Here is a 72,089-nt window from a genome sequence, read left to right on the forward strand (position 1 = left end):
AGAGATAAGGCTAAGAATAATGTGCTCGGATTTAGTGGGTGTATAACAGGGATGCGGTCTTTCTCGCCATCTGTTCAATCTGTACCTAGAAGAAGCAACGACGGAGCTAAAGAAAGTGTCAGGAGTAGAGTTAAGATTATGGGGAAAGGATTCAATTATAAGATTCGTTGATGAGTTTGCTATACTCAGTGAAAGAAAAGAAAAATTACAGGCGCTGTTGAATAGAGGGCACAGTCTAATCAATACAAAATATCGACTGAAAATAAACCGAAGGTAGACGAAAGTAATAGGATGTAAGAGAAATGTGATAAGTGATAATTTTACTGCCAAAATTGGGAATCACTTAATAAATGATGTGCTCCCTTGCTCCCTCGGAAGCATAACTGAGTATGACAAATACAAGGAGGACATAAAAAAAGTCTAGCACAGACAGGGACGGCTTATTTTGTCAAAAGAAGTCTGTTAGTACAAACATCGGCCTTACGTGGAGACAGAAATTTTTGAAAATGTACGTTAGGAACACAAAATTATACAAAAGTAATGACGGACATGTAGAAAACATTCAGAAGAAGGGACCAGATGGTAGGAAATATGTTGAGACCTAGGAAATATGTTGAGACCTCACGGAATAACTTCAATGGTACCAGACGAAGCTGTAGACGATAGAAACCGTAGGTGGAGACATGGACTGGAATTTATGCAACCAATAATCGAGTACGCCGGGTGTAACTGCTGCTTCGAGATGACAAGGCTGGTACGAGAGGTGAATTCATTGGAGAGCTTGTTAAACCAGTCGGAAGACTGATGACCCCAAAAATTATTAAAGCTGGTTTTAAGAAAGATGCAAGCTACATGCAGTATATGCAGGAGGAAAAATATGGAGTGTTTTCAAATGACTATTCACATGAGGAAATTGGCTCTAGGAGAAGCAAGGAAAACATAAACTCACGACAATATGTCGTATAACATTAAGAAAACCTGAAACTTCCTGGCAGATTAAAACTATGTGCCGGGCCGAGACTCGATCGCGGGACCTTTGCCTTTCACGGGCAAGTTTGGACCGTAGGAGACAAGGTACTGGCAGAATTGAAGCGGTGAGGACGGGTATGAGTCGTGCTTGGGTAGCTCATTTGATGACGACACGGTAACTTCAGCGTGTTTGGTCAGAGAATTAGCTGTTCTCTGTAATAAAAAAAATAAAAAAAACTGAGTGTATGGATCGACAATGAACTTGACCGGGTGTTATGGAACGGCCGCAACGAACCAATGCAACGAAAAAGAACGAAAAAAATGAGATTGTAAATAAAAATATAAAAAAATTGGTAGGGCACTTGCCGCGAAAGGCAAACGTTCCGAATTCGAGTCTCGGTCCGGCACACAGTTTTAATCTGCTAGGAAGTTTCATATCAGTGCACACTCCGCTGCAGAGTGAAAATCTCATTTTATTAAGAAAGCCTTTCAATGTGGCCATTGTTCATCATATTCTAATAGACACTGACTACTAAGCTATGCTTAAAGGCACATGTGAAGAGCAGCGACAAAAAAAGGTGATTACTGAGTAAATTTTGTTGGCAAATGCTATTAAGAAATTAAACATCATTGAGAAAAGGTGACTAGGACAACTAATTAGAAGTGTGATGAACATATTTATGAGTAATCTGATTAGTTTTTTTATGTTTGCAGAACATTCGGACGTATTCTACCATAGTGACGTGTAACTAGTAAGTTCACAAATTACGTGTAGATTTTTGTGTGCATGGGTGCATGCTGACAATTTACAGATTCATAAATAACACATTAATTTACTGTTATTGTAAATAAATATATCAGTTTTTGCTATTAATGATGTTCGAAGTGAAAGACCCCAATAACGGTTTCCTTCCAGTTCAAATTTTCAGTAATAAGTCGAATAAAATATTTGGATTATTTTATACTGTGGCGATACCGTCCCGCAGAGGTAGATACGAGCAAGTAAAATCGATCATTCATGTTTAATAAAGTGGTTACATCTCATGGAATCAGTACGCGCATCTTCTGCCGTGTACTTACGACTGTAGAAAAACTCACACGTCTGTTCACTGACTCCTGTTTCCGTTCTACATTAACTGCTATTGTCATTCTATTTCCTGTACATAGCTGGACAAACAATCACGTGATTACGTGCCAGATTTTAGATATGACAGGAATAGATTGGATGACAGTAGAATTAATCAGAGCATACCGACGAAATAATGTTAACCTGTATAGTTCTCCGCAGTTCTAAAAGTTTCATGTCTGAATTAGCAAAAATTGAGAGTAGTTAAGATGGTGTCAGGCATTCACATGTCCTTGTCTTTGTTCAGAAGTCAAGGCGTGCAGGACACATTTCACACATACTTTCCTCCTCTTCAGAACATTCTTTTAAATCAGGGCCAGCCACAGCGGTGCGGCATTTTTCGGTCGGCACAAGTCTCTTCAGTTCGGTAGAGTCGTGCTATCGGCGCTGTTTAATCCACGCTATTTGTTCATGGTATGAAGGATGTTCGTCGGTCCAGTGGTTGTTCGCACAAAGGATCTATCGTCGTAATCCTTTAAAATGAATGGGAATGACAGGACAGAGGGATGCGAAATCACAATTCGCATAAGTGACAACTAGTGCAAGTTTGCTATGAAACGACATTACAACATCGCGCAGAAGGACTTTAAAGATTTAGTTGAGCTGTGCGGGATTAGCCGAGCGGTCTCAGGAGCTGCAGTCGTGAACTGTGCGACTGGTCCCGGCGGAGGTTCGAGTCCTCCCTCGGGCATGGGTGCGTGTGTTTGTCCTTAAGATAATTTAGATTAAGCAGTGTGTAAGCTTAGGGACTGACGACCTTAGCAGTTAAGTCCCATAAGATTTTACACACATTTGAACTTTTTTTTTATTTATTTGATGAAGAAGGAGTAAAAAATTACAAAGATCGAGATGCGGGGTTTATTGGTTTGTGCAGCAGAAAGTACTTTGTACTACATTTGCAGTCCTGGAGCACGCGAGGAAAGTGATGGTGCGAATAATAAAATTTCTGGAGTCACATGCATTATTCCGTTGGGAGTTGCAACAGTTCTCTGTGGAACTGAACGAAGAGTATGGAGACTTTAAATTTGTCTGCAAATTACATAGGTTATGAAAAGATGCATGCCTGGAAAAATTTTTCGCTTTAAAACCCGGTACTGCTTAATTTTTTAAAGGAAAAATTAGGACGTCCCGAACGGAATGAGCTCTTCGTGTTTTAAGTGAACTTGACTACACACTGACCAAGGTAAAATATTGCATAGTAACTTCTTTCTGGTTTAATAGGATGCATATAAAAAGAAAATCACGTTGCAGAAGGGGCCTTTACGTCAAAGGCAGTCGAGTTCCCTAAGGTCACAGGTGTTAAAAGAAATGCGAAGTCTGATGAATTCGTTGCGGTCTACAAAGAATTACAAGGATAGTTTTATAAACATATTGCGGGAACTGTCAACCTTACATCTGTTTCTGAGGATTTTTAGGGACTATTTGCATTTCAGTTGAAAGCGTCCCTGTGTGTATGCAGATATAACTAATTGACCTGCAAGGTAATTCCAGTTATGACAAATCTTTTTACGTTAAACCTGTCTAGTATCTCTACATTGCTTTCCCTAGTTAAAGTTCCCATAACTCCATAACGAGGTTACGAAACCTTTTTGACCTATGAAACTACACAAATCACGATTACGTGGCAACTTGAGTGCGAAACTCTTTGAAATTATCTGCTTCTGTTAGTATGCTGGCAGTTTGTACCAGATAAAAATTATATTATGGCTTGAGTATGCCAAAATAATTAAATAATTATGAAAATTTGATTTGTTTTTGACCTGTACTGTTGAGAAATGTGAAATATAAAACCATGTCGTATGCAGTGCACCAGCTCTGCCATTTAAATGCGGTGAGTTGACAGTTTTCCTCTCCTCCCCCTCTTCAGGTATGGCGTGGTGGTGGGGTTAAATGTGAAGTCAGGCTGAGAACTTCGGCTCCCGTGCGCGGGCGCGGCCGACGAGCCGAAATTTGACCGCCCCTACTATAAACGCTTAATTTAGATATGTTCCTCCATCGTGATTAAAGTCCGATTCACGAACCATGGCTGTTTGCACAGGTCGAGGCACGAACAGGGATTGCATTGTTGCCAGTTCCAAGTGACAGACGGAAGAAAGCGTATATCCTGCAAATTGTCTCTCTTTCTCTTGTTTACGCAGAATTTGTCTCTTAGCATCACCATCAGTGGTGATAACTAGCAAAAAATGGAATAAAAAGATCACAAAATAACTAGACTACTGGCCATTAAAATTGCTACACCAAGAAGAAATGCAGATGATAAACGGCTATTCATTGGACAAATATATTATGCTAGAATTGACATGTGATTACATTTTCACGCAATTTGGGTCCATAGATCCTGAGAAATCAGTACCCAGAACAACCACCTCTGGCCGTAATAACGGCCTTGATACGCCTGGGCATTGAGTCAAACAGAGCTTGGATGGCCTGTACAGGTACAGTTGCCCTTGCAGCCTCAACACGATACCACAGTTCATCAAGAGTAGTGAATGGCGTATTGTGACGAACCAGTTGCCCGGCCACCATTGACCAGACGTTTTCAATTGGTGAGAGATCTGGAGAATGTGCTCGCCAGGGCAGCAGTCGAACATTTTCTGTATTCCAGAAAGACCCGTACAGGACCTGCAACATGCGGTCGTGCATTATACTGCTGAAATGTAGGAGTCCGCAGAGATCGAATTAAGGGTAGAGCCACGAGTCGTAACACATCTGAAATGTAACGTCCACTCTTCAAAGTGCCGTCAATGCCAAGAAGAGGTGACCGAGACGTGTAAACAATGGCACCCCATACCATCACACCGAGAGATACGCCAGTATGGCGTTTCCAATGTGCGTTAACCGCGATGTCACCAAACACGAATGCGACCATCATGATGCTGTAAACAGAACCTGAATTCATCCGAAAAAGTGACGTTTTACCATTCGTGCACCCAGGTTCAATATTGAGTACACCATCGCTGGCGCTCCTGTCTGTGATGCAGTGTCAAGGGTAACCCCAGCCGTGGTCTCCGAGCTGATAGTCAATGCTGCTGCAAACGGCGTCGAACTGTTCGTGCAGATGGTTGTTGTCTTGCAAACGTCCCCATCTGTTGACTCAGTGATCGAGACGTGGCTGCACGATCCATTACAGCCATGCGCGTAAGATGCCTGTCATCTCGACTGCTAGTGATACAAGGCGATTGGGATCCAGTACGGCGTTCCGTATTACCCTCCTGAACCCACCGATGCCATATTCTGCTAACAATCATTGGATCTCGGCCAACGCGAGCAGCAATGTCGTGATACGATAAACCGCAATCGCGATAGGATACAATCCGATCTTTATCAAAGTCGGAAACGTGATGGTACGTATTTCTCCTCCTTACACAAGGCATCACAACAACGTTTCACCAGGAAGCGCCTGTCAACTGCTGTTTGTGTATGAGACATCGGTTGGAAACTTTTCTCATGTCAGCACGTTGTAGGTATCGCCACCGGCGCCATCCTTGTGTGAATGCTATGAAAAGGCAATCATTTGCGTATCACAACATCTTATTCCCGTCGGTTAAATTTCGCGTGTGTAGCACGTCATCTTCGTGGTGAAGGAGTGTTAATGGCCAGTAATGTAGCTACATTTTTTGTTCAAAAAAAAAAAAATGGTTCAAATGGCTCTGCGCACTATGGGACTTAACATCTATGGTCATCAGCTGTTCTAGACGCTTCCGTCCGGAACCGCACTGGTGCTACGGTCGCAGATTCGAATCCTGCTTCGGCCGTGGACGTGTGTGATGTCCTTGGATTAGTTAGGTTTAAGTAGTTCTAAGTCTAAGGGACTGATGACCTCAGATGTTAAGTCTCAAAGTGCTTAGAGCCGTCTGAACCATCAGCAGCACAAATGTTTGCTCCAGCCTGAAAAATCTGCCGTCGCCGAACACTGTCTCCATGAAGGGCCTAATATGTCGTATAAAGAGACTCAAATTATTGCACCGGCTTCTCGTTGCTAGGATTGTGTGCTCAAGGAATCCATCGAAATACGATTATCTGATGAAATTATTAATAGAGATAAAGGTTTTCTTTTAAGCTCGATACATAACCCTATATTATCTGATATAAAATAACAACGGCCTGGTTTTCGACTCGCCACATCTTAATTGGCGATTTATCACTTTCAGCAGTGTACAGAAGATGCAGGAGAGGGGAAAGGACAGAGCCTTGTGCACGCCGGCAGGGGGATAGAAAGTATGGCAGTAGGAATTGTGGATGTTCACATAGGAGGGATGATAGGACAGGATATGGAACATTACTTTTTTTTTTTTTTTTTTTAATGGACTTGTAGTCCGGGGTGATATGTTACAATACAGCATCACCGGTCTATTGCGGTCTAACTGTGTTGGTGAGCCAGTAAATTTTCACTGTGCAGTGACTGCGTCACTGCAATTCACTTTGGAGGTGTGGCGGTGGGACTTGTAGTCCCGTACCACCCTCTGACGGTGGTAGTACTACATGAGTCAGGCAGAATTTATTGCCTAACATGGGCAGGTGAAGGTGTGGCAGTGGGACTTGTAGTCCCGTACCGTGTGGAACATTACAAACGGTGGTTCATTTATACCCCGGTTACAGGCCACTGCGACTGCGCGAGAAGCAGAAGAGCTGCTTCCTTCGAAGAGAAGAATTGCAACGCCACCGGCGGCAGAAACTGGCGATACACCCAAATCTCCCCCGCCTGTTCATCTTCTCCAGTTTGCTGATGACACCGGCTTCCTAGCCCTTTATCCTACCCTTCAACGGTCTCAAAGTGCCCTCCAAACTCACCTTGACCTATTCTCTGCTTGGTGCAACCAGTGGTTCCTCCGTATCGACCCCTCCAAGACCCAGGCGATCATCATAGGCCGCACCATCCGCTCCTTCCGTCTCCACGATTTCTACCTCACCATTTATGGCCGTCCTATCCACCTCACTCCTACACTCAAATACCTTGCCCTCACCATCGACCGCCACCTCACCTGGACTCCCCATCTCCTTACCATCCAAAACAAAACTCACAACAGACTCCGCCTCCTGAAACTCCTGTCTGGCCAGACTGGGGTCTGAATCCTTCCACTATCTGTCACACCTACAAATCCTTGATCCACCCCATCCTCTGTTATGCCAGCATAGCTTGGATTTCCGCCCCTCCCTGGTTCTATAAAGCCCTCCAAATCCTCGAACGCCATGTGCTCCGCCTCGCCTTCCGCATCCGCCTTGCGTCCCCCACGCGCATCCGCTACGTCCTCATCCCCTTCCCCCACCTTCTCATTTTCCTTGAACACATCCGCACACTATATATTGTCCGCTGCATTGATCCCCCTCAGCCCCTGGTGTCTCCCTTCCTCTCCACCCGCAGCCCATTGCCGCACCTTTACCGTTGTGTCCCATCCTCTCTCCATCCTCACACACTCCGCCTCCTTTCCCAACACAACTTCCACCATCTACCCCTCCCAGAGGATGACCTTTCCCTTGACATCTACCCTTCCTACCAACTCTACCCCATCTTCCTGCCTCCTCCTCAGGGCTCCCTCTCCTCCCCCTCCCTTCTCCTGAGCGGCTTTCCCCTCCTACTCCCCCTCCCTCTCTTGTGCTCCCCTTCAGTGTCTCTACACTCCCTCCTGCCCAGTTTTCCCTCTTCATCTCCTGCCCCACCAGTCTCCTGCCTCTTAGTGTGCCCGCTGACACCCCTACTTTCTTCATCCCGCTGCCTCTCCTGCTGCTCCTTGTTATCCCCTCCTTTTCCATCCTCTCTTGCCTCTCCCTCAGCAGGTCCCACCTGGCAGTTTTATTCTTCATCGTGTGTGCTCCAAGTAGGTTTTAAATGTGTTGTTCTGGAGTGTTTTTAATACTGTGGCCGACTTTTAACCTGTCCATTTGCCTTCAGTGACTTATTTGCGTTTTAAGAATCGCCAACTGTATTTTTTAACTTTATGACGTCTTTTTTAATTGTCCCCCCATGAACGTCTCCATGTCAGTGCATTTTTACCTCCATTATCTCCCCTTACTCTCTTTTATGTTCCCCTTTTTTATCGCCATATATATGTAACATTTTATTCTTATCTTAGTTGGCATGTCACTCGGCTGAAGAGCGGCGGATTCCGCCGCTGACAGCCCACCCCTGCCCATATTGGGCAGGGGAATGAAATCACAATAAAGGAAAACAAATGCTCCATCAGTCCCGGCGTGATTGTGTGCTCTGCTATCGCACCTGAAGATAGCAGTCAGATAGACCGCCTAAATGTTGTGCAGTGAAGGCTATCATATTTGGTAATATACCTGTGCAGAGCATAAACATGCAAGACGCTGGGAAAATCTACGCCCTATGGAACCACAAACTTGACACGTGTCTGATGCTCAACACTTCCTGCTCCCACCTGACTCGTCAAATGTACATCTGCTGCGTACTGTGGCTGTTCTAAGCTTCCGCCACAGTTACTCCGATGACGTTGCTTGTACGTCAGGAATAGAATCAGCCCCAAAACGTCTTGGATGAACCGTGTATGTAGTACATTTCCACTGAGACACTAAAACTTTTCTTCTACTGTTTCTCGAGAAGGAAATTCCATGTCACGTACTGAGTGGAAATGAAACCACGATTGACACAGAAACGAGAGACGGAAAGAGAAAATGAGGCCGAGAACGCTCTTGTCTCAGGGTGTTCACCCGCCGACGCGGTGGGCAGTTGCCTCTCGACGCCGCCAGGTGCGCTGGTGTTCCTCGCTCCAGCACAGCCAGGTGGAGGACCGGTCGCCGGATCTGCGTGTGAATAATGTAGCCGATACGGCGGCCCGCAGAAATATGGCCCAATTTCCAGCTCTTCTGGGCGCCGCGCGCTCCTCAAAACGGCAGATATTGTCTCGGATAAATCGCACTCGGATACATTTAGAATCGAAAATCCAAGCCCGAGGGGAACACTCGACTGCAGTAAACACTTCTGGAATGGAAAGCTTCCTTGAGATAACTGAAAATTCTCGTTCATTTCTTAACTTCCCCGGTCGTAGGAACAGGGAGAACGGGGTTAAGCGATCTGTGTTGAATCTTAAAAACTACTCCCTCCTTTTAACAGTTACTTCTAGCAAGATAATGTCGGCGGTGAGAATTTACCTCTTATGTGTTTGGACCTGAATATTTCTGTCTCATTATTTGCTCAAAAGCAGCCATTTCCCGCTATTGCCACCGTGCCGTGACTGACCGTCACATTAGGAAGAGTAAACATTTCATAAAACAAACAATAAGTGCTGTACTTTATTCAAGTTTCATTTTATGCGCCGGTACTCTATGTAATATTTTCTGTCATATTTATGTTGTGATATCTCAGATACGCTGCAGCTTCACTTTCTATAGTGAGTAAGGCGTGTTTTCAAAGAACGAAAAAAATTAGTCATTACACTTATTACTCAAAAATGGTTCAAATGGCTCTGAGCACTACGGGACTCAACATCTTAGGTCATAAGTCCCCTAGAACTTAGAACTACTTAAACCTAACCAACCTAAGTACATCACACACACCCATGCCCGAGGCAGGATTCGAACCTGCGATCGTAGCAGCCTCGCAGTTCCGGACTGCAGGGCCAGAACCGCACGGCCACCACGGCCGGCACACTTATTACTGATGACAGTTATTCTTAATTTTATGTTGAAAAGTAACCAAAGCATTTTGTGCAACAATAGATTTGAGGTTATGAATAAGGTTTCTTCAACGTATCCCGTTATGGAAACAAAATTCACGAGTTTCTCGGGAGTCTTTGATCGTTTTCTGATGGTTCGCCGAATTTTATTTAATGTAACTTATAATTGCGAAAACTCTCCGGACTTAAATCATCGCCCGCATCTCGTGGTCGTGCGGTAGCGTTCTCGCTTCCCACGCCCTGGTTTCCGGGTTCGATTCCCGGTGGGGTCAGGGATTTTCTCTGCCTCGTGATGGATGGGTGTTGTGTGCTGTTCTTAGGTTAGTTAGGTTTAAGTAGTTCAAAGTTCTAGGGGACTGATGACCATAGAAGTTAAGTCCCATAGTGCTCAGAGTCATTTTTGAACTTAAATCATCAATTTAATATTACCGATATAAGTTGGCTGCTCCACTATGCTGTGTTGATATCTATCAAATCTAGTGAACGTATCTCCTGAAAAAATCCTGAACTATAACAAAATCTTACCGGCTGTAAGTTACGTCGTGAAAGTGTGACGACTAGCGTGCCTCACCTGTAATGTGCTCAAGAGAAGCTCTGTACGTATGACCATTTACTGGGCTCCCACAGCGCAACTGAACCTCGCATACAGAAAGAAAATACGTTCAAGTAGCTCTATGTACAATATACGATTATTAAAACGGTGCAGAAAGGCAAGACTGTGACCTTAGCGACAATAGTGCGGGAAATACTGAATACTGTGAACACTGTGTGTGAGTACATTGGTGACAACGTTGGTATTAAAGCGAAAACGTACGGCAAGAATAATGTGGATCCAAGTGTTAATGAGAGCATACACTGAGATGAAAAGGGTCCTGGGGTACCTCCTAAGATCGTGTTGAACCTCCTTTTCTTCGGCGGAGTGCACAAACTGAACGTGACATGGACTCAACAAGTCTGCTGGAAGCCCCCTACAGAAATATTGAGCCATGCTGCCGCTATAGCTGTTCATAATTGACGAGGTTTCGTCATAGCACGATTTTGTACAGAGTCTGTTATCTCGATTGTCTCCTATAAATCTTCAGTGGGATTCATGTCGGGCTTTCTGGGTGGCCAAATAATTCGCTCGAATTGTCTAGGATGTTTTCCAAACCAATCGAGAAAAACTGTGCCCTAGTCACTTGGCGCGTTGCTATTCACAGAAATTCCAACGTTGTTTGCTGTAAATGGTCTCCATGTAACCGAACATAACCATTTACAGTCGGTGATCGGCTCAGTTTGACCACAGGACCCAGTCTAAGCACAGCCCACACCACTATGGAGCTGTACAGTGCCTTGTTGATGACTTGGGTCCACGAATTCGTGGTATCTGCACCTCATTCGAAACCTACCATCCATTCCTACCAACTTAATTCGTAACTTATCTGAGCAGGCCAAATTTTCACAATCTTTTAGGGTAGAACCGATACGGTCATGAGCCCAGGAGATGCGGTGGAGGTGATGTGCTGTCAGAAAAGGCGCTCGCGGTGGTTGTCTGCTGACATAGCCCATTAACGGCAAATTTCGCGGCACTGTCTTAACGGATACATTCGTCGTACGTCCCACTAATTGCTCTGGTTATTTCACACAGTGTTGCTCGTCTGTTAGCACTGACAACACTACTACCAATGGCGCTCTTTTTGTCTTTAAGCGAACACTGTCAGCCACTGCGTTGTCTCCGGTGAGGGGTAATACCTGTAATTTTAGTGTTCTCGGCAAACTCTGTACACAGTGGATCTCTGAATATTGAATTCCCTAGCGATATCCAAAATGAAATGTCCCATGCGTCCAGCTCCAAACACCATTCCGCATTCAAAGTTTATTAATTCCCACTGTGCAGCCATGATGACGACGGACACTTCTTCCATGAATGATTTGCGTACAAATGACAGCTCCACAAATACACTGTGCTTTTAGAACTTGTGTATCCGATACTACCGCCATCTGTATATGTGGATACCACTATCCCATGACTTTTGTGGTCCCAGTGTATGTAGCCAGTACCAGAAAGTTTGTAATGCAAATCTGTTACTGATGAACAATCTGTAAAGTTGAACCTCACTGAAAACACATGAAGAGGAAAAAGATTCAGGACAAGAAAACCAGGTAAGGAAATTTTTATGAAACTGAAGAAGTAGCAAACTTAAAATTTGAGCTCCGTTTACATCGATTATAAGTACACACAAAATTTTGTAATTCATAAATTAAACATCTTGGGTGCCTCGAAGTGGGAATAGTGTTCTTGGCATCCAGTTTGCTCCTTGAATTTCCTAAAATGCAATGAAACGTCACTCAGTAAGGGGAGAGAAACAGGTAAGCCAAGCGAAACACAAGCAGTAATTCAATAATAATCACAACTAAACGAATTGTTGGTTTTGGTAACACAACGATAGTACTCATCGTACGTATGTGTAACTGTTGGACTATGAATGAAGAACTTCACAGCACCAGGACGGCAAAACTTCATCAGGCCTTGCCAATCTTTATACACCATCTTGGAAGTTGGAAGAAGTTCTACAATAAAGAACGGAATTGTTTTAGTTAGACTACAGCGAACAGAAGATAATTGCAAAGGTATTGAGGGCTAGCCAAGTGAGGAAATCTGAAGTTAAACATGCAGTTAAAAAAATGTATTTGCATTACGAAGAGTCCATCAGTTTGTTAGCATTTTCCTGGTGTTTTTATGGTGCTATTTTGCATACCTTCGTGATAAGTTGTTTGAACTTTCTATATATGGCAGTGGCTGGATTCCTATGACATTCCCTAAATAGGCTGCGTTTTAAAAGGGCGTTTTGAAGCATACTTTGAGTACGACAGTGATTTCCAGTCTCGCATCATTTCCTTATTAACACCGATGACAGTGACGGATGATGGCTTATGGCTGGTTGCTTCCATCATTTCCGTCAAATCTCCAGGTGTTTCGATCAGTCCGTTCTTCGCTCCATAATCCAAAATTTTTACTGACTCACCTGGTTCTTTCCAATTACAGCAAACTTTTGAATTTTAATAACTCTTGACTCGCTTGCCCTTTTCTAGTTTTAGCTTCCAAACAGATCGGTATGGTCAGTCTGAATCAAACTGTTGCGATAACTCAAGTAATTTGCTATTCTTTCCCCTTGAGCTTTCACATAAGACATTATGAACAAAGAAATGAGAAACAAAGATGACGACAAGGGTCTGTAAACGGGATGCAGTAGCAGTAGACCCTTAGGCAACGGTTGTAGGGCGACGGACCACCAATTACTTACAACATTAAATAGGAAACACTTCCTACTGTTCTACGAAATTACATTCATTTGGTCATGAACCGGCTTTCAGCTTCTTCGGCTGCCATAAGGTGACAACTGAATGTCACAAACGTAAGTAAACAGACGTAAGACTTACTTATTTGTGCAGAATATATAACAGGTCGAAAACTAATTACCTGTAGAATATTTAGACAGGAAGCTGTGTCATTTAGTTATGTCATGGAGAATTAATTATATTTAAAAAAAAAAAAGGCAAACTATTTTCTTCTATTAGGAGATACAAACGAAAAATAATGTTCAATTTACAAATTATATCTAACGTTTAAATAATTAAAATTTAATTCGACGGATGGTATATGCTGTCGGTGAGTGTTACAGATCTGAACCAGTGAACATTAAAGCAACACAGAAAACCACTTTCTCGAAACATACCCTCTTTACCTCATGAATATTGACTTACAAAAGTCGGGCTGTCCTCAGGAATAACTCAACACCGTCGTACGTACTAAGCAGCATGGTAAAATCGGACCTTTGTATCACTTATTGTTTTGTAATAAGTAACGTTCTGAAACCTCCTGGCGGATTAAAACTGTGTGCCGGACCAAGGTTCGAACTCGGGAACTTTGCCTTTCGCGGGAAAAGGTCCCGAGTAGGAGTCTCGGCCCGGCACAGAATTTTCATCTGTCAGGAAGTTTCATATCAGCGTACACTCCGCTGCAGAGTGAAAATCTCATTCTGGAAACATCCCCCAGGATATGGCTAAGCCATGTCTCCGCAATATCCTTTCTTTCAGGAGTGCTAGCTCTGCAAGGTTCACAGGAGAGCTTCTGTAAAGTTTGGAAGGAAGGGGACGAGGTACTGGCAGAAGTTAAGCTGTGACGACGGAGCGAGACTCGTGCTTCGGTAGCTCAGTTGGTAGAGCACTTGCCTGTAAAAGGCAAAGGTCCCGAGTTCGAGTCTCGGTCCAGCACACAGTTTTAATCTGCCAGGAAGTTTCATATCAGCGCACACTCCGCTGCAGAGTGAAAATCTCATTCTGGAAGTAACATTCTAATCATAAAAACTAATAAGTGATTCCATAAACATTTCCTAGGTTATGCAATATAGACATAACAGGTGTAATGAATATGCTTGGCTCTCAACTGTGTTTTAGAAGACTTTTCTGTAAAGAAGCTGAGAATGCAGAATTTTCGTAGAACAGTGTATGAAACATGGAGCTGCAACTGCTGATCATGTTCTCGATGGAAATGCAGTTTTTGTACCTGAAAAAAATCTACTAGGACATTGAAAGCAATCTCACGCTTTCTAAAAGTCTAATGACGTGAAAAATTATTATCATGTCATGGAAGCAATGACGATGCTGAAGGCAGAATTTTACGTCTTTGCTACAAGATCTATAAGGTTCTTCAAAGACAAACTTTATAAAAATGTATATTTTTATTCAGTTTGGTGTGTAAACAAAGACAAATTTTTGTGTCACTTCATAATTACGGAAACTGAAAAGTTACAATTAGCTTAGAGGAAACATCATAAGTAATATTACAAGAGACATGTACCATGTGATGTGCATAGCTCCGAAAGATACAGACTTCGTCTAGAAAGTACTAATCAAAAATAAAAAAAAAGACGCGGCAAACGTTAGGTGAATGAAGAAGGTGTGTACTGAACTCGACTGCGAATCAAATATACCATATAAACAAGAGTTCGGCCCACATCAATTGAAACTGCTTGTCGCACTGCACTACTCATCCTGCATCAGTACACGTGGAAACCCTCCGTTCCAATACGGCCCAAGAAGCTCGTATTTTCAGAAAAATTTTCATTATTTTATAGGTCAGGTACATAGATAAATGTTTTTCACATCTACAAACACAGGCTGCATTCATACATTACTCTCCTTCGTTCTCAATGTACTTTAGTGCAGCCACGGTACTTACCAGATAGGTTTCTTTAATGAGAACCTTGCCTGTGGCAAAACCACGCGTACTGCTTAGCAATGCTGTATGGTTTCCCGTCCTAATGTGAAAAACACTCTCTATACAGAACATTTCCAACAATTAATTTTGTCACTATTATTGGAAACAGTACAAGCAGAGATAGAAAAGCCCTGATTTTGATACCTTCTCAAGAGGCTGCCGTGTTACAGACTACGATATCATTTGATGTCATGTTGTTTCTTCGTTGACCAATTTAAAACAGACATTTACTCGAAACATTTCGAAAGAACCACGAACCTAGACGATATGTAATTAAATTGAAGTCACTGACCAGGAGTGAATTTCCTTACCTCGGATATCAATTACACTTTCTCTGCCTTGCTCCTCTACAATAAACATTTAAGCAAAATTAACGGTTCTTGTATTATGGAAATAAGTGTCTTGCAAAACATTAGTACACCAGTCGACTTACGCAAACTGACAAAATACGGAAACTGATTACGGTCCTGCAACGCCACTGGACAAATCTATTTTTTATGTTGTAGTGCGCTCCACAGCTGTTTGCCAAATATACAGCATAGCCTGACAGTATGTGCGCTCTCTAATGAACACGCTGTGCTGAACCGATAATGACAATATTTGAGGCAGCGCAGAAGTAATAGTGGAGGCCTTCTGATATGTATGTATGCAGTTGAGTGGAAAACCTATTTAATATTCTACATCTACATTTACATTTACATCTGTATGGATACTCTGCAAATCACATTGAAGTGTCTAGCAGAGGGTTCATCAAACCACCTTCACAATTCTTGTTATTCCAATGTAATATAGCGCGCGGAAAGAACGAACGCCCATATATTTCCGTGCGAGCTTTGATTTCCCTTATTTTATCATGCTGATCGTTTCGCCCTATGTAGCTCGGCGTCAACAAAATATTTTCCCATTCGGAGGAGAAAGCTGGTGATTGAAATTTCCTGAAAAGATCCAGCCGCAACGAAAAACGCCTTTATTGTAATGATGTCCAGCCCACATCCTGTATCATTTTAGTGACACTCTCCAGTATTTCGCGATAACACAGAACGTGCTGCCCTTCTTTGATCTTTTTCGATGTGCTACGTCCACACGGAGCAGAAGTATTTTAAAAGAGGAAAGACAAGCGTATTGTAGGCAGTCTCTTTAGTAGATCTGTCACATTTTCTAAGTGTCCTGCCACAAAAACCTAATCTCTGGTTAGCCTTCCCCACAACATTTATACGTGTTCCTTACAATTCAGGTTGTTCGTAATTGTAATTCTTAGGTATTTAGTCGAATTTACGGCCTTTAGATTTGACTGACTTATCGTGTAGGCGAAGTTTAACGGATTCCTTTTAACACTCATGTGGATGACATCAGATTTTTCCTTATTTAGGATCAATTGCCAATTTTCACACCATACAGATATCTTTCCTAAATAGTTTTGCAGTTTGTTTTGATCTTCTCATGACTTCACTAGTCGATAAGCGACAGCATCATCTGCAAACAACCTAAGACGGCAACTCAGATTGTGTCCCAAATCGTTTATACAGATAAGGAACAGCAAAAGGCCTATAACACTACCTTGGGGAATGCCAGAAATCACTTCTGTTTACTCAATGACTTTACTATGGACTGTGACCTCTCTGTCAGGAAATCACGAGTCCAGTCACATAACAGAGACATTATTCCATAAACACGCAATTTCACTACAAGCTGCTTGTGTAGTACAGTGTCAAAAGCCTTCCGGAAACCCAGAAATACGGAATCTATTGGAAATCCTTTGTCAATAGCACGCAACACCTCATGTAAATAAAGAGATAGTTGTGTTTTACAGGAACGATGTTTTCTAAACCCATGTTGACTGTGTGTCAATAGACCGTTTTCTTCGAGATAATTCATAATGTTCGAACACAATATGTGTTCTAAAATCCTGCTGCATATCGACGTTAACGATTTGGGCTGTAATTTACTGGATTACTCCTACTACCTACTTGAGAGTAAAGAGCTAGTTGTGGTTCACAAGAACGATGTTTTCTAAATCCGTGTTGACTCTGTGTCAATAGACCGTTTTATTCGAGGTAATTTATAATGTTCGAACAGAATATGTGTTCTAAAATTCTGCTCCATATCGACGTTAATGATACGACCTGTAAATTAGTCCATTACGCCTGCTAACTTCCTTGATTATTGGTGTGTCCTGTGCAACTTTCCATTCTTTGGGTACGGATCTTTCGCCGTAGAAACGCTTGGATAGTTAAATATGGAACTATTGTATCAGCATACTCTGAAAGGAACCTAATTGGTATACAATCTGGACCAGAAAATTTACTTTTGTTAAATGGTTTAAGTTACTTCACTACTCCGAGGGTATCTACTTCTATGTTACTCATGTTGGCAGATGTTCTTGTTTCTAATTCTGGAATATTTACTTATTCTTTGGTGAAGGAATTTCAGAACGCTGTATTTAGTAAGTCTGCGTTGGCTGCTGTGCCTTCGATGGTATCTCTATTGCTATACCGCGGAGAAGGCATTAATTGTGTCTTGCCGCTAGCAGGTTTCGAAACAAAGTTTCCTTGTGGAAACTATTTTAAACATCTCATATTGAAACCCGCGCTAAATTGCCGATACTGGAGATTTTGCGTCTGTTAGAATTTGGCATGTTTTTTCGTTGTTTCTGCAACAGTGTTAAAAACACTAATAAAGTTTTTTCACACTTTTGTTACTCTTGTTGTTTGTCCCTGTATTTACTCTACGATTCCCGTCATTCTTGCATGACAGCTGATACAAACTCAAAAGCTGAGCCTCAGCCTGAAAACTTATTTCTTAACAAAGTAGAGTAAGACTTCCAAGACATCATAAGGGAAGTATCAGTCATAACAGAGTCTACGAATGTACTATAACGGGCAGTCAAATGAAAACGAGACAGGTGGAAAAACTAATCACCTTAAGTCTTAATATATTTAAACCACTGTGAGACAAAACAGCCTACGTGTTCATGGAAAAATGTTTGCGGTTGTCTATGGAACCACGATTATACCCAGGCGTGCACCTCTTGGTCCGATGCACATCGACGGCCATGAATGTCTTTCTTCAGGTCTCCAAAAATATGGAAATCGCATGGGGAGAGGTCTGGACTACATGGAGGACATGCAGAGACTTGGCAATGAAACAACTGCCCACACACATTTTGCGAAGTTCGTTTCAAGTACACCGCAGAAGTTTCGCTGGGAAGCCCTTACACATCATCCGATAAGGTGCCTCCTGATAATCTCCTGCATGCCATAAGGGCTACAGCTAGAGCCCGATGGAACGACAGCGTACGCGAGTCTTATGAAATTAAAGCAAGAGACTATTATTCCGCAGAGGTACCTAATCTCCCATCACATCCTTGGAACCATAATTCCTGATGCGGGAGAAACTTTATGGTGACTATGGCACCTTTTTGGGAGATTCGGTTGCATCTCTACCGCATCATAATCAAGCCAAACTTGATGTGAATGTGGCACTGAGGACGATGTTAACCACATTATTATCAGCCGCAGCCGCAACGTACAAATGAAGTAACTACGATATTATAACATCTGGTTACGTCCTCTGGCAAAGCATTACCAACGAACATGCTAATCTTTTTAGTGACAGAAGACCAAAAGGCCTGTAAATTTCTATACGACTGCATAGCATAAGGACAAATCAGAATATACGGAAATAGGTTTTTCACATTATAATATAGTAAATAAGTAACCTGGCTCTGAGGTATCTGCCCTCATTTCACATTAATGAATGGATTTTAATTTTTCTTCCTCATAAACTTAATTTCAGGTTGAATGATTGTAATTCATAATTGTTGTTATAATGATACATGAATCACATGTTTCCTTTCAATGATTCCTAACTATTATAGATTTAGATCTGAAGGAAAGTCAAATCCAAAAGCCATCTATACAATTAAAATTATAATTAATGCTCCTTTGTTCAAAATCGTGTGCATCTGAATGTTCTTGACTGATTGTATTGAAATTTTGACACAACATGGCATTGTAATACAGGCGTATTTTAGGTACTTATTTCTTTACTATGTGATACACATGTGTAAGTTTTTGAGATTTTTTTTGTAACAACCTTTCCCTACAAAATAGGTACATAAAATCACACGAATTTTCCAACGTAGTGTTGTGTCAAAAATTCAAATCATTCTCTCAAAAACTTGAGCAGATTTGCAATTAGGAGCGTCCACAGTTTCTATGTAAAACCAATGTAGATGTTCGTTCGTTCAAAATCTCATTTCCTGACAGTTGTCTGTGCATTGCTTTCAAATTTTGACACAAGACAGCATTCGGAGACTAATGTGATTTTATAATCCTTCTGGGACGCCATGTAGTACATATATAACATATATGTGATAAAAAGAGAAACGTTATAAAATTTAAATATTGGTTTGTTCAAAATCAATGACTTCTAAACGTTCTTGACCGATTACTTTGAAATTTTGGCACATCATTGGATTCTAATATGGGCGTGTTCTTAGGTTCAAATGGTTCGAATGGCTCTAAGTACTATGGGATTTAACATCTGAGGTCATCAGTACCCTAGACTTAGAACTACTCAAACCTAACTAACCCCAGGTCATCACACACATCTATGCCTGAGCCAGGATTCGAACCTGTGACCGTAGCAGCAGCGCGGTTCCGGACTGAAGAGCCTGGAACCGCTCGGACGTGTTTTCAGGCACCTAAATCTTTAATATATATATATATATTTATATGTGTGTGTGTGTGTGTGAAGAGGAGGAGGAGGACAAAGATAGGGGCAGATAGAGCAAAGAAGGAAATTAGGACTACGAGGGTGAATCAAATGAAAACATTAAGTAATTTTTTAAATGTTATTTACTGTGCAGAAGTGGTACAGAGCTGTATCACTTTTCAACATAATCTCCCCCACGCTCAATTCAAGTCCTTCAGTGCTTACAAAGTGAATAAATTCCCTTGGAAAAAAAATCTTTTGGTAGTCCGCGCAACCAGACATGGACCGCATGGCGTACCTCTTCATCAGAACGGAACTTCTTTCGTCCCAATGCGTCTTTGAGTGGTCCAAATATATGGAAATCACTTGGGGCAAGGTATGGTGATTATAGTGGATGAGGAAGACACTCAAAATGCAGATTTGTGGTTGTTGCAACTGTTGCACGGGCAGTGTGGGCCTTGCATTGTCATGTTGCAAAAGGACACCTGCTGACAGCAGTCCACGTCGCTTCGACTTTATTGGAGGCCGCAGATGATTTTTTAGGAGATCTGTGTATGATGCACTGGTGACAGTGGTCCCTCTAGGCAGGTAATGCTCCAAAATAACGCCTTTTAGGTCCCAAAAGGGACTCAGCATAACTTTCCCTGCTGATGGTTCTGTTCGAAACTTCTTTGGTGTTGGTGATGAGGAATGGCGCCATTCCTTGCTCGCTCTCTTCGTTTCCGGTTGATGGAAGTGAACCCAGGTTTCGTCCCCAGTAACTATGCTTGCAAAGAAGCCATCACCTTCTCGTTCAAAGGTCCGAAAAAGTTCTTCAGAAACATAAACACGTCGTTCTCTTATTTCAGGAGTCAGCTGCTGTGGCACCAACCTTGCAGATACTTTGTGAAACTGGAGCACATCATGCACAATGTGGTGTGCTGATCCATGACTAATCTGTAAACATGCTGCAATGTCATTGATTATCACTAGGCGGTTTTCCTTCACTATGGCTTCAACTGCTGCAATGTTCTGCGGAGTCACTACCTGTTGTGCCTGACCTGGATGAGGAGCATCTTCCATTGGCACCATTTGCGAACTTCCTACTCAATTCGTAGACTTGCTGCTGTGACAAACATCACCGTACTGATCCTTCATTCTTCGATGAATTTCAATAGGTTTCACACCATCACTACGCAAAAAACCAATAACAGAACGCTGTTCATCCCTGGTGCATGTCGCAAGTGGGGCGGCCATCTTTATACTGATACTGCGATGGTATGTGTACATCTGCACTATGCTGCCACCTACAGGCCATTCTGCGAGCTGTTTGTACCACGGTTACCAACTTGCAGGATAACGGCGCGAAATTTTGATTTGTTATTACAAATTTAAGGTTCTCATTTGACTCATCCTCGTATATACAACTCCATACATCTTAGAAACGTGTGAGATCTGTTTTGTTTCTTTTCCATTTAATGAGTCTGAGCCACAACAAAGCGTGGCCGGGTACAGCTACTTAATAAAGAAAGTGAAACTACTTTCGTGAACGACTATATACAGACGTTCCTTTATGTCTTTAGACCTGTGCAAAGCTTCTGACACTTCTATGTAGACCACCAGGCTTCTGAGCACAGTGTTGATGCGGCTGTTACCATGGTTTCCTCTTACGTAAACTCTTCAACTCAGACCAACACTTACACTCAACGTCCACAATTATTCGTTGTGGACATTCCATTCTGATACTCCCCAGCACGTCCTGCCTTGTATCGTTCCCTCTAGTACTACGCTTGCAATTTCCTTTGGCCTAATACAGGTCCTACCAACTGGTCCTTCCTTCTAGCCAGCATATTCCATATATTCCTTTCGTCGCCGATACTGGAGAAAGTGTCCACATTCCTTATCCTGTGAACATTCTTAACTTTCCGTATCCTTTTATGAAACCACATCTTAAATACATTTCTCCTTTTGATATTTTCTGTCAGTCCGTGATTCAGTTCCTTAGAATACTGGGTTCCACACATAATTTGTCGGAAATTTATTCCAAAAAATTAAGGTTCAAATGGTTCAAATGGCTCTGAGCACTTTGGGACTTAACATCTAAGGTCATCAGTCCCATAGACTTAGAACGACTTAAATCTCTCTAAGCTAAGGACATCACACACATCCATGCCCTAGGAAAGATTAGAAACTGCGACCGTAGCAGCAGCGTCGTTCCGGACTGAAGCGCCTAGAACCGCTCGGTCACAACGGCCGGCAAAAAATTAAGGTTTTTGTTTGTTACTGTGCAGTACAGCCAAGTTATTGTGACCGCGGTCTGTGTTGGAGGTCAACGTCCAATAAAAACTCACAGGCGGCGGGTGGTAGCACTAGCAGTTTAGGACGTATAAAGCTAGTAAACTGTTCGCATGCCGTAGTAGTCAACGGATACCGTGCATGACAAAATGGCGGTGTCCCAAAGCGGCTCCGAGGCAACAGTGATGCACGAAAGGACATAGATTACTGGGGTGAACGTCGGCTGCCGAGATGTGTACACGCAAATAGGCGTGCAACTCTCGAACAACTCACCGCCCAGATGAATCAAGGGGCTACCAAGAGTGTCTCCTGAAAGTTGTTGCGTGTGGACCTCCTCAGTATGCGCCTAGTTCATGCATCAATGTTGACTGCTGTTCATCGACGAGAAAGGCTGTAATTCGCACGTTAGAACCGGTTCCTGACGTTCACTGAGTGGCTGCAGGCAGCCTTTTTCACATAAATAACGTTTTGTACACAATCTGACGGATGAACCTTGACGTGGACGGCGTGAAAATCACCCTGCAACAATCGTCGGAAGGCTTGAGGAGGGAGCGTTATGGTCTGCGGAAGGTTTTCGTCGCATATCCTGGGTGATATCACCATTGTGGAAGAGACAGTGGATCAACAGAAGTATGCATCTGCACCTGGGCACCATAGCCATTCCTATACGCAGTTTGTTTTTCCTCGGCCTGATGGCATCTACCAGCAGTACAATGCAATGTGTCACATAGGTAGCAGCGTACGTGCGTTGTTCGAAGAGCACCGGCATAAGTTTACCATACTCTCCTGTCCATGAGATCCTCCGTATTTGAAACCGATCGACAATCTGTATGATCGCCTTGATAGGTCTGTTCGCGCCGTGGGTCCTCAGCCGAGAAAACTACTGCACTGGCCACAGTACTGGAGTCAGTACCGCTTGAAACATACCCTTAGAAAAATTAAGAGTGACAGTGCTGATAAACCTCTACTGTTGTGGGTTGGCAAGAGAGCCAACCCGGTACTACTAGAGGAAGCCGAAAGGCACGCGTTTTAGCTCACGCAGACTGGCGTGAGGTCTAGAACTGGTCAAGGAAATTAGACTAGCAAAAAAGGACGTAGCTGTGGAATACTTAACTTTAATCCATAAATGGTGAACATCGCTCTTGACGGTACATGTTTTACAGCATCAATAGTAACTGGTAATGGCACCTTGCTAGGTCGTAGCAAATGACGTAGCTGAAGGCTATGCTAACTATCGTCTCGGCAAATGAGAGCGTAATTTGTCAGTGAACCCTCGCTAGTAAAGTCGGCTGTACAACTGGGGCGAGTGCTAGGAAATGTCTCTAGACGTGCCGTGTGGCGGCGGTCGGTCTGCAATCACTGATAGTGGCGACACGCGGGTCCGACGTATACTAACGGACCGCGGCCGATTTAAAGGCTACCACCTAGCAAGTATGGTGTCTGGCGGTGACACTGTTATATCCTAGCCAGTAATGCCAACCGAGCCCGCTGCCAAAAGGTTGGCAGCATCAAAGTCCGGACGCCGTCCGCATAAGCAGCGCCAGCGATACAGGAAATGGCCGCAAGTCTGCGCGCGCCACCGCTGGCTTCTGGCTTCTTAAGCGCTGGAGTCGCGAGCGCTAGGAGTTCTGTATTCGCCGCTCAGTTGTATACTCGCCACCGATTTGTGTACTTGCTAGTCAGTTGTGTGCTCATCGCAGCAGAGTTGTTGTTTGTCGTCAGCCGACGCTGACCTAGCCGCTCCGACTCGAACTAGACAGATTTCTGTAGACACGGAGTTGACTACTGTGTTTCTGTATCTTCGTTAATAAAGATAAGTACCGACTTTTATTTAATCAGAGTGTTTGGGTTTTCATCTTTCTGTTCACTGTTCCAGCGGACCGGTCGGCCCGCTATTAAAAGTGTGGCGGTGACTTCGTAAGCCGTTTCTACAGCGAAGTGTTTGTCGCTACGAACGCCGCCACAAAAGACACCACATCTTCGTTATTTGATTTTAAAACAGCTGAGCAAAACGGAACATACTCAGACATTCCTCTCTTTACTTTTTCTGATCAACACTAAACTGACACAAAATATTTTTAGCGCAACGCAATTTGACTTTCAATAATCCCTATAAAAGAATGGCCCTGACTAACAATAACCTATACCTTTCATGAATCACTTACCTCACAAAAATCTTCGTTATTCGATCTACTGCAATACCGTGAGCGCCAATACTGCCAGCTAAATAAAAAATTCTAACTACTGAAGGCACTAACTACTGATAGCCATATATAGCAAATGAAAGATTTTGATGGAGAACAATCAATGTATTTACCATAATAATGTTCAAGAGTCATAATATATATAGGGTGAGTCGCGTAAGATGTAACATCCCCATTATTCCGTTGGCGCTTGCACGTATCGACAAGCGGTGTTCGGCGAATCATAGCAGACTATGGGGCACATACTTTGGTACATGCGCAATAATCACAACGTTTATATAGACCGAGATAATGAGGTAAGTACATATTTTTGAAATGGGACGCTATACTTTTTTATCATCATTCGAACGCTCTGGAAAAGATGCGTATAGTGATGTTACTTTATTTTTCGTGTCCGGAAACTACAATTTGTTTGCCCGGTATTGAGTAATGTCCAATTCTTCTTCTTTAGCCAGCCATTGATCGCCGAGGGTATATCTGTGGGGGCAGGCAGGGCATTGTAGAAGATGTTCCACGTCCTGTCGAGTGCCGCAGTCGCATTTGTCGTCATTTTCGTCCAACAAACCCCATTTGATCAGATTAGATTTCACAGGAGCCACCCCAGTTCTGATGCGGTTAAGCATTCTCCAGGTTTTCCAAACATCAGAAACGCCGCTTGGTGGGTCCTCTCTTAGAGGACAGTAGATAGGGGCTCATCTAACACGCAACTTAGGAAACGGCGTCTGGATTTGATTCTGCTGGGGCCACACTCTAGGCCAGGGGCGGGCAAATGTTGCACGCGGCTCTTGAGCGCACAGCGCTGCACGTGTGCTGCTCGCGTGCAGGCGTCGACCGGGGCAGTGGCGACAACAGCCGGCAGGTTGCGGCAGTGTAGTACCAGGCTAAGCTGCGGACGTTGTTGCGTAGCGACCACTACGTAGTCAACGTTGCATTTCAAGAACCAGAAAATGCAGAGTGAAACATGGAAACGGAGAAGTGGAGATTTGCTATCTTTTAAAAAGTAATGGGAGAATCATTTTTTCCTTGTGCAAAAACGTGAAAATTCAAAATGTTTAATATGTGGCAGTATTCTCGATGGTCAGCGGAAGTTTAGTATTGAAGGCCATTATAACAAATTTCACAAGGACGAGTACAATTTATTGAAGGATTCTGAGCGGATTTGGAAATTGACTGAGCTTCAGAAGAGTGTCTTGACGATACTAGATGAATCTGTCGTAGTTGCCGTGGTCACGAGAGATCTGCGACTTCCTTGCGTCATGTCTCTCATGTAACTGATTTAACATTTTGATGGAGCACCGTTTTCAATTTTTCAGGACGACAACAATAATAGCCCAGCGGTACGAGCTTAATATAGCGAGAGCTGGAAAACCATATGCTGAATTAGTAAGTGTCGGTTAAGAGCAAACATCAATGATGAAAATTTAAGTAACTGCTTGCGTTTGTCTGTATGTAGAAATTTTGTTCCACTCCACCTGTGATAATTAAATAAAACGTATCGTAGGTAATAGGTACTCTTTCAAAACACATCTTTCAAGCACTACTACTAGTAATCTTATTCCTACATTCAATAAAGCAAGCTAGGAAACAAAACGCATTGCAGAGGAAGGAGCGTACAGAAGGTATGGTGGGGAGAGGAGATAAGCGGGTGACCAGCTTGCCCCTGTGTGCACGGAGAACACCTGTTAACTGCACGCGTGCAAGTGCACCGCACACGTGCAGGATTCCTGCCCGCCCCTGCTCTAGGCCAAATAGTGAGTGACGGGCATCAAAGATTTGTTTTAGCGTATAGTGGTGTAACGCATGTTGCTATTGTGATTCAAACTTCGCTTAAAAGACGTTGGGAAATATTGTGCGATTTAAGGTCGAGGCGGTCGGAAGCGGTTGCAGAATGTAAACACGCCTCGCGCGACCCGCAGGCCGAGTTGCCGTGCTCTATGCAGCATCATCCGCCCTCTTTCAAACAAAGTTTGAATCACAATAGCAACATGCGTTACATCACTACACGTGTCTTTTCCAGAGCGTTTGAATGATGTTAAGAAAAGTATAGCGTCCTATTTAAAAACATGTACTTGCCTCATAATCTCGGTCAATATTAACGTTGTGATTATTGTGCATGTACCAACGTATGTGCTATATATATACATATATACATATATACATACATACATATATATATATATATATATATATATATATTAGTTCATGACATCCAGTCTTAAAAAATTCCATTTTCTTGACGGACACACGTCCAGATCGTCCGCTTTCAAAACTCTGCCATCTGTTTCCCCACATCCGCCACTGTTGGTGGCTCACCTCCAACTGCGCAACGCTACGCGCTGTTCACATCCAACTGCCCAACACTACAATTGCAAATATTCCAACAATGCCAACCAGCCACAGATTGCACACAGCACAGTCAGTGATTTTCATACAGAGCGCTACGTGGCGTTACCAACAGAAAAACCTAAACAGCCTATTTACACGCTCAACATCCCTGTCAGTGTCTTACTGAACCTCACGACTTTCTTCCTGTACGTCTGTCAGTGGTCCTCACTGCGAAAGGTAGTTATTCAGGCTTTCGGCAGGTGGTCACTTTAGAGTGACTGGAATGTGTAGCAAGCTAGTTATAGTGAGTATGATCTCTCCGCCTGAGCCAGTATCTCACTTATAACCCATTATGCTTCGTCCATCATGCCTTACTTCGTTTCAAAACTAACCGGTTTCCTACACTTTGTCTACTACTGAGTCATCAGTTTACATTTTAAGTGCAATGCTAAAAGTCATTTTTGGTACTCACGACTAATTACGTCTTATTAGCTTTTTGTATCTCAGTCAGTAAGTTAGGAACCCCTACAGCATCACTTAATTGTCCGTTGCTGTCTGTTTGACAGCCTGTTCAATTGTTCAGATCCCTTTGTCTCAAGAACGGGCAGAAGTAACAAGTTGAACTTTGTATCACATACGTGTACTGAGGTAAACGGTTCATTGGCGGTATAAAACAGTTAAGCATCCACGTCGATGCAATGAAAAGTTATAGTCAATTTATGACACAAACTCATTCATCAAAACCTGTAGCACACTGCCCATTGGCCTAGAATCATGATGTTTGCAAGAAACAGTACTTTACACTACAAATAAAGAGAAAGAATGCGAAAACTAATAATTTGTAATTATATGAAATAAAAAATATTTTTTTCCCATTATTGACTCACATAGCATTCGTAATCCGTCAAAAATTTCAGTAATTATGTAGGGTTTTTGACCTAGTTTGCAGAATGAGGTAGAGTAAGTCACAAGGAAGGTTTGTGTATATAATTTACAAATATTTCATGACAACTAGATCATCTATGGTGGAGTCACATGCCGCAGTGAAAACGATGCCTTTGCCATCTAGCGCAGACAGACGTAGAGCCGCACAGCTATAGCGCCGCACCAGTGCTAGAATCTCAGGTGCTTTAGACCCGAGCTACAGGATCAACGAACTTGCAATCGATTCATATCCAGTTGAATTAATAGCATCCGTCTATTTTGTGAACGGGCTCAGTATTATGATTGCGTTGGTAGCAACTCATGACAATTCTAGGGATAAAGGAATAGGGGCGGTACTAAATCTGTGTGATTGGCTTGTTGGAATAAGTCTTGAGTTAACGATTACAATGGAAATATTTACGCCAGAAACAGAGCAATGAAAACCAGCTATATTGGAAAAAGGTATTGAATGAAAATGGTGGCATAGGATAACAATTCAACTGGAAATGGTTGTACCAGAAAACTGTTACACTAGAAAAGCGTTACACTGGAAAACGGTCACACTGAAAAGCAGTTACACTGCAAAGTGGTTGTGCTGGAAATGGATACAGCGGAGAAAAGATACATTGCAAATGGTCGACACCAGAAAACTGTTACTGAAAAATGGTTACATTTTAACCATTTACGCTGTAAAATGGCTACTCTGGAAAATGTTCACACTGAGAAACATTTACAATGGAATATGTCTGTATCAGAAATGACTGTTGTGGAAAATTGTTACACTGGAACAGTTGCACTGGGTAACAGTTACACTACAAAATGGCTGCACTGGAAAATGGTTGCACTCGACAATTTTTATCCTATAACACTGTTGTACTAGGAAAGTGTTACACTGGAAACCAGTTTCACTGGGGAACGCTTCCGCTGAACCATAGTTACTCTGGAAATGGTTGCACAGGGAAAAGATTATTTTGGACATTGGTTACACTGGAAATGGTTATAGTGGAAAAACTTTGACTATAAAATTGTTACGCAGGAAACAGCTATACTGAAAAATTATTGCAGTGGAAAACGGCTACTCTCGAATTATTACACTGGAAGAAGTTTACACTGGAAAAGGTTACACTGGAAAATGGTTCCACTGCAAACAGTAACACTGCAAACAGTTGCACTGCAAAATGCTTCTGAGAAAATAGTTACACTGGATTTAGTTGTACTGGAAAACAGAGAACAGCTACACTGGAGAACAGCTGAATTGGAAAAGAATCACAATGGAAAATGTTTACATTGGCAATGGTTACAGTGGAAACTGTTATCGTGACAAAACGTTACACTACAAATGCTTACAACGAAGCCTAGTTATGTTGGAAATACTTACACTGAAAATGGTTACAGTAGAAAATATTATAGTAAAAATAACTATACCTGAAAGTGGTTAGACCAGAAAATGCATGATCAAGAAGTGGTTACACTGGGAAACGTTATACTGGGATTGGTTATAAAGAAGAGTTCACATAGAAACAGTCTGAATGGAATGTGGGTACACTGCAACAAATATAATTTAAAAAGGCTAGTGTGAAAAATGGTGAAAACTGGAAAGCTTTTATCCTCGGAAATGGTTTCACATACTATGGTAGAATATATTTACACTGGAATACATTTACTCTGGAAATGAATTGCTCTAAAATTATTACACTGCAAACTTTTAAGTGGTAAAATAGTTACACTGGAATACATTTACTCTGGAAATGAATTGCTCTAAAATTATTACACTGCAAACTTTTAAGTGGTAAAATAGTTACACTGGAAAATGGTTACACTTGAAAGCTATTAGACTAACAAGGGAAACTCCCCATCGCACCCCCCTCAGATTTAGTTATAAGCTGGCACAGGGATAGGCCTTGAAAAACTGAACACAGATCAATTGAGAAAACAGGAAGACGTTGTGTGGAACAATGAAAAAATAAGCAAAATATGCAAACTGAGTAGTCCATGCGCAAGGTACGCAACATCAAGGAGAACGAAAGCTTACGAGCGCCGTGGTCCCGCGGTTAGCGTGAGCAGCTGCGGAACGAGAGGTCCTTCGTTCAAGTCTTCTCTAGAGTGAGAAGTTTAATTTTTTATTTTCAGACAATTATCAAAGTTCAGGCACTCACACATAATCAACTTCGCTCTCCAAAATTCCAGGATATGTTCACATTTGCTTGGACATATGCAGGATTTGACGGTCTACGCACGGAAACATTTGAAAACGTACAAAACATATGTTTTGACAGAGCACAGGTAAAACAGTGCGACTGTGGAGCTGTTGCATTCATTTGTTGCAGTTTATGTGACGAACTCTTATGTTTTCATCACTTTTTTGGGAGTGATTATCACATCCACAAGAAAACCTAAAACGGGCAAGGTCGAAGAATCTTTTTACCCATTCGCCAGGTGTGCAAGTTAGGTGGGTCGACAACATATTCCTGTCATGTGACGCACATTCCGTCACCAGTGTCGTATAGAATATATCAGACGTGTTTTCCTGTGGAGGAATCGGTTGACCTATGACCTTGCGATCAAATGTTTTCGGTTCGTACTGGTGAGGCACGTCCTTTCGTCTACTAATCGCACGGTTTTGCGAAGCGGTCGCAAAACACAGACACTAAACTTACTACAGTGAACAGAGACGTCAATGAATGAACGGACAGATCGTAACTTTGCGAAAATAAAATTTTCACTCTTGGGAAGACTCAAACCAAGGACCTCTTGTTGCGCAGCAGCTCACCCTAACCACGGGAACACAGCCTTCCTTAGCTCACATTGTCCTTTATGTTGCTTATCTTGCGCATGGACTACTCAGTTTGTATATTTTGCTTATTTTTTCATAGTTCCACACAACTTCTTCCTGTTTTCTCGATTGATCTGTGTTCAGTTTTTCAAGGCCTATCCACTGTGTCAATTTATAACTAAATCTGAGGGGGGTGCTGTCGGGAGGTTCCCTAGTAAGGAACTGGAAAGCACTTACACTGGAAAATAGTTGCAATAGAAAATGATTACACTGGAAGAGGGTACATTGGAAATTATGACTAAAATACTATGATAACATAAAACGAAGTGTTGTTGGTTAGTTGACCGACTGAAATCAGACATTTACGAGTTGCTGTTGTTGTGGCCTTCAGCCCAAAGACTGGTTTGATGCAGCTCTCCATGCTACTCTATCCTGTGCAAGCCTTTTCATTTCCGAGTAACTACTGCAACCTACATCCTTCTGAATTCTCTCGATCTCCCTCTACAGTTTAACCCCCCCCACGCTTCGCTTCAGCACGAAATTGGTGATCCCTTGATGCCCCATAACGTGTCCTTCCAATCGATAACTTATTCCAGTCAGGTTGTACCACACATTTCTCTTCTTCCAAGTTCCACTGGGCACCTCCTCATGAGTTACTTGATCTACCCACCTAATCTTCAGCATTCTTCTGTAGGATCACATCTCTAAAGTTTGTATTCTCTTCTTGTATAAGCTGTTTATCGTCCATGTTTCACTTTCATACATGGGTACAGTCCATACAAATTCTTTCAGAAAGCAATTCCTAACACCAATATCCATACTCGATGTTAACAAATATCTCTTTTTCAGAATCGATTTTCTTACCATTACCAGTTTACATTTACGAGTACAGTTTAAGAAACTCCAAAGCTACATGTGTTTAATTAAAATGAAGTCGTTGAGCGTGTGGGAATTTCCTTTCCTAGCGCTTAGATTACAGTGTCTTCGCCATGTTTCTCCGTATTGCGAAGATTTAAGCAAAATGATTGTTTAGTGAATTACGGACTTTAATGACTTCCTAACAGTATGTAGACTGCAGCTGTAGTAGCCGAGTTACGCAGGGTGACAAACTATAGAAAAGATTTGCGATTCTCCAACGTCACAGGACAATTCTAAGTTCAGTGTTGTGTTGTTAGGTCTCAGCCGCTTGCCGGTAAACACGGCGTCAGATGAATATGCTGTGCTCCAACGATGATGACTGTATTTCAGATGGCACTGAGTTAATACGAATCGCTGCGCTCTTGTGATATGCATGTGCACGGCTGAATGGAAATCTTATTTACTACTAAAAACAGCAATAAAATTTTTCAACATTATTATTACTCTTGCTGCATGTTCTTGTATTTACTCGTCGTCCTCCAAGATAACAGAAACAAAGTACTAGTCATAAAGGAGACTACCAAAGTACTACTTTAAACTCTTGACGAAGTAAATACTGTGGCCAAGGAATCTGTAGTGGACTGACCCGACAGCCAATCCACTAGGACTTGTAGCCGAATAGCACGCGATTAAGCTCACGCAGACTGGCGTGCGGTCTGGAACAGTTAAAGGAGTTGAGTCTACTAAATAAAGTACGTAGATGATGTAATACTTAACTTTAATCCATAATTGGAGAACATCGCTCTTGTTGATACATTATACACTCCTGGAAATTGAAATAAAAACACCGTGAATTCATTGTCCCAGGAAGGGGAAACTTTATTGACACATTCCTGGGGTCAGATACATCACATGATCACACTGACAGAACCACAGGCACATAGACACAGGCAACAGAGCATGCACAATGTTGGCACTAGTACAGTGTATATCCACCTTTCGCAGCAATGCAGGCTGCTATTCTCCCATGGAGACGATCGTAGAGATGCTGGATGTAGTCCTGTGGAACGGCTTGCCATGCCATTTCCACCTGGCGCCTCAGTTGGACCAGCGTTCATGCTGGACGTGCAGACCGCGTGAGACGACGCTTCATCCAGTCCCAAACATGCTCAATGGGGGACAGATCCGGAGATTTTGCTGGCCAGGGTAGTTGACTTACACCTTCTAGAGCACGTTGGGTGGCACGGGATACATGAGGACGTGCATTGTCCTGTTGGAACAGCAAGTTCCCTTGCCGGTCTAGGAATGGTAGAACGATGGGTTCGATGACGGTTTGGATGTACCGTGCACTATTCAGTGTCCCCTCGACGATCACCAGTGGTGTACGGCCAGTGTAGGAGATCGCTCCCCACACCATGATGCCGGGTGTTGGCCCTGTGTGCCTCGGTCGTATGCAGTCCTGATTGTGGCGCTCACCTGCACGGCACCAAACACGCATACGACCATCATTGGCACCAAGGCAGAAGCGACTCTCATCGCTGAAGACGACACGTCTCCATTCGTCCCTCCATTCACGCCTGTCGCGACACCACTGGAGGCGGGCTGCACGATGTTGGGGCGTGAGCGGAAGACGGCCTAACGGTGTGCGGGACCGTAGCCCAGCTTCATGGAGACGGTTGCGAATGGTCCTCGCCGATACCCCAGGAGCAACAGTGTCCCTAATTTGCTGGGAAGTGGCGGTGCGGTCCCCTACGGCACTGCGTAGGATCCTACGGTCTTGGCGTGCATCCGTGCGTCGCTGCGGTCCGGTCCCAGGTCGACGGGCACGTGCACCTTCCGCCGACCACTGGCGACAACATCGATGTACTGTGGAGACCTCACGCCCCACGTGTTGAGCAATTCGGCGGTACGTCCACCCGGCCTCCCGCATGCCCACTATACGCCCTCGCTCAAAGTCCGTCAACTGCACATACGGTTCACGTCCACGCTGTCGCGGCATGCTACCAGTGTTAAAGACTGCGATGGAGCTCCGTATGCCACGGCAAACTGGCTGACACTGACGGCGGCGGTGCACAAATGCTGCGCAGCTAGCGCCATTCGACGGCCAACACCGCGGTTCCTGGTGTGTCCGCTGTGCCGTGCGTGTGATCATTGCTTGTACAGCCGTCTCGCAGTGTCCGGAGCAAGTATGGTGGGTCTGACACACCGGTGTCAATGTGTTCTTTTTTCCATTTCCAGGAGTGTATAATCTCAATATAAACTGGTCATGGCGCCTTGCTAGGTCGTAGCAAATGACGTAGCTGAAGGCTATGCTAACTATCGCCTCGGCAAATGAGAGCGTAATTTGTCAGTGAACCATCGCTAGCAAAGTCGGCTGTACAACTGCGGCGAGTGCTAGGAAGTGTCTCTAGACCTGCCGTGTGGCGGCGCTCGCTCTGCAATCACTGACAGTGGCGACACGCGGGTCCGACGTATACTAACGGACCGCGGTCGATTTAAAGGCAATCACCCAGCAAGTGTGGTGGCTGGCGGTGACACCACACGCATAATGTCCACCTGCAATGTGTTACCAGAGAACATTCATACTCTTTCACAGCCAGGATACCTAAAGGTGTGAATTTGCTATACGAATTTGTAGCAGGAGGAGAATTAAGAACAAATATAAAACTACCTTTCTACATTTTAATGTGGTAAATGAATGTTTATGAGTTATCAACCACCATCTTTTATTAGTAATCACTTTTTCAATTTTCTTACATTATTGATTTAGTCTGAAGTGAAATGAATATACGTAAGTGGTTACTGCTGTGACGTTGCTTGAATAACATGTTGCCGGCCTGTGTGGCCGAGCGGTTCTAGGCGCTTCAGTCTGGAACCGCGCTGCTGCTACGGTCGCAGGTTCGAATCCTGCTCCCTCGGGCATGGATGTGTGTGATGTCCTTAGGTTAGTCAGGTTTAAGTAGTTCTAAGTCTAGGGGACTAATGACCTCAGATGTTAAGTTCCATCGTGCTTAGAGCCATTTGAACCATTTTTGAATAGCATGTTTCCTATTAACAGTTTCAGGCTGTTACACATTTAAATATTTAAAAAACTCTTTCTGATGCTGGCCGTATGGACAATGTCCGAAAACAAAAGAACGGCTCTGGACGTGGATAACCGTAAAGATTTCATCTCAAACTAAGAGTTGTGCCCAACATCTATAGTTATTTAGTGCTACGTTTACCGAACTTGGTTTCACCTCTCTGGATAGCCGTGTGTGTCAGAGCGCCGATTCGTTTTGTTTATTTTCGTATGAATAACATTTCAAGCAGACGGTCAGTGAACACATATTCTGTCGTGGGAGGTAAGTGAGTTATATTATGGTTCAGCCTGTTCAGACAGTCCTGTAATTCTCGCTGAAGATGTCATTCCACTCTTATTTTTAATCTCAGTCCTGAACGTTTCGTTTATTTCCGATACCGTTTCTTCCATGTACAGTCGTGCTCAAAACTATCCGAACGACCTGAATTGCATTTCGCCTGATTCGCATGCAACCCACATAACGCAGCTGTCTAGCAGGTCCTCTAATTGCTCCTTGGTACAGTCGTTTGACTATTGAAAATGACTCCAACAAGTCACCACTAGAAAACTCGGATCTGTATCGCAATAACTCAAGAGGTAAAGGAATACCACGATACTACAGATATCAGGGAACACCTTATCACAGATAAGACTGTCCTTAAGGCTAGTAAGCTCACATTTATTGCAATAAATGACATACCTGAAATGATACCACTCTCATTATTACGTCAGATAGGTAATTCACGTAGTAAGTTCGCCGTATTCATGATTTCCTCTTCAAAGTAACATACCGTACTTGTTATTGAATACAAAATGACGTCAAAAATCTAAGTTATTCACGAGCAGCTACTTGAGAATATGTATGAACTTCAAATGACACGACGAACCGTCTCGTTCTGCAATTGGATTCAAACCCAGGTCATGCAGACTAAGATTTCGTGACTGACGGAAACTAACAGTCATTCCTGACTAGGCATACAGAAAGTGATATACCTCGATTTTAGAGAGTATAAGTTAGCAAATGTCAACTTTAAATTAGATAACGTAAATATTTTTAACGGTCGCGAATTCCTACCCAGCATCTATTGTCCCTGTTATCGAACTACGAAAGATGTTAAATATTGCTTCTTCACAAGTAACTTACTTGAAATGCCGTGATATAAAGCTTCGTGTTGGACAGGGATTCGAACCCAGACCCTAATCGGATTGTTATCGAAGCACAATCAACTGCGTTATATCGGATTTTCTCGGTAGCAGCTCCAGTTTTAACTAAAATGACGAGACGAAGCATTAATTTTTTCCTTCCAAGGACTCCAACCCGGAACCTATCGCTGTTATTTATTAGAGAAAATTAACGTTAAATATGGGTTTGTTACATCAGCTGCGATATATGAGCATGTTTGAACTAGAAATAATGTGACGAAATTCTCAATGTTGACTCGGAATCGAACCCCACCCATACCGTTGTTGACTACACACAGAGAGACGTCAGCTACGGAATTTTTCTCCACCAGCAGCTCGGAATAACATCCTTGAACTTTGAGTGATCTCTCAAATAGTTCCGTGTCTCACTGGGAGTCAAAAACGTCAGATATCGTTAGTGTTGACAACGAATGAAAATGCATTAAAAACCAAAATTATTATCCGTCAGCAGATAGGTCTTCTCATGCTAGAGCTTGATAATACATAATGAAAACTTTAGTTCCAGGCCAGCATTCGAACCCGTTCACGCGCAATATGTGGAGATGTTGAGGAATCTCCATTTTTGAACAAACAACAAATTGTTGTCGAGCTGTATTGTCACGAAGGGATCAAATTCCGCGTTAAGTTCTGTCTGAGTTGCATTCCAAGTTCAGAACCAATTTTATCGACATACAGAAGCTCAAATAAAAGATGGAATGAGGGTCCTGCTACGCTACATAGCGTTTGTTTCGTCACTATAAATAAATAACTAGTATAAGAAAGGTTACTGGTGACAGAGATCCCACATTTCGCCACTCCTGACTTTATTGTGGTGCAACCTAACGACTACTTGGTAGAGAAGGAATATCATGTTTAACGTAGACCACAATGCCATTATACATTCTTCACTTGGCGTAGCCAGAAGAGAATAGAGTCTGTCTACCCCTATTAAAAATCATCGGCAGAAATTGGAATGCAACCCAGACCATCATCATAGGAAGCTATCATCAATCCAGCAGACCACCACATCATCTTCTGTGTGACTCATTTTTCTTTCACAACACCGTTGCGGCACACTCGATGAGAATTCTGACACACAGGATCCCTGTAGTGGTTTGCAGCATGTTCAGTACATTCATTTACTTGGTTGACCGAATCGCCATGAACTAGCTGCCTCGGCTACCCAGTGCATACATTCGACTCTATTTTGTAAACAGCGAAATAAAATCATGTAACTGCCACCTACACAGAACTGCCAAGAGTGTATGATGCAGAAATTTAAAGAGGAAGTGTTCCTTTCCATTTGAGCTACTCTATTGCGCTATCTGTTTGTTGAAAACGTCGTGCAGTTCAAAAGCTGTAACTGTCTGTCTCACAGCACTGTGCAATGCGGAAGTTCTGGAAGAACTATTTTTGACTTCTGGAGCTAGTGTAGGTAGATGACAGCGTCACAGTAAGTGTCACGCACCGCAGATGAGATGTCGCGAGTTCCATTTCATTCGCTGCTACATTATTTACAACGCAATTCTGATGTCTGCTGAAGTTACCAATTTAATGGAACTTTGAACATAATTACCTTCACTTCTCAACACAAAATAGCCGCATGTGGAAAAAGAGCTAACTTCTGCGACATTTTGTTCTTTTCAGGTTTAATAGACGGACAGGCAGCAGATGCATCTCGAAGTTTTTGTATTATGTATGGGGAGAGCGCAACATGCCAAAATAGTCAGAAAAGTATTTTCTACATTAGCTGTCCTCTAGTAGTGGCATTTTATTCTTCTTCAAACCTTGTTTGACAACTTTAACTCAGAACAAGTTTTCTACATGCATGTAATCAATAAACTGCATGTGCAATGTCAGACTGTTATATATCACATCGGAGAATTAGCATATATCGTCGATGATTAATTTCTCTCTCATGTTTAGCATTGTTTTAACAACACTAAAAGTAACGTTGCGAAAATTGTGCACTGTATTAAAAGAAATGAAATAAAACTACCCACGATAACCTTACGACGAAAGTTTGTTCTGATAAAACTGAGTATCTGTACACAAGCATGCCTCTATCGGCAGGAATTGGTAAATTTCGATTGGGTCTGTGTTTAATTGGTATGGTGTGTCATACTCAGCAGGTATGTAAATGTGGCATTTCATAAATAAAGTTATGTATTCCTAGAGACCCAAAATTTACTAGTCAGGAGCGGAACGAGGCGTTACCTGTTATGCAGCATTGTAAGTTTTTCACCATTGCACTATGAGCTGAAAGTATTTGCTTGCGATTTCCATATCGATGTTTGATCTGACTGCTTGTAGCTCTTTCACAGAAGGGATAAAAACGTTGCATTAAGCGAGACTGGAACCGTGAACCATAACAGACGCTTTTGCAGAGGTCAGCACGTCGCCACAGAGCTTGCGAAGAGGTATGTGTTTCGCATTTCTAGACCTCGTAAACCGCTATTTAAAGGTCAAGGTTAGTTGCGACTTACACATGCAACGACTTTCCTGGGCTGAAAACCGTAAAATTACAATCTTTTGTTACACCTGATGTGATAATAATTTTTGTTAACCTGATGTGATAATAACTCTGATTATTCAATGGAAATGACAGGAAAAATCAAGTGAACTTTGAGGCTTAATTCCGTGCATACCAGGAAGTAACTCGTCGATTACAGAGTTGCCAAATATACCTTGCCCTGTTGCCAAATCTCAGTTACAGTACTAGCAGTAAGAAGACGAACCGATTTGATCCTACAGCGGGCTGGGAAGAGACCACAGCTGGCTTTTCAAAGACGCGGCTGCGACGGCCTGGAATACGTAATGCGTCTGATTCGCATTTATGTAACCAGGTTGAGGGACTGGAGCGTAGTTACTAATAATACTCAGAACTGACTGCAAACTAAGCATCATAAATCAGTAACTCTCATAGTTGTTTTTATATTTCTTTCGTACTGTACTAAAACCTAAGAGATTCATTCACGGACGTTTTCGTGCCTCACCGATAGTCGAGCACACCAAACAAATAAAAATAAAAAATGAGTGTGTGTGTGTGTGTGTGTGTGTGAGAGAGAGAGAGAGAGAGAGAGAGAGAGAGAGAAAAGAGAGAGATAGAGATAGAGAGGGAGAGAGAGAGAGAGAGAGCAATAAAGATAAAGAAGAATGAGAGAGAGGTTAAGAAAATGTTGCAAAGAAATTGAATACCGGTATGTAATGAAATCTTTCATTAAAATAACACGTTCCACATCATTACGAAGTGTCGTATTCATGATCTAGGGAACAATTATTAATCCAATCTAATCTAATCAATCATATTGCTGACTAGCCGTGAAAAGTCATGAACTACCGAAGTTTTCGCCAATATCAGTAACCAAATCTAAACTTGAAAATAAAAGACGACATTTTTGTAATAAACCGGGACTCCTATCAAGAACCTTTCATCCCTGTTAACTAACCAGGAAAGATGTCTGATATACGTCCATTCAGAAGTAGCAAAGTGTGTATGCATTTAAAGATGAAGTGCATGAAGTGAAGTTCTGTGACGGAGGTACGAACCCAACACGTAATCGGATTGTTAACTAAGAAAAATCAAATGTTACTTATCGGTTTTTCTTACCAGCTGCTAGGTGTTTGAATTTAAAATAAGGATACAAATTTTTGTGCCTGAGCGACAATCGAACCGCACTCCTATCGTTCTTCTTTATCGTCCACGAATATAGCCTAAGAATCAATTGCTTACTCATCAACAGTAAGATGTGTGCGTGTTCGACCAGAAATTGTTGGCAACACATGAACAGACATTAAAAATACACGTTAATTTTCACTAGCAGGTCGATGTGCACGTGATAGGGCTTGAAATGAAATTATGAATATGTTTGTACTGGATCAGGAATCGAACCCACATACTTACACATACTTACCTTTGGAGGTCACCTAGAGAAGATTGCAGTCTTGGAAAAAGGAACGAAATTATTGAACTATGCTGTTCCGAGAGATTCAGATCCTCGAAAGAGGAGATACGAATTCGAATCATAGTCCAGCACCAAATTTTTCAACGTCTCTAGTTCAATCAAGTACAAGTAAAATAAGAGCCCTGTTCCCTTAAATGGCTATCGGTTCATCAAATAAAATAAAATTTTGTAATGTAAGTAAGTTTACTGGCGACAGTATTTCTGTTTACAGTGACCTCCGGCTACGTCATTTCCCAAAGCAAACCGGCTCTGTCCAGTTGGGAATGAAGGAAAGTGATGTTTAATGCGGATTCTGGATTATAAGGTCTTTCTCTTGAGGTTACCAGAGGTAAAGTAAATCCGTTTGTGCCTCTTAAAAGTAAATGCTTGTACCCACGTATTGCACTTGTGATAGTTCGTTCCACCAGACCACATTTCCCAGCCCCAGGAGTGTGCTGTAACAGATGATGTGCCTAGCTTACAAAATTAGTCCCGGTGGAAAAACTGCGAGTCTATTAAATGGTTAAGTAGAAGGAAGCTTCTGACTCGTAGATTATGCTATTCTCACGTCAGCACTATGTAAAGACTCTTCTAGGCGTCATAGCCACGATGTGAAGCCAGCTTGAAATTTTCACTAACTCAGGAAATATCTTAGTTCGAGAAAATCAACTGTGAAGTGTGAAGTTACCAGATAATTCAATTATTACCGTACTTATTACTATCATTTTCTTCACACTGCTGCTGGAACACATGTGCTTGAAGATCATTTAATGCCTTTGGTCATTATGGAAGTAGTTGCCCAAGAACAGGTTCTTTCCCTGTCTACGGAATCCTTTTCATGTCAATATCAAACATCAGCAATTACTCGTAGATCACATTAAAACTAAAGTAATTGATGAAGATGTTACTTGATAACAAAAACGCGCTGCCTTTCTTCATTTACTTGCGGCTAGAAATGGCTGTCGAATACTGCTAAACCAAAAGCCAAGGGATCTTACCGCCTTCCGAAATACGTCACTGTCAGTTCTTTCATATGATTTGGTCGACGTGACTTGTTTCAAGTTTAGCATGACAGAGAATGTTTTAGAAAATCAGTTGTATTCCTTTGCAATAAACAGAAAGATTTTCGTTCTAAGCTATCCAATTCAAAATTTTCGGAATATTAGTTCAAATTTAATATTCACTTCTATAATATAGGAAAGTATTTCACAGTTGCAAAACCCGCATCCGACTCATTGTCCTTACACTTAGTCGCTAACCATAAGTTGTAGCTCAGAGTGACACCAGTTTAAGTAACCTAATGTAGCGAAGACTGTTTTCCAGTGCTCTTTCTCATCGGAAAATATGCAATTCACTCATTGGGCTCCATTAGTACACTGTAACAGTAATTTCTGGGTGTATGCAATGCATACGATTTGTAGAATTCAGTGGTGCTCTCTCTTCCACTTCTGTATACAATATGACTGACCTAAACGGGACCGAGCGAGGTGGCGCAGTGGTTAGCACACTGGACTCGCATTCGGGAGGACGACGGTTCAATCCCGTCTCCAGCCATCCTGATTTAGGTTTTCCGTGATTTCCCTAAATCGTTTCAGGCAAATGCTGGGATGGTTCCTTTCAAAGGGCACGGCCGATTTCCTTCCCCATCCTTCCCTAACCCGAGCTAGCGCTCCGTCTCTAATGACCTCGTTGTCGACGGGACGTTAAACAACACTAACCTAACCTAACCTAAACGGGCCCTTTATCATTACAGGCCCAGGGCGGTGCAACATCATACTGACAACAGTAATGTGCTTATACTGACCACCTCACCGTTCGTTTTACCTGATTTTGCAATCATTTAAATAAAACAACATGACCTTCCAGTGGGAGACATTACGTCCCCCTTTTCATCATGTGAAATTTGTCAGTAAGCTTTTTGCCTTAGGTAGGTAAAACCGATAGAGGCACTACATGTGTATAGACTCTGTCATCAGTTTCGGAAGAATGAATGTTCATGCTGGTTGAAGAATTTCTTGTTTTTATGATCTGGAATATGTATGGTTTTTATATATCACCGATGTTCATATTCTTTAATTTGAAAAGTCCTATGTCGAGGAGAGAATATCCTTAGACGCCGAAGTTATTTATTGTAATATTAATACATATTTCCAGGTCCTATACATTAACTGTCTACATATGTTCACCGTATTTAATTTTGACGTCAAGCGTTATCCATCAGTGTTGAGACGGACTGTAGGTATTCCCCAATAAGGTTGTTGGATCGATGCTACTACTTCTCTCATCGTGAGTAATTCGACACTTTTACGGTTGCTCTAAATTAGTACCGGATTTCAAATCATCACTGCATTTACACACTTCTTTACTTCCTTACGTATGGAGTTAGTTGAGTTAATTGTATACAACAGGATCGGCTGTGAGAAGTGCTGATGGTACCCAAGAATCCTTATATGTAACCTGAGTACTTTACATCAAAGGATCTATTACAGTTCCTCATTGTTTCCATGATGTTAGGTTTTTCCTGTTGAATGTTCTTCGTCAAGTATAATACGATGTGATCTTCTTTCGTGGTCGTTTCTTGATAAATTCTGTCTTCAGTTATTAATATTAAATGTAAGTTTTTCACTGAGTGAGGTGTATTTACCACAGCTTTTTTTAATGAAGTTCATGCAATGTCTCTCTCTCTCTCTCTCTCTCTCTCTCTCTCTCTCTCTCTCTCTCTATATATATATATATATATATATATATATATATATATATATATATATCTTTTGTGTATGTCACTAAACTCCTCCTAAAACGCTGGACCGATTTGAATGAACTTTTTTGTATGCGTTTGGGTGGCTCCCTGGATGGTTTAGATTCACAAATCAGCCCGGCAGATGGCTCTGCAGTCGGTATCTAATTTATTTATCTGTACTGCAACTAACCGGCTCGATCGACTTCAATGAATTTTTGTGTATGCATTCAAGTAGGGGCCTGGAAAATTTACATTCTTAAATCAGCACGGTAGGTGGCGTTGCATTTTTGTGTTCAATATTGAGCGTATTATATTCAGATATAAGTTACGTGCATAGGATTTTTATTATTTTCGACATTTTAATTTGAGTGTATTATATTAAGTGTGTTTCGTTATTTGGACATTTTAATTTTTTGTACTGTGGCTTTTGATATTTCAGGTGTCGCATTTCTGTGAATATTAAGTGTATTATATTTACATATAAGTTATGCCACGTCTTCGTGGATGGAGCTGCAGTCGATATCTAGGTTATTTATCTATACTGTCACTATACGGCTGGATCGATTTGAATGAATTTTTGTCGATGCATTCAAGTGGGGGCCTGGATGATTTAGATTCACAAATCAGCCCGGCAGATGATAGTGTGATCCAATAAGCTCAACTTCTTGTTCTGCAAATAAGCAAGTCTTATCATACTTAAAAAGGAACAGTGGAGAATGAACGCAGTCGGTATCTAGGTATCTAAATTGTTTTTGCGTAAAATTCGCAAATTCAATTCGTGCTTTCAAATGACATCATTTGGAGCAACAAAAATCGTTCAGAATGAGGTTGGTCGCAATTTTCAATCAACGTTTAAGATTCAGGGCCAAGTGTATCATGAAATTTGTTCTTTAATGCCGATGCCTGATACCGATTCCTAATTTCTGCAAATATACTTTATGGGTAGTGAGGAGCAGCAAATAAACGCACTCTACCAGCACTACCATATCGAGCAGATTGAGGAGCGAGAAATTGTGGGTATTGTAGAACCGTTTTGCAGAATCACTACCAGTTGGTACAGTTGCTCAATAACATTTTGAAACAGACTGCAAAACGACAACTATACGATCGTCATCAAAGCAGACAAAGTACCATCTGGGCAGCACGCGGGACGAAATAATGCACCGACCATTAATGAAGTTGCAGTTGTTGTGGTTGACGACGCATTTGAACGTCGAGATATACGAATCCAACGCAGAGATAACACAGTGCATACGATTGTCGGGAAGCATTTCGTGTGAATGGTATTGTTGGTGATAAAGTGTTATATTGTGTGTAAATTTCGTATAGTGACGAGTTTTGTATGTTTTGTAAATGATTGCGCGATCGATGAAAAAGGCAAAAATGATGGGTAGTCAGAAAGACGAAATTGTTAACATTGCGAACACGCCAACACAGGAGAACAGTAGGATGAATAATGAAGTAGAAAATAATTTAATAGGCCGGGAAAATAGTCCGGAACCAGTTCAAAATTTTTCACAATCGGAAAATTCTCAGAATATGAGATTAACGATAGAAGATTCTGAAATAGTATCGAACACAGATTGCCTTACAGCTATGACGAAGGAAGTTAGTGTCACGGGAAATGTTAGGGGCGAAAAGAATTTTGAACCAGTTAATATGGAGCAGTTGATGGGTGCAATATTAAATTTGGGATCACAGATGGGAACATTGGCAACACGGTTAGACTCACAAATAGGAACAATTAAAACTGGTATGGGAACAATGGAAACACAGTTAAGATCTGAATTAAAAAAAGAGATGGGAACATTGGCAACACGGCTAGACTCACGAAAGGGGACATGTTTCAAAAACATGAAAGATGAATTACAGAAAGAAATTAGAGAAGAAGTACAACCGATTTTGTATTCTCACAATAATAGATTAATTTCAATAGAAATTAGACAAAAGGAATAGGATAGAGAACAGGAAGAAAGAGATCGAGTGATATTAAAAAATTTTCAGAGTTAAATTTACAACGTGCACACGATAAGGAAGAAATATTTCAAAGAATCGAGGAATCCGTACCAAATGACAGAATAAATAACCTAACACAACAATATGAACAGTTAACTACTAAATGTGTCAATACTGAAACCCGAGTCGCGATACTTACGGAAGACGTAAATAAACAGAAAGAACAAATAGGTGACTTATCAGAAAGAGTTGAGGAGATTTCAGATAAATTGACAAGTCTTAGTTTAAATGGGGACAGGGCTTCAGATGATACAGCTCCATTGGCATTTGCAGAAACAGGAGAGTACCAGAATATAAATAAACATGTTGAAAATCAGGGAAAATTTAATGAACGCGTTAAAAGGGAATTTGAGGCGTTACGAAAGCAAGTTAAACAAATTGAAAGCGGAATCGTAGGAAAAGACAGTAGGAGAAATTTACAATCACAGATAGCAGCGGGTTTTGAAGAAAATAATTTATTTCATTTCCGAGATGCAACAAGAGAGCGCCAGGCGCTCGAACTTGACAATAATCGACATTATGACAGGGACAGAAGCGGTAGGTCTTTGTCACCATGGGGCGAAAACTTAGACTATAAACACTTTTTAACTGTTCGGAAATTTAAGATCTTCTGCAGTTCTAAGAATGACATACATCCATGTTCATTGTTAGATCAATTTATGTACGCACTTCCACCAAATTGGCCACTAAGTCACAAACTGGGATTTATGTGTGGATATTTAGAAAACGAACTGGCGACGTGGATGCGCGCGCGCATGATTTTTATCATGCATTTCTATCGATATATTGGTCCGAAAACACGCAAGACAGAGTCAAACACAGTCTTATTATGCAGCGTTTTAAACAGTCTGAGCACCGCAAGCCGGCAGAATACTTTGAAGACATGATTCGAAAGGATCAGTTCATTTCCAACCCTAATAGCCCGACTGAATTAATTCGCATTTGTTTAACTAAGCTGCCACAATCGATAAGACAAATTGCTTTAGCCGGAAGATGTAAAGACGACATTGAAACTTTTAAGACTTTTCTACAAGAACCTGAGTATGAAAACGACGATGGGACTTCTTGTAATTTTTTCAGTAACGGTAATCACAATAGATTTTCAGAGAAAAGGGATAATTATCGGAACGGACGTTACAGCAGTAATTTTGAAAATGACAGACGAAACAGACAGGATAATAGATACCAGCCTTATGACAAAGGGAAGCGTAGTGATTAGACAGTATTATTTAGTTCGCAACGACATTCTTTTTAAACGAAAATCTGTTGGCAACACTGTTTGGTTAGTTTGCATTCCTGATGAGTGGGTTAATAAATTGATTTGGTATACACATTTCAGTTATGCACACTTTGGTCCCAGAAAATGCTTTCATAAATTACGAGAAAATTGCTGCTTCAGTAATATGGAAAAACGTATTCGATTTGTTCTTGCCAAATGCAAATTATGTCAAAATGCTAAGCCACCAACTATTTCTCACACAGCACCGTTGTTTCCTATCATTCCAGCGAAATTAAAGGGGATGGCTGCAGTCGATTTGTTTGGTCCAGTGCTTCGTTCTACTAATGGTTTTGCGTACATTTTGGTAACAGTGGAATTGATATCAAAATATGTGTGTTTTACACCTTTACGCAAAGCAACAGCTCGTTCAGTATCTAATGCTTTCATCAAACATTTTCCCAAAGAAGTGGGTCATGTTGATAAGGTTATATCAGATAGTGGATCACAGGTTCGCTCTAAAATTTGGCTTCATACTCTACGGCGTCGTAAGATTAAATCAATTTTCATTTCACTTTTTCACCCTCAATCTAACGCTTCAGAGACATGGATGAAGGAAACCAATAAATTGTGTCGCCTTTATTGTCATAAGAATCACAGAACGTGGGATCAGTATCTTCATATTTTTCAAAACATTCTGAATGAAATCCCTAATGATTCAACTTCTTTATCGTCTATATTGATATTAAAAAATAAAGCACCCACAAATTGCATTTCTGAAATAGTTCCTTTTCCGCCTACACTGAAACTGCGGCATTCTGAAGTTGTCAACCTGGCTCTACAAAATATTGCACCTGCGGCTGCTAGAAGAGAGAAATCAGCTAAACTTCCTGGTCATTTAAAAACCTCGTCAGTTGGTCAGAAGGTGTTGATTAAGGCTCATCGTTTGTCTCACTATAACGGTCCATATAGAGTTCGCAAAATTATTCATAGTAACACTGTCAAAGTATAAACTCTTAAATCACGGCGCTCTAAGGGAATACATCATATATCGAACGTTAAACTTTTTGTCGAATTACATACTTTTGAGAAATTAACAGTTATACGTAAACATGCAGAGAATATAAGGATACCGCGCCGTGTTCTGGCGGCGGCACATACTCAAAGCAACAGTCAAGTCTGCGCGCCGCACAAGGCAGTCGTTGACCGCAAACAATTACTTGCTACGTCACGCGTACCTACAGCTGATCGAGCGCTCAGTGCGAATGCACTGACAACCGTAAACAAATGCATAGTCTAATTTCTCCGATTAAATTCAGTATAAAGCTATAGTGAATTGATAAATTATGTTATAAACGTTCAGTTTTTTTCAGGATACAGTTGTATAAAATATTTAAAAACTTCAGGTAAATTCTGTGTGTGTCCGACGTTAAGAGGACTTGCTATCGAGAAAGTTTCAGGGAGAATGTAATTTCAAAGAAGAAAGTAATAAACTAAAAGGTAACTATTAATTGAGTTTATTTTTCAGGTAACATATTTCCACTTAGGTACGTACTTTAGACATAATTTGCTGCTCGCGATTACGTGATTTATACTTTGTGTTAACTGATTTTGACAATGACTGATTAATGAACAGGGTTGTTACTTACGTATATTATGCATCGCTTGGCTTCTGTGCTTTTTCACTGATGTCATATTTTTTTTATTATGTGCCTGTTGTGGTTATTTATTTAAATTATAATTGTCACCTGATGACTGATACGGTTATGTATGTAAGTCAGACTTTGTGATTTATCTACTTGCACCTTCATGTTTGCTTATTAAGATTACATACGAACATTTATTTGCTTATGCTGATATGATGCTAATGACCTGTTTGTTATGTAAAATATATATTTGCTGCTTTTGCGTATGGATTGCATTTTTACACATTTTTGTTTTGTTGTCATAACTACTCTTTATTTTGGTATGAAGAAATGTTGATATACTGTGTACCAACATGGAGTTTAGGTCACACTATGGTATTAATTATAGATTGTTCGCTTGGCAGAGCCTCGTTGTAGGGATTGTGCTGCATCCACTTGTTGACATTCTGTTCTCTACTGGTATATTTACTCGCTATAGCATGTTTTACTTACGCTCAGTGCTTTATATTTTAAGATAAGAAAATGAACTGCTATAATTCTACGAACGACATTGGTACAAGAAACTTCATTGAAGTCACATGAGCTGGACGTTTTATGGAAGCTGTATAAATTTATGCTAATAGGAAGGAAGCTAATGACATGAAATACCAACACTAGGTGTAGACCATTGACAGTTATTACACTGCATTCTTCGTGAGCAATTGAAATAGCATGTGACACTTGACATAAGGAATACTCCACATGTTTGCTTCTGTTTTGCCATGATTATTGAAGTGGGGTACACACTGTGAAATATTACAATCATTCACACTCCGTACTCGTACTCACTTACTGAAAGTTATTCAAACTAAAGGCAGTTAGAGGTCATGTATGCATTTCGTTTATTTAATTATGGACAAGGTAACCAAAATATATTTTATAATTCATAATGAGTAGAAGATTTGGCTCAGGTAGATTACACAGAGGTTGTGTGTGGACATTGTGTCTTCTGATTCTATGGGATGATGAATTGAAGTTTGCACAAGGATTTTATCTGTACTTGTCCGAGGAGACTGACTAGAGGAAAGAGTTGTTATGGAAGTGAAATGATATTGGTGATAAGGATTATATATATATATATCGACGTACTGAAGAGGTATTATTGAGATATTGAGATTGTGTGAAGTTGATGATTATTGGAGTTTTGGTGGACAAGAGGTAAGGTAAATGATATTGATGATAAGGTTTATAAGTATTGACGAAAGAGGTATTATTGAAGTATTAAGATTATGTGACGCTGATGATTATTGGAGTTTTGGTGGATAAGAAGTGAAGTAAGTAAGGAGCATATTTTTTTGTTGGTTTATATGGAACAAGGAGGATGAAGATGGCAGACTAGGACACTCAAGTAGAAGGAAGATTGTCTACACACACACCTTGTCAAATCAATAAGCAGTATATACTTTTTTTTGGAGAGAGGAAGTATTTGCATATCTTGGCACACTGACAGTTGTTCAGCAACCATACATTTTGATTTGGCTTGGCAAACATTGGTCTTGACGTGCAGACTATGACATTGACTAACTATTATTGACTGTTATACTACTGTTATACTACTTGATACACATGTTGAACATCAAAGTTTGACAAAAAAAAATGGTTCAAATGGCTCTGAGCACTATGGGACTCAACATCTTAGGTCATAAGTCCCTTAGAACTTAGAACTACTTAAACCTAACTAACCTAAGGACATCACACACACCCATGCCCGAGGCAGGATTCGAACCAGCGACCGTAGCAGTCCCGCGGTTCCGGACTGCAGCGCCAGAACCGCGAGACCACCGCGGCCGGCAAAAGTTTGACAGAATTGCATTTACACAGTTAACACTATTCAATTATACAGTAGTACCTAAATGTGGATGAAAGATGAGTGAGTGTGTTTTGTGTGTTTTCCTTTCCTAATTCGAAATAATTGGTACCGAAATACCTCCCAAATATTATTTTACTTGTTTGTTGTGGCTTGCACTGACACCAATAAATATGATAGGTTCACTGATATTTGTGTATTTGTAATAGTTAATATTACAATTATCTGGTATCATTTGTGTGTTTATTATAAATTGTATGTTTAGTGTAAGAGCATTGATAATAATTTTGTAAAAGCAATTGTGTGTGCATTCAAACTGTTTTTCGTGCTTACAAGTATTAACATTGGTGGGTGCCACTTGGAAATGTTTAATTACTGCTGATGAACTCCCATGAACTGTTTAATTAGTGATAGTGAATATTATGGACTGTTACCTGCACTTGTTCAACATTGATGGGTGCCACTAGGAAATGTTTAATTACTGCTGATGAAGTCTGATGAACTGTTTAATTAGTGATAGTGAATATTATGGACTGTTACCCGCACTTGTTCAACATTGATGAGTGCCACTTGGAAATGTTTAATTTCTGCTGATAATCTCTGATGAACTGTCTAATTAGTGATAGTGAATATTATGCACTGTTACCTGCACTTGTTCAACATTGAGGGGTGCCACTGATGGAACTGCTTCTACTGAAATAGTGTCATGTGTTGCTGTCTGCACCTGTTCAACATTACTGGGTGCCATTGATGGAACTGCTTCTACTGAAATGATGTCACTTGTTGGTGTCTGCACCTGCTCAACATTGCTGGGTGCCACTGATGGAACTGCTTCTACTGAGATAATGTCACGTTTTGCTTTCTGCACCTGTTCAACATTACTGGGTGCCCCTGTTGGAACTGCTACTACTGATGATGTCACTTGTTGGTGTCTGCACCTGTTCAACATTACTAGGTGCCACTGATGGAACTGCTTCTACTGAAATAATGTCACTTGCTGCTGTCTGCACCTGTTCAACATTGCTCGGTGCCATTGATGGAACTGCTGCTACTGAGATAATGTCACTTGTTGGTGTCTGCACCTGCTCTCCATTGCTGAGTGCCACTGTTGGAGCTGTTTAAATACTGCTGATGAAATGTTATGAGACTGCTATTTGCACCTGTTGACCATTGCTGGGTGCTACAGTTGGAACTGTCAACTACTCTGAGGAGTACTACTTTTTTATTGAACTACTGAAAAGATTTTATGTGAATAATTGTATAAACTGAATTTTTATGTATTTACTGTTTATGAAATGTTATAAGACTCTTACCTGCACCTATTCGTCATTGCTGGTGCCATTGATTGAATAATACTTGTGTAAACTATTATGTAAAATCACATGTATGCAAGCATTTGTATTCCTTAGTATATTTTATACATTAGGTTATTGAAGGGTCAATGCAAAGCCAAAATTTATTTAGTTATGTGATAGTTACTTATTAATATTATCTTTTATTTATGTCTGTAATTTTTGGACGAATTTGGTGGTATTTTCACCACCAATGCTGGCAAAAATACCATCAAATTCTAGCCCGTGGAGGAGGGGCATATGAAAGGTGGCTACACTGAGTCACAGCGCCAGAGATTGCGCCAAAGAGTATTATTCCGCTGCCTCCATTGGCGCAGTAGTCGTTCAGAGAATGTCGAGGTCAGTGGTAGATCAACGATTGCCGTGGGCAGTGCTTGTTGAGAGGATGTCGAGAGCAGTACTAGTTGAGAGCATGTCGTGTGCAGCTGTTCTGTTGGGCAAGAGAGCAGATGCTGTTCGGTTGGTGTAATGCATAGATGGAAGACGTTGCAATGATCACAGTGTATTTTTCGTCAATATGTATTGGTAACATACCTATACAATATGTATAGGTAACAAAAAATTTTTATTTCAAATTTCCTGCATAACAATCCCTCTTGGTCACAGGTTCAGTCAAACAAGCATCTGGCTCATGTTCATGTATTAGACTGTAATTCTGGTTTTTCAATTAGTTCATTGTAAATGGTGTTTAAAATATCTTGTCGTATTGAGGATGAACCGTGCCAGATACGTGTACGTTGAATCACACTTCCACACACACAACAGTTACACTTGTGCTTTGTTGTTTCGTAGCTTTTATAGCTGCAGGGGACTTAATTAATGAATTGTGTTAACGGAAATTTCCCTTCATTCTTTATTGTTATTTTATGCAGTCAGATTGCGTACTAATACTAGTCAGGGCCAACGTGTTACGAGATTTCGTAACCGGACACACAGCTACTAGACTTGTTTTCATTTTATAATTAAGCCCCCATGCATTGGTTGGTCGACAGAATACAGTCTGAAGAAATTGGTAAAATTATCTCAGCGGAAACTCCGGATAGGAATATCGATCAAGAATTGTATGAGATAGTTACCGCTAACATGATCCATGGTCCATACTGTGCTATAAACGTAACGGCGCCGTGCATGGACAATGGAAAATGTACGAACCGTTTTTCAAAAAATTGTATAAATGATACAATCACAAATATCGATGGTTACTATTGTATCATAGTAGAGATACTGACCATGGAGGTCAATCACATCAATTATGCATGTCAAACAGTACAACAGTTGACACTGACAATCACTGGGTGGTTCCGTATTCACCATTGCTATGTAAAATCTACAAAGCACACATAAACATTGAGCTCTGGAGTTCAGTGTAGTCCATAAAATATATATGCAAATATGTCCATATGGGCAGTGATATGGCTGTATTTGCTGTTCACTATGTTGACGAAAACTATGAAATAGCACGGTATCAAATGGGACGATACATCTGCAGCAATGAAGCAGTTTGGCGTATTTCGGGTTTTCCGATACACGAAAGAGACCCTGCTGTTATACATTTGGCCGTGCCCCTTGAAAATGGACAGCGTGTTTATTTCACGAAAGAGACTGCTTTACAAAGTGCATCAATTGCCCCAAAAACCACATTAACTGAGTTTTTCGAACTATGCAACCGACCAGGAATTCCCAGTCAATTCGCAAAGACATTAATGTATACTGACGTGCCACGATATTTCACATGGAACAAACAGTCAAAAAAGTGGAACCATGAAAGCGAGGTGCTCCGGTTGAACGATGCAACGGCATATTTATACATAAGGCCGATTATACACGGTCCATCCAAAGCAAAGCGAATGTTTCTTCTTGCGTTTATTGTTGGTTAATGTTCCTGGACCGACGTCCTTCCAAAACTTGAGAACAGTCAATTGCATTTTGTATGACACATATCATGATGCGTGTCGCAAATTACATTTGCTGGAAGATGACAACCATGAGCGATGACATTCTGCATCGCATTCAGATCGCTAATCAAGATCCCAAGATCGATTTTTCGCCGGAAATATATAACAAGGAGCTAATAAATATTTAAGTTATTTGCATTCTGATTTAGAATATGCCAATCATTCATTTTGGGCCAGTCTCCTAGAACTTAGAACTACTTAAACCTAACTAACCTAAGCACATCGCACACATCCATGCCCGACGCAGGATTCGAACCTGGGACAGTAGCGGTCGCGCGGCTCCAGACTGAAGCGCATAGAACCGCTCGGCCACTCCGGCCGGCTTCATCAGGTATTGCAGCCACTTTGCTTAATGCAGGACGGGCTGCGCATTTAGCACTCAAGTTGCCGTTGAACATTCACACAACTCCAGGTGCAGCGTGCAACATAAAAATGCATTCCGTTATGGCCAAAGTTTTGCAAAATTGCTAAATTATTATCTGGGATGAATGCACTATGGCCCACAAACATTCACTTTAAGCTCTCGATAGAATGATGAAAGATCTAAATAATAACACCAGGCTTTTCGGTGAAGCCTTACTGCTGCTGTCGGTGATTTTAGACAGACATTGCCGGTCATTCTACGTTCTACATATGCTGATGAAACTAACGCGTGTATAAAACAATCTTATCTATGGCGAAATGTCAGTGCATTGCGTCTTAACACAAATATATGTGTTCAACTGCAAAACGATCCTTTGGCACTATCATTCTGCGAGCAATTGCACAACATTGGAAATGGAACAATACCACTGCATGGAGACACACAATGCACCAAATTGCCAGACAATTTCTGCAACATGATAAATGCGAAAAATTCTTTGATTGAAGATTTACAAGGTAATTACATTAATCATGCGTGGTTTCGTGAAAGAACTATTTTAGCCGCAAAAAATATCGATGTTGACGCTATTAACTTCAAAATAAAACAGTCATTGCCCGGCAATGAGATATTCTTCAAATCGATCGACACTGTTTCCGATGCTCACGAATCAGCCAACTATCCTGTTAAATTTTTGAATTCCCTGGATTTACCAAGAATGCCACCACATAACTTGCGACTAAAAATTGGCTCACCCACCATTTTGCTTCGGAATTTAAATGCACCTAAGCTAGGCAACGGTACAAGATTAGTCATAAAAAAATTATGGGCAATGTTCTTGAAGCTACAATTTTGAACGGCAAATGTGAAAACGATCCCTTCAAACTTAGCCATTCCATTTAGACGTCTGCAGTTTCCAATTCGCTTGGCATTTGGTATGACTATTAATAAGTCACAAGCACAAACACTGTCGATTTGTGGGTTAGATCTAGAAAGTCCGGTTTTTTCACATGGCCAGCCATATGTGGCGTGTTCTCGCGTTGGAGTACTGTCAAGATTATTCATTTATGCTCCTTAGGAATTGAGTAAAAATATTGTTCATCAACTCGCATTAAGATAAAATTAAATGAACATGATTGATTATAACGAATTGTTTTTAGAAAAATTAATGTTATATCAAAATCAAGAATAATGGAATTATTCTATTACTTGACTTTCATTTGATACTTCGTTTAATATCCTAACCGCTCGAAATATCATGCAGGACAACGTCTGTCGGGTCAGCTACTCTACACAACATATAACAACAAGACAGAAAAATAAGTAACACTCAACACTCCTCTTTAATAAATGTTCTTCTTAATTCTTCGAACATTTTACTAGTCTGTGGTTTAGTCAGTGTTTCAGCAAGTCGACTCGATCCTTCCGCATGTTTCAATTTTATAGCTGTTCCGTTATGTTCTTGACTGAATTCGTGGAAATCCAACATCTGAGACGGAATGCGAAAAGTGACCTCTTGTCGAAGTAATAAAATTTTCAGTACAAGAAAAGCGTTTAGTAACGTCTAAACCATCTATTTTCTTTGTTTGTGGATGAAAACAATTTGCTCAATTCTGTACATTGCCATATATATTAAAAGTTGTTTGAATCCAACAGTAGTGAATAATATCATTAAGAACACTGGATGTCAGTCTTGTATGAACGGTCCTCTTGTCGATATGGGGAAATAACACTTACCTGACAAGAGTCTCTCCCTGAAAATCTCACAGCTGTGTATATTGCCGATATCCAGCTGTTCCTAACAAAGAATAAAAATAATAATACTTCACCTAAAAAACAAGCGCAGGTTTCACTAATTTTCATTAATTTGGGGCCAGTTTACTTTATTTTGCTCTGCAGTGTGCTACAGGTCTGAAGGGGTTAACTACATAATATGTAATGTTAACTTAAAAACATCTGTGTTATTTAGCGTAGGACATTTTAATGATATTATATGTGCAGAATTTGTTTCTTAAAAATGTTTCTGAAATTTGTCCAGTTACGCAAAGGTAATAAAGTGAAACATTTAAACACGTTATATCAAAACATCTCTTTTACACGAGTCACTAACAATCGCCATCTAGAATAACTCCGAAAGTATGACAGTAGCTGAAATGTTTGTTGGATAAATGTTGTATGGGACAACGGGGGTCATTTATGACGATGGTTTTTTTGTTGCTAGGTTTACTCGCTTCAGACACATGAAGGTCAACTTTGTTCTTTTGAGTGGTATACTACACTTCGGTACTTATTTTCTGATAGCGGACAAATCCAAATATGTGTAACACTAAGGTCTTTGAAGGTCAACGACTTTTAAAAGATGGCATGAACCTTCATTTACTGAAGGTGTTCGAAGTGATGACTATTGCTATCAGTGCAGAGCTGCAATCTTTTTATCATGGATTAAGTGGTATTCCTTATCTTTTCGGCACTTATCGAAGTACATGCTCTGACAATTCTCTCTCGCATATCGTACAAATAGTAAATATTCGCCGAATACGGCATATCCATCTAACGTGCCATTGACACGTAAACACTATTCGACAGTTTCGCAATACAATACTAATAGTAACGGCTAAGACTAGTGTCGTCGAATCAAGCGAATGTGAATGATGTATTCGTTCGAAGAACAAGTCGATATGTTTCTCTTACGGAGAATGACAAAGAAATTCAGTGAAAACTAGAGACATATACCCTGAACGATATCCTCAGCCTACTCACCCTACACGTAGTACATTTAAATATGTGTATGATAAATTGGGAACAACTGGATCTTTAACGCATCGGAAACATATCCGGCAAAGGAAAGTTACTAACGTGGAGACTGAATTTGGCACTCTTGCCACTATGGTTCGAGACCCTTGTGTTACTTGGCGTCAAATCGCAAGGGAATCTGGCATGAGCCAGAGTAGTGTTGTCGCGTTCTGCATCGCCATAAATATCATCCTTACCATATCCGTCTCAACCAAGAATTAACTGGTACGGATCGCATTTGTCGCATTGAACTCTAACGATGGACTTAACCTCAGATTCAGAGGGATGACACATTTATTAATTTGATTTTATATACCGACGAGGCCACATTCACGAACCATGGAAATGTTAATTTGCATAACATGCATTATGCGCATCTGGAAATCCATGTTGGCTGCGGCAAGTTGCACAGCAAAAACCGTGGTCGGTGACTGTGGTTTGGGATTCTGGAGGATAAAATTATAGGCCCCTATTTCATCGTAGGAAATCTTAACGGTAATAAGAACATCACATTCCTGCAAGAAACATTACGTCTGTTATTGGAATAAATACCTTTAAGAACAAGGGGCAGAATGAGGTATCAACAGGATGGCTAGAAATGAGTTGCAAGGACAATTCCCAAATCGTTGGTTGGGACGCGAAAGACATGTGACGTGGCCGGCTCGTTCACCAGACTTGACGCCTGTGGAATTTTTCTTGTGTTGATTCGTAAAAGACATTGTTTATAAATACGTTCCAACTACTCCTGAAGATATGCGAGAGAGAATTGTCACAGCATGTGCTTCGGTGAATGCCGATGTGATACAGAACACCACTCTATCCATGATAAGAAGATTCCAGCACTGCATTGATACCAATGGTCATCACTTCGAACACCTTCTGTAAATGGACTTTCATTCCACCTTTCTGACCTTCGCGGACCTTCAAAGACCTTACTGTTACACATCATTGGATTCGTCTCGATAGTCGCTGAGTACTGAACTGTAGCACCCCATTTACAAAAACAAAGTGGACCTTCATATCTCTGAAGCGACCCCACCTAGCAACAAAACACCAAATATCATGGCCCCCATTGTCTCATGCAACTTTTGTTCCACGAACTTTTCAGCTGCTATCGTACTTTCGGAGTTATTCTTGGTGAAAATACACTCCTGGAAATGGAAAAAAGAACACATTGACACCGGTGTGTCAGACCCACCATACTTGCTCCGGACACTGCGAGAGGGCTGTACAAGCAATGATCACACGCACGGCACAGCGGACACACCAGGAACCGCGGTGTTGGCCGTCGAATGGCGCTAGCTGCGCAGCATTTGTGCACCGCCGCCGTCAGTGTCAGCCAGTTTGCCGTGGCATACGGAGCTCCATCGCAGTCTTTAACACTGGTAGCATGCCGCGACAGCGTGGACGTGAACCGTATGTGCAGTTGACGGACTTTAAGCGAGGGCGTATAGTGGGCATGCGGGAGGCCGGGTGGACGTAGCGCCGAATTGCTCAACACGTGGGGCGTGAGGTCTCCACAATACATCGATGTTGTCGCCAGTGGTCGGCGGAAGGTGCACGTGCCCGTCGACCTGGGACCGGACCGCAGCGACGCACGGATGCACGCCAAGACCGTAGGATCCTACGCAGTGCCGTAGGGGACCGCACCGCCACTTCCCAGCAAATTAGGGACACTGTTGCTCCTGGGGTATCGGCGAGGACCATTCGCAACCGTCTCCATGAAGCTGGGCTACGGTCCCGCACACCGTTAGGCCGTCTTCCGCTCACGCCCCAACATCGTGCAGCCCGCCTCCAGTGGTGTCGCGACAGGCGTGAATGGAGGGACGAATGGAGACGTGTCGTCTTCAGTGATGACAGTCGCTTCTGCCTTGGTGCCAATGATGCTCGTATGCGTGTTTGGCGCCGTGCAGGTGAGCGCCACAATCAGGACTGCATACGACCGAGGCACACAGGGCCAACACCCGGCATCATGGTGTGGGGAGCGATCTCCTACACTGGCCGTACACCACTGGTGATCGTCGAGGGGACACTGAATAGTGCACGGTACATCCAAACCGTCATCGAACCTATCGTTCTACCATTCCTAGACCGGCAAGGGAACTTGCTGTTCCAACAGGACAATGCACGTCCGCATGTATCCCGTGCCACCCAACGTGCTCTAGAAGGTGTAAGTCAACTACCCTAGCCAGCAAGATCTCCGGATCTGTCCCCCATTGAGCATGTTTGGGACTGGATGAAGCGTCGTCTCACTCGGTCTGCACGTCCAGCACGAACGCTGGTCCAACTGAGGCGCCAGGTGGAAATGGCATGGCAAGCCGTTCCACAGGACTACATCCAGCATCTCTACGATCGTCTCCTTGGGAGAATAGCAGCCTGCATTCCTGCGAAAGGTGGATATACACTGTACTAGTGCCGACATTGTGCATGCTCTGTTGCCTGTGGCTATGTGCCTGTGGTTCTGTCAGTGTGATCATGTGATGTATCTGACCCCAGGAATGTGTCAATAAAGTTTCCCCTTCCTGGGACAATGAATTCACGGTGTTCTTATTTCAATTTCCAGGAGTGTAGTTAGTGATTCACTCTGTGTGTAATATTCAGCTTGTCGTAACTCAGTCAAATTCAGAATTGTAAATTAAATGTTTTACGGACTGTTCACAATTTAATGATAAACGTAAAATTTGCAATAACTCAAGAAACAAAATATTTGAGAAGAGGTCCCATTCCGCTCACCGTCCCACATACGTTTCTTGCTCCTTGTACTTTTTCCTCGCAGCTATTCTTCAACGTGTGTATGGTGGCTTAATTGTCAGTACATAGTTCTCTTGGTCGACTCAAACCCGAAATTCCAGATTCTTATCCAAAGCGGAGAAATCCCGTATATAACATATCGAACATACGGCGCCATGGTATTCCGCTTCAGCTGGTGAAGTTGTCACAAGGCGTTCCTTTCTAGCGAATCAAACAGTGGGTCATCCCCTTGTGGTAAGAACTCCACTGGTGCAGCATATAGCTGGGATATCAGCTTCATAAAAAGAATAAGCCAAGGAAAACATTGTTTAGCCTCCATGAAAGAATATACCTCAATTCATAGCTTAATTCTTCAGACAATTTACGACTCTGTGGTTTAGTCAGTATGTTAGCAAGTTGACTTGATCTTCCGACATGTTTCAAATTTATAGTCGTTTTATTGTATTGCTGAAGGTACTCTCGTGGGGTTTAATTGTGTTTCTTGCTGCTTGTAATTGTTTCTTGATATGTATTCATTGACGAGTGTATAGCAGCTCCTTTCGGTTGCTTCATACCTGAAATTACAAGTGTGTCTAAGACATCGTCCGTTAATGCGGATGGGTAGGAAGATCAAACCTGTAATGTTCGGATACGGTATTACTTATGTCCTGCTTGACACAGTCGTTTAAATGTCTGGGCGTAACGTTGCAGAGTGATCTGAGGTGGAACAAACTTGTGAAACCTGTGGTAGGGAAGTAAAATGGTCGATTTCGGTTTATTGTGAGAATTTTAGGAAAGAATGATTTAGTCGCTAGTGCGACCTATTCTTGAGTGCTGCTCGAGTTAGATGGAACAGTGGATACACAGAGAGGTGCGGTTAGCAGTGTTAGCAATGAAGTAAATGGCGAGAATGAATTAGCAGAAGTAACTGATTGGCGTGTGCGGATCGACGATCTGTACAAGGGCCTCAAGCAATGTGAGTGGGAGGATTTTCAGAAGGAATATGAGGCAAGGAGGTTAATTAGTGAAAAAGGAAATAATATGGACGTCGATAAGGTGACGTGGCCCAAATTTGAAGAGGAGAGAGTAAATAGCGCCGCGCAAAGTACGCGTGCTGCCAATAGGACGAAGGTTAAAGGTAGGAAGGAATTGGAGGATGAAATCCTAAGCATTGGCGAGGAAGTAACTTCTGTTAACGATCCGCCAATAGTACAAGCTGCTACCGAAAGGCACCGTGGAGAAGGGGCTGGTAATTACCTAAAAGTAATTGAAGTCCACGAGGATTACACTAAATATGAAGTAACAGTGGATGTGAGTAAAGCCGATAATGAGGCCGTTTTGTCTAAAGAGGATATTGAGTTAAAATCAAAGCCTGACGAAAATGCAGAAGAAGAACTTAGTGCCTGTCTCAGAAAAGCTTTTATGTTAGAACCTGTAAGCGATCCAGAATGGTCGGGTTCTGACGATAGTTCAGATGACGAGTATTTCGGTACTAGTGAAAATAATGGGAATATAGCTAATTGCGATATTGTACCTACTGATGACGAAGTTTCAAAACAAAATCCAGATGTTGAGACTGAACGCAGAAAAAAGAAACCACCTGACGACTCAGTGTTTATTTTGCAAAGAGTTCAAGTAAGCAAATACTTTGAACTCCAGAAACCGAAAAAGCCACCAGATATAAATGGTTCGCAGGTCAGGAACGTATCTTGGGATGATGTCACAGTCGACCAAGGTGCGTTGTGGAAAAAAAAAAAAAAAAACAGGAAGCGGCATGAATTAGAGTCTGGGGCAGATTTATATTGGACCTAGAGAAGGTCATGAACACATTACATCATGAAACTACTGGGTTCCCACCGGAAGAAATTTTGTTAGGCAGCAGAAGTAAAAGTTTGATTGAGGAAAAACTAGAGTTTCCACCTTGTACAAGCTTGGGGTTGAGTCAAAAGAAAGAATTAGTCAGAAAAAGGGCAAAACAAAAAGCTGAATCTAGATCTACAAGGCATGATAAAAATCTGAAAGTTTCAAAATTTAAAATTGGGGATTATGTTCTTTTAAAAACCCACGAAAAATCTGGTGAAATTTCCAAATTTAAATATATTTATAATGGACCATATATAATACAGAACATTCCACACGATAATGCTTACTACCTGATCCACCCAAAATCTAAAAGACCTTTAGGTGTAAGAAACGTTGTGGACCTGAAACTGTATGTTCCTAGGAGTGAGTGACCTAAGTACACTCAGAAAGCAATCTGCAGTAAATGTGCTGTATATTATGCTGAAACTATTTTACTCCAAATGTAACAAATCTTTGTTAATGTATGTACACCAATGTCAGTGTGCTAATGTACTTATTTGAGTTTCAGATTACCAAATGTACTATAAATGTAAAAATGTATGGAGAAAAGGACTGAAAAGAAGCCAAATAAAAGATGGGACTACCAAAACTCAAAGTGGGCAGTATATGAGTCATAATATAAAGGACTGCCAAACACCAAAGAGGGCAGATAAATAGTCAAAGGAGAATTGTAAGTGTGGTACACGAGATGTGATAAAATGATGCGAAATGGACTGCCCAAATCTGAATAATAGGCAGCAAATATATGTAGTGATTTTTCTAAATATTATTGTGTGTTTATTAGTAAATAAGGAAATGGACTGCCATTCAACGCAAGCAGCAACAAATTGTCTTATAGTCTATATAGGTATTTGTATATGCTTTGTAGTCAAGTGTTTGTGTTTCAGCTTTTGAATTTATTTTTCTGAGAAATTTAATAATATTGAGTAATTTGCGACTTATTATGTTGTGATAGGAGGATGGACTGTGCTAAAGGCACTTAAGTAAATAAGAGGTAAATGTTCTCGATATATTAAAAAGTATAGACCTATATGGAGTGAGTGAAAGGAAATTTTGTGGTATAAACTTTTATGATGACACATTCATGCAAGGATTCAGAACCCCTGTATAAATATAAAGTTTAGTGTTCCCATCAAATTTGCACTTAGTGACATTTACTGGAAACTGGGGCATGTGTAACAACAACAACGCTGTACTATTGTACATATAAGTAATGTTTTTCTTCTGATTTTTCGGTAAACTAGTGTAATCGATGTTCTGATTTCATTTCTTTTTTTTTCATGTCATTGTATTAAGAAAACTGTAAACAAATTTCAATGTGAATATTAATGTTTATGTCAAATTTCAAGCAATATTGTAATAGAATTGAAGTGTAACAAATGTTGAAACTGTTGTAAGATGTTAAAGTTGTAATTGTGCGTCTGGTCCATACGTAGGCAACGTATTAGGATATGTAGAATGCATAACCTCGGGTGTAGGGGAGCGGTAAAAGCGAGCGCGGGAAAATGCACACGGGCGCTGCACGGCACAACGGGCTCAGCAGAAGTAGTCGGAGTTGGGCATTGGTCTGAGCAACACGTTCTGCATCGAGGAGGTTCTCCTGGAAGACGTGAGCCTCGGGTATGCCGTTCCAACGCCTATACAGCATGGCAAAATTCCATAGGCACTAAATGGAAAAGTATTGCGACGCTAATAAGAAGTAAAGTGCCGATACATCAAGAGCCATAGCTGTGATTGTATGTGCTCTGTGCCTCGCCATCTCGCCGTCTACCAACCGCCACATCGGTACAAACAGGTTGAAACTTTTAGTACTGTATTCGTATGCACCAGTGTTACTTTGTTCCATACTGTTCAATAACAACTTAAATTTTACCAGAACTGTCCTGTCATTTAATTATCCTCACAACTAACCTAGACAGGGTCCTTTCCAAATGTTGTGCAATCCGAGTGTCCCGAAATGAAAAATTATAGTTTGTGTTAATAATAATTACCTGCAGACCTAGCTATGTTAGAATGATGTTTAAAGAACTGTTTTGTTAATGAACCAACAGATGAATAACGAAGGTCTGACAAAGCTGGAAGATAATTTTGATATTGATTTAGTAATGAAGTTTAATTATTTCGAGACAGATATAATGGTATTTAAATGAGCAGGAAATAAGATGAGAAGAGTAGTAACTCATATATTGGAAATCTTGAGCACATAATGATTTCAGTAATCAAATTTTTTAATACACTGATCATAACAGTTTCAGGGTCCCCTCCCACCCCCTGTTTTATTCATTTGAATTCTGAAGTGTTCTAAACTGATTTGACCAGCAAAGTTAAAGTCAATATAATGACCAAAATTTATCAGTGTTTTATCTTTATCAAAATTGACATTGTGTGTGGGATTCGAAAGTGCTATTTCTAGGGTAACCTATGCCCGACTTTAATCAGATCAATAGACAGTACGAAGTTTTGTAGTAAACATTGTAGAGTAGTGTTATGTATTTATGGTTTATCCATATCAGTACAGAAAGCGAAATTATCAGTCCAGTAGATTTCCTGGTTCTTAAATTTCCCATATTATGCAGTGTTACTATGTGTTGTTTTGCATGAACGTACATCAACTTGTACAGGAAAGAAACTCAGTTAATGCCTAATTAGGCTGGCGACAGTATTATTAACAAATTGGTAGCTTCTTCTGGGTTGTTTCTTGTCCGTCCTGACGTGTAGTTGCATTTCGAACTTGCTTGACGTATCATTGTTATTACAGAGTGGGTGTAAGGCTGATTTGAATCCATTCAGGTTCACGCGGTCAATATCTATACGAAAATCCTTTCTCATAAGGTGAAGCCCGTCAACTTACCACAGTACAGGCTTTAAAGAGTATCGTGTGCCCCGTGCGCAAGTTACAAGCACAGCTAGGGCCATGGCTAAAGTTTATATATGGTGGCTTCAATGATATAATGAGCAGCAAAGTGAAGCAATTTGTAAATTAGCCACTTGCTACTAATACATTTCCTGTCGCGAGTTGGCGCGATGGTAGTAAGGAGCCAGTGCTGGCATTCATCGATTTCCTGGGTGAATCTGGTGGTATGATCCATTCCGTTAATCTGGACGGCTCACAGTGTGAAGCATCTAAATTATGTAAGCTTCAACTATGTCCCACACTCGTCACTGTTGTTGGACAAATGCTATACGTCACTTGCAACGCGTTTTGTCCCATAGACTTGACGCTTTGTCAACTTGAATGTGATATCGTTTTAGGCTGTCTCAAGGACAAATGACAAAAAAAAACAGCTTCTCACCTTAAATACGAAAAATTTACAAGTGCTCACAAATTGTGGCACCGCTGACGTCATATGTTAGAATCAATATTTGAGTGACCAAATAAAATATAACATCTCAACAGTAAGCAGTTTTGCATAACCGCTGATGCAGTGCATTTAAATTAGTGGATAAATGTTTCTCAGTCCTAATGGTCAATCTTCAACCTTGTCCCTGAAAAGTACAGAAAACAATAAAATTGCCAAACACAAACCAACAGTCACTTCACAGGCCTCGATCAATACACAGTTTGTAACCTGGATTGTTTCTGCAGAGGGCTCGACACACAGATACACACACACACACACACACACACACACACACACACACGATAATTGCAGAAACCACATGTCCTGTGATTATAGTTTCACCAGATCCCCTGAGGGTAGCACGACACAATTCACATGTCCTGATTAATAACGTGTCCAAATAATACACCTTGACTATAATGACTGTGCTGACTAACATAAAGTTTATGTCCCCAGTGTGCTTTTTGCTGTAACTAGTCCTTCTCCATACACTAACTGTTGCAGCATCGCAAATTTCGGGAGTTCCGCGCTCTAAGATCTTACCAGCCATCAGTAAGTTTGTGAGCAACGGGTAAGTGTTCGTCACAATTGATATGTAGTAATGGTGAGTGTCATTAAAATGTTCATTTTACCACGTAAGCAATAATGATAAATGGTGTCGTTTGTGGACGTATTGTCCAAGAATATGAACAGCATTAGTCACTCTTTAAAAGGAAACTTACAACAAGAGTTCACCTCTGACGGACACATAGTATTTACCAGCGTACCTAGTCCGTTTCCCATTGTCTATGGAAAGTCTTGTATAGATCTCACACAGAGGTTGGTTAATTGTTCAGATCAACTAACAGCCTGCTTGGTAGTTCACCTAGCCGAAGCAGACTCGATGACGTATACAGTGTCACCTCGTAAACTGCAGGACGGATGTGTTGCTGGGTGCAGTAAGTAGGTCGGGCGTGACGTAATGTTTTGTAGTGGCATCTCAGTGCGTGTGGAATCGCGACGTCCCTAGAGCTGCGTGGAGACAAAACGGAAACAATTGTTTGCGAAGTTTCAGAAACAAGATTGAGGTCCACATCCTTACAAGGTACACGTTACTGACTTCAGGGTCCTAGGCCTGTTTAAAATTCGAAATTGTTAAAGCTTTCGTAGCCACTTGTTGACAAACTATCTGTTGGCTACTGTTTCGGGTTCTTCGGCTAACATTTGTTCGATGATCGTCGTGACGTTTCGGCAGCACGAGTAGCTGGCATTGTCAGAGTTTCAAACTCCATTGCTAGTGGTGGAGTGGAGTCGAGCTGAGGCCTGCCAGCAAGGACTTTTCCATAGGCAGTCCGGTGCGCTTCTTCCTTTACCACTGCAACGGTCGTTCGCTGCAGCACGGGTAGCCAGGATTCGTTCAGGCTGATGTTTTCTTCTATCTTCCTGAAATTCTCATGTCTGTATATTTCTCGTGTTTGTGCATTTCTACAGCTTCTCTGATGAAACGGGTGTGACAGGGACTTGCTTGTCGACGAATGTTTCTATGCGGTCTGTCTCATACAGCGCGTGCTCTGCCACGGCCGATTTCTCCACCTGCCCCAACTTGCAATACCGCATCTGTTCTGGTTAATTGTCCAGTCATTTCCATATAAACTTTTCCGCTTGTAGAAGGTGTGCGCTATGTTCCCGACATTGCAAATCGGTTCCTTTTCTCCTTTGCCGATTTGAGACACTCTGTGATCTTCTTTGTCGGTTTATAAATAGCCTTTACGCAGAATTTGCACATAATATGGCCGATCCTTTCCGTCACTCTGGTAATATTTGGAGAATTTCTGTTTATGATGCATCACTTCGCGGACTGTTTGAATATGTGGCACTTCTTATGTACTTGGTTGAGTATCCATTGCTCCTCAGAACGCTTTCCAGATGTTGCATCTGGCATCTGAGGTGCTGCAACTCACATGTTCGTCTCGCTTGCGTTAAGAGGGTATTACTCACTCCTCTTTTCTAGGTCTGGTGGCGATTTAACAGTTTGTGCAGGTATTGATCCGTGTGTGTCGTTAGTCGAAAACGCTGTCTCCCCGGTTTTCACCATCCCTTGTGACCATGACATGTAGAAAGGGCTGTTGTTTGTCCATATCTACCTCCACTGTAATGAAAATGTGGTTTCGGGTGACCTGGAAAAGATATTGTAGCTCCATTTAGCACTCCATGCTGGTACGTCACCAACATCAGCTGGCAGACTAACGTATGAACAGCACTACCTTAGGGCTCTTAGGAGAATATGAAGAGCTCAGACGGCACTCCTGAGCTAGGCACTGTAGGGAAAGCCGAAACGTGGGTGGCATATGAAGAACGACTATAACTCTAAAGGAAATTTGCTTGGATCAAAAATTTTATATAACGGTGAAAGAAAGTAGATGAAGATCAGTAGGGAGATTCGATATTATGAGAAGAATTTGACAGAGCATTGAAAGATTTGAGTCTAAATATGATCCCTGAAGTACATGACATTCCATAGAAATTACAGAGATCCTCTGGAGAATAAGCAATGTCAAAACTGTGTCATCTGTTATTCACAACGCTCAGCAAACATCAAGAACAATGTATCAGTACCCATTCCAAAGACTGCGGAAGCTGACAGGTGTAAATATTACCTCATTATCAATATAATCAATCGTAATGGCGAAAATCTGACCCGAAATATTTATGAAGAATTAGAAGAGTGGTAGACCCCGACTTCCAGCAAGGTCACTTTGGTTTCCGGGGTATTGTAGTAAAATGTGAGGCAATACTCAACCTACGACTGGTTTTAGACAATATATTAAGAAAAGGAAACGTACGTTTACAGTATTTGTAGATTTAGAGAAATCTTTAGACGAAGTTTACAGGAATACATTCTTTACGCCCGCATCTCGTGGTCGTGCGGTAGCGTTCTCGCTTCACACGCCCGGGTTCCCGGGTTCGATTCCCGGCGGGGTCAGGGATTTTCTCTGCCTCGTGATGGCTGGGTGTTGTGTGCTGTCCTTAGGTTAGTTAGGTTTAAGTAGTTCTAAGTTCTAGGGGACTGATCACCATAGATGTTAAGTCCCATAGTGCTCAGAGCCATTTGAACCATTCTTTAAAATTCCGAAGGTAGCAGGGATAAAGTATACTTAGCAAAATCTAAAGTTGAACAACAGCAGTGGAACGGAATAGGTAGTGTGTTGGATAGAGGTTGTAAGATGAATGTAAACAAATATATAAGAGAAGTGACTGAAGATAGTCGAATTACGTCAGGTTTCACTGAATAAATTAGATTAGTGAGGGAAACACTAAAAGCACTAGCTGAGTTTAGTTATTTTGGCTCCAAAATAACTGATAGTGACCGAATCTGAGAGAGTATAATAAAATGTAGACTGGATACAGTAAGAAAAGCATTTTTCTAATAAGGGAATTTTCTAACATCAAATATAAGTTTAAACATTAGGAAACCCCCTCTGAAGACATTTGCCCTGGAATTTAGCCTTGCACCGCGGTGAAACATGGACGACAGGTATTTCAGACAAGAGGATGATAGATGCTTTTGGAAGACCAAAGGTTATTCGTGTAAATCGAAAAACTAGCGAATCGATTTAAGGATGGTTGTTCTTTCATTCCACTACTGCGAACAACTGCCAAAAGATTTTAAACCTTTTTCTACAGGCAGAATCGCATTGCGTCTTACATTTAGAGTAAGTATAACAAATTTAAAAAAAAGTCTTTTGGGTTTAAAAATTAAAAATAATTTCTTAATAAACCAATAATGACGTCATTTATTGTAAAATTTATGCTACGTTGCTTGTATCACAGTGGCACAAACTGTTTTATCAGTGTTACATAAAACTAACGCTGAGGCCTAATGAGAGCTCTTTAATAATTTTTATCTCGATTTGGACATTGTTGATTTGCTAATAGCAGTAGTAGAAATAGTAGTAGTAGTAGTAGCAGTAGTAGTAGTAGTACCTTTAATCATCCTTAGATCTCTTTTTACAAGGGTGTTGGATACCTCAAAGTATTTCCAACTTTAGACCAATTAAAATAAGCTAATTCGTATACACATACATTTACAGACTTCTAGTTAGAGACAATAATTAGATTTACTCGTGGTACACTATACAAATACTTATTAAATAAAGTAATACCACACTGCTCACTCATATCTCACTATCAGTCACTGCACACACTATACACACATTGTTCCACAACACTTTACTCACTGCACACACAAACACACACACACTGGTGAACTCTGGGCCATTTGCTATCCTGAAACCCTGAGGTGGTGTCCCTCTACAATGAGTGATATGTTGAGCTCAGGAGGCGGAAGAGATGTTGGGGGTAAGCTTTCCTAGAAAAGGATAAAAGATGGAAAAAACATAGTGTGATGGTGTTATGTGGAGTGTTGGATGTTTTACAATCATTATTATTATCATTACTATTACTTATTTGCATAACTTTTCTTTACCAAACCGCTAGAGTGTTTTATCTAAATAATTTTTCATGTATAAAATGTGTTGAAAAACAAGTACTTTTTAGCTGCCTTTTAAATTAAGTGTATTTCTGCAATTTCTTTAATCTCTTTTGTTAATTTAATGTACAGTTTTTTTCTTGGTAGAAAATGCTGTTTTGAGTTTTATGTTTATCTTTTTCTTGGTGAATGTGAGTTGAGTCTAGCTCTTGTTCCATGGTCATGGACAGAGCTGACTGGTAAATGTATTCACACGAAGCAGTTAAAACTATCAGTGTTCTGAACAGATCTTTACAATGAGCTAAACTACTACTTTTGGTTATTATTTTTATGGCTCTTTTCTGGAGTTCGAAAATTGTGGTCATATTTTGCGCATTTGTTCCCCAAAAAGAATGCCATAGCCAAGAACTGAGTGTACGTGTGAATAGTAACTAAAAGACACTGCATGTTACAGACTGACGATACGATTCTGCTTGTTACTTGCTAGTAACATAGTTGCTAGATCTTCATCTTCAACATTTATTTGCAAGACTGAACGCTGACAACTACGTTCGACACGGGATTAAGCTTCTACACACTGTGACACGCAGTCAGGTGTTTTTCAGTGAAGAGGAAGAAACATAATTCTTGCAGGACCTGTTCCGTACATCATTACCTGCAAGTATTACACCGCATCGCACATCGCGTTCGAAATGGTACTGTAGCGTTTACTTACACACGACGTCTGGACACTGCCTCACACGTTGTCCTCTGTACACAGATCTTGCAACGCCTGAGGAAGATGAGCTGCCTGGGCGTCAGAGACCAGGAGACGGAGGAGGCCGTGCAGGAGGAGGGGCAGAGCGGCGATGTGCTGTCCGACATTCTGCAGGTGAGGCCAATAGTGTTACGTCACTCACCAGAGGGGGGAACAGAACAGTGGGAACTGAGGGCAACCTGATTGCATTTTACATGGCTACTAATTACTAAACGCCATCACGATTTGCTGTTACTCCACCAAGGCTTTGCTAGAATCACTTTCCGACGCTTTATTAGAAACAACATGACTCCAGTAGTATTTTTTTCCTTTATGTTCTCATCGCAGCAATTTATAATCGCGCGTATAGCACCAGTCTGACAATTACTTTCTCCAGTTGGTGCTTGCGTCCCCAGACACTTTAGTCTCACTGCTAAATCGCCATCTGCATCTAAGCTCTGCGAGCCACCTGGCGGTGTGTGGAGGAGTACACTTCCAGTATGCTGTAGCTGCTAAGTTTATTGTACTCCGCTCTTGACTCAACAGTAGTTAAATAATACAATATACGTAAGGGAGCTGTAGAATTGCGTGGTACGATTCTTAAGATATACCGTTCTAACATCAAAATTTGTTCCTTCTACCTCAGAAAGATATTTCATTTGAGCAGTATGGTATATGCCTATGTGTAGCCCCTGTGTAGGTGACACTCTGTTCGGAGAAAGATCAAACTGTTGGCTACCTTATGCTGCTGCAGGTCTTTTCAAAAGGGAGAGGAACGATGCACAGGAGAGAGGGCGACCATCACATCAGAGTAATGAGAAGAGCAGAGAATTAAAGGCACCTCTTCCTACTAGTGATATTTGCTTAGGTCGTGACGGTCACCGGCTTGCATGGTTACACAAATCGAGATGGAAGCTGTACTAAAAGTTATGTATGTCGGAAATGTAGGACGTGTATTATTGTTCTTTGTTTCAGCATGGAGAATAATTGTTTTAAATTTTGCCAGGCAGTTTTCAGAAACTGAAAAGGCTGCATTAAAAAAAAACTTAAGGATATTGTTGGCTGCCAATCATTAACCGATTAATAAAATTGTTATGAAAGGAAAAACCGTTCTTACTTGCATTATCAAACATCTCATCCTTCCATAATGATGCGAATTCTAGTCACATCTGAATTTCTAATTGAAGTCTCCTTTTACAGAAAAATTTTCATATTTCTCTCTTTTGATACATAAATCTAAAGTTCATATAATTTGAAGGAGAAACATGTTTCACGTATAAAAGTGAGGAAAGGAATCTCCTTACAAAAGGTTAATAATAATTTCGCTAAGGCTGTAAAACACATGAACATTGCTATGATGGCATATAGTCTACATATGCTAAGTATTAGATCGTCCTACCTCTTCGTTTACGTGTTCTCTGTGTAAACTCGTGTCTTCCTTTTCAGCAATGGCGCCTTCTCACTCTGGTCAAGTTCCTGTTGCTACTGGTGGGACCCGGACAGCAAGTGGAGGAAGTTCGAGATACTGATGGGGTGAGTATCGAAGAGTACAGCTTGCTTTTGACAGACGATCGGATATAGCAGTCGCTTCTACTGGGTAAAATGTACCGATACATTAATGTTACGGCAGTTATGTTTCGAAACAAACCCAAGTACTCTGTTAGTATCGAAATAGTATTCACAGTTCACTTGATGTTAGGGTTTACCGTCGACTTCGGTGGCATCTGCATTTGCGTCCATAATCTGCAAATTACTCTGAAGTGCATCGAGGAGGTGCTTGCCATTGCAGCATTATCTTACGATTCCTTTACGTACCATTCACATCGTGAGCGCAGGAACAATGACTGCCCTGACACCCCTATGTGCGATATAATTATTGCAGTCCGTGACATCAATTTATTTACTGTCTTAATAGTACGCAGCCTACATCACAATAACCCTTTTTTTTAATTCTGGTTACTGCTTTCGGTCTGTAAGTCCATCCTCAGAGCAACGCACCAGATGACGTGAGCAGTCAGTGCACGCAGCTGCTTGTGGTACCGACTGGTACCTGTCAAGAAGTGTAGTTGTCAACGTTTTACTTTGTAATGTTTTATAGCTCTGCAGATGGAATAATTCAGTGTGTAACAGCCACGAGTGATAGTTAAATGCCCGCATCTCGTGGTCGTGCGGTAGCGTTCTCGCTTCCCACGCCCGGGTTCCCGGGTTCGATTCCCGGCGGGGTCAGGGATTTTCTCTGCCTCGTGATGGCTGGGTGTTGTGTGCTGTCCTTAGGTTAGTTAGGTTTAAGTAGTTCTAAGTTCTAGGGGACTTATGACCACAGCAGTTGAGTCCCATAGTGCTCAGAGCCATTTGAACCATTTTGATAGTTAAATCACAACGCAAATGTCTCTCAACCGTTTAGCCAATGAAGCTGTGTGCTTTCGGCAGTTTGAAAACCTGAACGGCATCGATACGACATTGACGCTAGCTGATATCCGTAGAAGTTACCGTATTTTTCTGAATTTTTTGTTTTCCAACAATGCACCATATAATATACTTTGTTGGAGGCCAAATACTGAAGGTTCTGTATTTCGTTTACAGGACGCCGAAGACCCCCTTCCGTCCACCTCGGGGGCTGTCCACATCTGAGTGGCCAGCACTTCTGAGCCACCGACACTCCCGATACGTTTGTGGGGGTGTCGACGTCGTCGTCGTCAGGGAGCGTCATGCGGAAGCGAACCGGACACCAGTCGCTTCGTCTCAGAAGCCGCCGCCATTACTACCTGTTTATACGGCTTCATTTGTTGGAAAGGAGATGTGGGGAAGATGGGTAGGGAAGAAGAAAGGGTGAGAGAAGGACGAACGGCGGGGGAGGGGAGGGGATGGTAGGGGGCCAACACTGTCTTACTGGTTAATAAACTGTAATGCAGACGTACTACCGCCTTTCCTTTATTATCTATCTCCTTTATTGTTCTTTTATTTTATCTTTCAGGTTTTTACTAACAACTACTTCATGCAGCTATTGAGATGTCACATTACTATTGCCCTAAAATGACTGTTTGGTGCTTCGAAGAACAAATCAACAAAAGTGTATCTTTCGCAAAACGCTTTACAAGAAAATTATTGCTTGTCTGTTTCGTTTCACTTGTGATATCTAGATCTGAGCTTAGTAGGAGTTAAGGACAGTTAATGATGTAACAACCCAAGTTACAGGAAAGCTGTAACAAATTATTCCATGATACTGCAAAATGTTAAGCATACATACACATACCACACATACACATCTTACCACAATTGGTGACATCCAGTATAAGTGTCTTCCATTGTACCCATTTCCAGTATTAAACATTATCCAGTGTAGCTGTTTTGCAGTGAAACCATTTTCTTGTGTAAATGGTTTCCATTGTTTTTAACTTTTTCCATTCAAACTGCTTCTCAGTGCAACTTTCAGTGTAACCATTTTGCAGTGTAATAATGTTTAACTGCAAACATTTTCCTGTCTAACCTTTTCCCAGTGTATTCATTTTCCTGTGTAGCTATTTCCCAATGTAACCATTTTCCTGTATAACTGTTTCGAGTGGAAGAATTTCCAAAGTAACTGTTTCCTTTGCAACATTTTCCAGCGTAACTATTTTCTAGTATGACTGTTTCCAAGGTATCACTTTGTCAGTCAACTCACGTTCTGGAGTAACTTTTCTAGTATAACAAATTTCCCGTTATTGTGACCCAATGATGCCACCTTCAAGAATCAACATCTGACATCATGATGACATGTAACTTAAGAGCTGCATGGC

This window comes from Schistocerca cancellata, chromosome 5, assembly GCF_023864275.1.
Source record: "Schistocerca cancellata isolate TAMUIC-IGC-003103 chromosome 5, iqSchCanc2.1, whole genome shotgun sequence".
NCBI lineage: Eukaryota > Metazoa > Arthropoda > Insecta > Orthoptera > Acrididae > Schistocerca > Schistocerca cancellata.